The following is a 72,089-nucleotide window of genomic DNA, read 5'->3' as shown; positions in this document are numbered from 1 at the left end:
GTTATTTGACTGGCATACTTTAAATGACGTAAACAGCTAAAAATGGAAGACAGTTTGGGGGAGGCAGGTTGTTTTAGAGTTTTAGCTCCGGCAGCACAGGAAGTGATGCCAGCAGGGCACTGGGCTTAGTCTTGAGTGAGCCAGTTCATATATTTGCCATGCTCTCGGTCCAGTCAATAACTATGCCTTCCCTGCTCCCCATTCTAAACTTCCACAAAACAATAACAGATGCAAAAGAAAAGCGCTCTTACCTAACCAAACGCAACTCTTCCTCCTACAAACAACAAAATATACCCTATCCGAAAGGGAGATCCGAAGTCTCATTGGTTCCTATATCCATTTCTGGGTGACACCCATTCCTCCCTGCCATCCTGTAAGCTGTGGACTAGATTATCAAGTTAACCCCTGCTTGCAAAATTGTAGATCCTATATAAAGCAGTAGAGAAAAGGAAGAAAGGAGAAAGAAGTGATGTTGTATACTTAAGAGCAATTAAGAAGATATTGGTAGTTTCTACAACCCTACTTTTCTAAACTTTCATGAGGACATAGGAGGTATTTGTAACTTCCTCCCTTCACTACCTGTGTTAGTCAGGGTTCTCCACTGAAACAGAACAGTAGAATCAGGTTCTATCTATCTCTCTGTGTGTCTATCTTTCTATCTGTCTATTGAGATTGTTATAAGGAGTTGACTCACATGATTATGGAGGCTGAGAAGTCCCAAGGTCTGCAGTCAGCAAGACCCAGGAAAGCTGATGGCCTGCATAGTTCTATTCTGGGAGCCTGTCGCCTCTAGACCCAAGAGTTGATGTTTCAGTCTGAGTCTGAAAGCTGGAATAGACCAATGTCTATTACAAAACAAAAAAGCATCAACTTTTTTGTCCCATTCAGGCTGATTGGCTCAGAGTCACCCACATTAGGGAGTGCAATTTGCTTTACTCAGTCTACTAATTCAAATGCTAATCTCATCTGGAAACACCCTCACAGACACACTCACAATAATGTTCAAACCAGTATTTGAGCACCTGTGGCCAGTCACATTGACAGTAAGATTAATCATTGTACCACCCATCCCAAACTCGAATTTCCCTCAGATGACACACAAGCAAATCAGGATTTATTCTCTGTGGGCGACTCAAATCTTCCTGATCATAGCAGAATTAGGAGGTAAGCCAGACAATTCCCAATTTTCCATACATATTCTTTCCTATCTTCACAATATAGCAGTTACTCTATTTCCTCTTAAATTATGTTAACCACCCCAGTGAACACTAACTCTCCTGTCCCCTCTATTGGTTCAGTGACATGTGAACCCCCAAATGACCAGATCTCATGTGCTAGTGCTGTGGGACTATTTTTGTTTTCTTGACTGAGAGCTTTCCTCTTTTGGGTGCTGTTTTTGTTATAATACAGGCTAACCTGCTCTGGTGAGGAAACCCCCAAATATATTGGCTCAAACAAGATAGTTATTTCCCTCTCATATGGATCCAGAGTTGGCAGGTAGTGTAGGGCATAAGAGTATGCATAAGGCATACTTTTGCCTTATATGAGTATAAGGGCATAAGCTTTAGGGCATAAGCTTGGCAAGATTTTCCAGGGGTTTGTCAATCTTATTTTATGTTGGTGCTCTTGTCTCAGATTCTTGTCTGTTTGGTCAGAACTGGCTCACCTGTGTTACACCTGTGAATTCTAGCTCACATGAATGTGGAAGGAAAGGAAGTGAAGTTCAAGCATTTTCTCTTTTAAAAGATTTGATCTGGAAGTTGTGTGTATCATTCTGCTCACACCTCATTATCTAGAACTTAGTCACACGACTATATAGAGGTGCAATGGAAAACTGGAACTTGTAGTCTCTTAACTGGGCGGCCATTTGCTGAACAAATAATCAAGGTGTTCTGTTAGTAACATGCAGAAGGGAATAATTGGTCTTGGGGAAATTATCGGTCTATGCTACAGTACTAAAACCTCTAAAAAATCAAGATACCAAAGTTTTTGATAGGAAGCAAAATTATTACAAGAGAGACTATAGGTGTAATGGTGAGAGGGGCCATTTTTACTCCTTGATTCCCAGGCCTGTGTATTTTGGCTTTGGGAAACTTAGCATCATATATTGGATGATGGTTGGAAGCATGTATCACATCCTTGAAAGACAATTCCCCAATCACACGGGAGTTGGTGCCCACTGGGAGGATAAATCTTTTCTTCTGTCCCTCAGGTCCTGAAATGCTGTATCAGTCCACCTCTGCGTCGTTCTAACATATCATATATATCTAAACCTAGGTCAAATGTATTGTTCCTGAGTCAACTAGTAGAGTACTTCTCATAAGACTGTGTGAGGGAGAAGAGACAGTACAATAAGAACAGGGATGGTGAGAGTTTGAGTTGTCAGCTCATGCAACTTACTCCTACTTTCCTCCACCGGTAATAGCACTTCTCAAGAATACTGATACTTTACCTCAACGATGTATTTCTCAGCTTCTTGATAAAGAAGACCAGCTTCTGGCCTCTTAGATGACAGAGTTAAGGGGTGGGGGGTCACTCATTAAAAATTGAGAATTATTTATTCTCCCTATTCCCTTTATATTCTTTTTACATTGCTCAAAAAAAAAAAAAAAAAAAAAGGCCTCTTAACTTCATGCATACTGGGCTGTGATTGAATCTACATTTCAATCAACCAACCAAGTAGACAATCAGAACCTGCAGCGGGGGCTCAAGTTGGCTAAAAATAAACCCATCCCAAGATTTTGTTTATCCTTCCCTGATTGAAAATCCTCGGAATTTTTAAGAGGGTGAGTTTCCCAGCCAGACTGTCTAGTTTTGAATCCTGGTTTTGTACTAAGTGGCTGTGTGATCTTGAATAAGTTGCTTAACCTTGATACGTTTTAGTTTCTTTATCTATAAAATAGAGTTATTATAGTACCTACTCATGGATTGTGAGCACACTTAAAATGGTTAGAACAGTGGATAGCGCAAAATACGTGTCAAATAAATAACTATTATTTTTATTGAATAAAAGTCAGTATCGCTAGTTTGCCAATAAAAATCTTTCCCCCTTATGTTTTAGTCTTAACTTCCACTGTTGTTTTACACCAACCACATGTTTCATTTTTGCTAAGCTGGGCTATGTCATTATTTCCTGACAAATCTCTCTCTTTTGTGTTTGACATCTTTTTCTGACATGTCCTTTCATGGAACACTGCTTATTGGATTTCACACGTCTTAGGATGTTCTTATCAGGTGCTGCGCCATTGTGAAATCTTTCTTGATGTTTTCCTGTCTCGATGTGATGTCTCCTCTCAGAAATCTCCACTGTGAGTCATGTTTTTTCAGGACACCTCATTAATTTATCAACCAACTAGAGAATCAGAAACATCTTAAATGAATACCTACCATGTTTAAAGGAGACCTTTTTACTCTATGAAAGGGGCTTGCAAATTTGTAGGAGAAACAGATATAAAAATAGATAATTCCAATACGATGCTTTTGCATTATTAGAGTAATGGGTAGAGTTATCTAAGAGTTCAGAAGTTAATGAGCTCTGAGGTGGGAAGTCAATGACAGCTCCCTGGAGAAAGGGGTGGCAGAACTGAGTTGTAAAAAATGTTATGAAGTTAACCAGGTGGAGTTCAGCAGGAGGGAATGACATTCACAGTTTTAGTGGAGGATGTGCAGTTCAGAACTTCTGAAGTGAACTTGCTTCACCTGGGGCTGGGGTGGGGAAGATCCTGAAAAGGCAGACACTGGAAAGGCAGGATCCAGAGGGCTGTGTCTGGGAGAGTAAGGAGCTTGGACATATTCTTAAGTGGCATTGAAGCTTGTCAGCTGTTTTTTAATTTAGATAATTCATGTTAGTACTAGTATGGAGGTGAGACTTTGGGGCAAAAAAGACCAATTAAAAGTATATTGCCATCATCCAGGTGAATAGTGGGGGCAGATGGAAAAGAAGGAATAAATTTGAAAATTATTCATGTGAAAAATTAGGGTTTATGGGCAATTAATTCTGAGAGATGAGGAAGAGGAAGGAGGTAAATATATAATTTAGGTTTTAACAGGGATAACAGGGAGGTCAGCAATGCTAAAGAATATTGCCTAAATCTGAAACTAATAAAGTGCGGAAGACAAAAGAGCGGGCTTCATTTGTGTACAACGTGCATATTACTGATCATACGCTGAGCTTTTCAGTTCCACTTACAGAAATGTCACTCTCTGAGGTGGAAACTTGAATACAAAAGACCAAGAACATATGTTTCCACAATCATGGCCCACAAAGTCTGTATCTATATACTGGTTGTTCATGTCATCTTATTTGCTATTGATAGAGGAAACTGCTATGGTAGAAAACATCCATAATCTTAAAAATAAAGAGAGAGAAAAGAAAAAAACAGAAAGAAGAAGGAAAAAAGGGAGGAAGGATGAAGGAAAATAAGACATTCATGTGAAGTTGAGTTTATTTGAATATAAAATTCTATAAAAAAATGGAATTGTTAAATATGATAATATGAAGAGCGAATACCTAATTAGATAATGAAAAATTACTTTACATTTAAAGTCAACCATTGTTTGTTAAGGAATTTATGTAAATTATTCCATACCATAGGTATATTTTTATGTATGGAAACATTAATGGCAAAGTGGAATAATGGAAGTCATGCTGGACTGAAACCCCAGAAACCTCTATGCTGTCATAAACTTGGCTAGACAAATAACTAGGGCTCTTTAATTTAATCTCTTCATAAAAGTAAACATAGTGTTTACGTTCTCTAAAGTCTCTCTCTGTTCAACACTTTGGTTCTATGACAAGGCGCGTAGACTTTCTTCGTTTTTGTTTTCAGTTACCCTCTTGTTGAAATCTTTTGACTTTTATAATCTGACTCACCGTGGCTCAGAAATATTTTCCTCCTTATTCAAAAATGCGTGTGAAAAGAGAAGCAGCATACAAGAAGCGGGCTCAGACATGGTTCCCCATGAAGTACTCAAATCAACCAATAATATAAAATAATAGAATAGTATGAATTAAGGCTCTGGAGTGGGTAATTTTAATTTCCGTCTTTGCCAGCATTGAAGGGATTATAGGGATAAAGTATGGCTATAACTCAATTAACAGTCCATCAAGCGGTCTCATTAGTAGGTTAAAGGGTAAGACTTGATAAAAAATATCCGCTAGTCAACTTCAAGGGACAGAATGAAATGAAATGGAAATGTGTTACTAGTTGAATGTAATTAGAAAGCATTTTACAGAGTAGGCATTTGATAAATATAGGTTGAATAGATTCATGGAAGAGCCCAAAGTCTTGGCTTACTTTTCGCTCTATATTTCTGTTAAAAATTTTTTATTATTATTAATGTTCTTTAGAGGTTAATAGCTGTATCTGCCTTTAGCGGCAGAATAATCCACATTTCCTAAGTCTCTCATTTGTAATTAACATGTGAAGAATTACGCATGTCTGTGTAATTACAGGTATGTAGAAAGGCCGGTGTTGTTCACTTTTGGCTGCCTGTTAGTAACAAACTCCAAACTGTTGATTGAAGAGATTAATTTTCAGTTGATTTTACACTACATGTGAATGTTGAGTAATGCCAGCCTAAAAATAAAAGTTTTTGAAAAGAGGAAATCCTTTCTTTCTGGAGGAAATTTATATTCATTGAGATGAAAACGGCAGTTATACTATGATTTGTACAGCATAAAACACTTAAAATTAAGAAATTTTTAGAAAGTTTGTGGTGCCTATAACTAGCTTTCAGAATTCATTAAATTATCCATTAACTGATGTGAAAATGAATAGAGGACTAATCCAAGGCAGAAACAATGCAGATGGTCTGTTTCGCAGAATTAGTTTTGGTAGAGTTTCGCATGCAATCTCTCTAGGTATAAAGGAAGAAATAGGTTGTTGACACAACTTAAATTCAGTGGGGGAACTGATTAGGTTTTTGAATTCATGTTTAGTTCCTAAATAACTTTCCTCTTTCCAGACCACCATGTCCTTGAAAAGTTAATTTTGTTTCATCTCTGGATACAGGAGGCTTCGCATGACAATGGAAGTTCAAAGCTTCTCAGGTAAAGATCCTTCAAAGAATAAACGACTCATGCTAGGGAAGGATAAAAGTCAACAGTTTATACCACTCAGTTGCTTTTAAGATTTTCATCAAATGCGTCCCCTGCAGTTGCAACTTACTAGAGAAGCTTCCCAGCAGAGTTAAAATCATAAAACAATGACAATGTTACCTTTGTTTCTCTGCGCTTTCAGACAGGAAAGACAGCAAACGATCTGTGTATCAACTTACTTTCTTCCCCTTTTGGTGTTTGGAAAAAAAAAAACCTCTTACCCTGAGGTATATGACATTAGCCACAATTTAAGCAAAAGATGTTTAGTTTTTGTTATCAGCTAGAAAAACACAACTTTATGAGTGTTTGCATTTTACGGATTCTGGGATGAGTATGCCGTGTATTTACTCAAGGACAAAATCTTTCAAAACACCAGGAGTTCATTGCCATTTTTAAAATAAATACTAATGTGATTGAAAAAAATTTTTACTAATACTTTTTAATCAGATGTCCAGAATTTGATTTTTAAAAAATGTATATATATTATGGTAATGGCAATAGCATATTAAAAAATAAGCATTTGCAAAAATTAAGGGGGGCTGTATTTTCTTACTTCTGGGATGTTGCCAATCCATGGCCTCATGCTGATGTTTGCTCCGGAGACTACCATAAGTGAAAAAAGATTCCCCTCCATTCCTACTTGTGTATGATGTGTTCCCTCTTGGGAGCAACGGTGTGAAGGGAGCACAGTATGACAGTATCCTCAAAATGCAAAGTATAGTTTTGAGTTGAGAAGCTTTTTAAAAATCTCCATTGTAGCTGCTTCACCAAAAAAGATACAGAATGCTGTGTTAGACTTGCTTTGTGTTATATTGCAAGCTAATAAAAAAGTTGAAATTAGTTCTCTTAGATATTCATTGAGCAGAAGTTTTGCTGTTGAATTGCCTTTTTGAGATTTAATTTTTAAAAATTCCTTGATGTTGGCACTGAAAAGACACTGCCATAAGGTTCACTGGAACAAGCTGTACTAATCTGGCTAAATTTCAACTGGGTTAATTACATTTTGCCTACTTAAATTTTTCTGGATTTATTTCTCTTTATTCATACCTATACCATATTGTGCTGAATGAAATGTAACATCTGTTTTTAAAGCTTTAAAGCTTCTGAATTTTAGGAATTGTCACCACATGAGTTTCTGTGTAAATGGTTTCGATTAGAATTAAATTTAAAATAAATTATCATGCTATTATAGTCCCTATGACATGGATAAATTCAGCTAAGGCAAGTATATTCTATTACGGCTGAATTCATACTGAAGCTGCAGTTAAAAAATTTCGTGAGGAATGAGCAATCAATGCATTTGGCAGAGATATTAAAGTCACAGTCTTTCACCTCATGATCTTAGCCTGGGCTCCTCCTGAGGACAGTGCACATTTGAGGAAGCTGACATAATTACTCTACAACAAAGACAAAAGATTCAACAAGGAGCCGGCTGGGCCCATCTATTCTTTTCATTGTCTTCTGTGGAATTTAAAATATTGCTTGGACTTTTATAGTTACTGCGGTGGCCAAGAAAATTAGCTTAACTCTCAACTACCTTTTATATCCTGGTAGATTTTTATTATGTTCCTCAGCTTCCTCTTCAGCACTGTCACTAGACTTGTCGACTATGATGATGGCCTTCGGCATTTCTTCACTGATTAGGTTTTATAAACCCTCCTTGCCTAGGTCATCCAAACTTATGTGACTTCTAGATAATCTCTTAGATTTCCTATCTGTTAAGAGTTGCCTGGGAACAGGGCAGGGAGCTCTAGCGCCCCATTCCCAAATCTGTATCAGTTCTGCAGTCATCCTCGAAGTGATAAAGAACAGTGACATTTATGGAATCTAACGTAAAATGTACGTGGAGGCGTCTTGGGACACTGCCCCATGTCTTTTGGTCTGTAACACTCAAACAGCGTATCTGCTTCTAAAATGTAACTTCAAGAGGAATCTTCTAGCCCCTTTCTCAACAAGCATGCTGCCCTAAGGCCCTGGCATCTGGAAGTTCTGTAGCTCTGGTGTAGCTCCCTGTAGGTGCAGGGGCATTGGACACAACCATGGGGAGTCGACAGGAAAGTACGGGCATGCTTCTCACTCTGTAAGACCCTCCAAGACTGCCAGCAGTGGAGAGAGACTTTGAGGAAATGTAGGATTGTGTGGTAGGCAGAGGTGAGAGGGCAAAAGCCAGTGAAATATAGAAAATTTAAGTGGCCCCTGTCTTTCATATTCTGAGTTAGCTGTCGGGGCACCCAGAATGAGAAGCCTCTCTTTGATTCAATGTACTCCACCCAAGGGAAGAGTCATACCACAGTTGCATATTGAAGGCATTATAGTAAATGTTCTCAAACTTCAGCATGCATCAGAGTCTCCTGGAGGGTTTGTGAAAACAGAAATTATTGGGCTGAGTCAGAGTTTCTGACTCAGAAGGTCTGTGGGAGGGAATTTGTGCTTACAAAACTTTCCAGGTGAGGCTGATGTTGCTGGTCTGCAGGTGACATTCTGAAAACTACTGTGTGATGGCAGAGATGAGCACAAGAAGCCATGGCAGAGAACTTCAGGGGCCTCTCAATAGTATCGATGGCTCACCCCCAGTCCCATTCTCCATGGCAGGGAGTAAGCAGGGAGAGTTTTATTCCTGCATTCTTTTTGGAGCAAGAGCAGAGCCAAAGACAGCTTTTGTCACTCTTGCCATTTCCATTAATACGGAAAGGTCAAGGAATAAAGGAAGTTGGAAATTCAGCTTTCAAGGTTATGTTAAACAGAGATGGAGAATTCCCCACGGCATCCTCCAATCTAAAGCACCTAAATATTTTTTAGCCTGTGCTGCTGAAATCTTCCACATCCAGTGCTTGTGTTTTGTTTTTTTTCAATTGGGTTAAATAAAAAAAAAAAAGGGAGACTGGCCTGGTGGTGCAGTGGTTAAGTTTGGGCACTCCACTTCGGCGGCCCAGGGTTCACAGGTTCAGATCCTGGGTGTGGACCTACACACCACTCATCAAGCCATGCTGTGGTGGCGTCCCACATAGAAGACTAGAAGGACTTACAACGAGGATATACAACTATGTGCTGGGGCTTTGGGGAAAAAACAAAAAACAAAAAACTCTTTCAGGGGACTCTTTTAATTATAGTAAGTGTGGATTCACTTAGGTTAAGTTTTAATCAGGGAGATTGCAATTAATGGCAACCCACAAACAATGACGATTGTGAAACAAAATCTCATGGAGACTGGAAGCAGATTCAAGGAAGTCCAAGGGGCTCAGGGGCAGGACGTCTTCCCCTCCCCTTCCCAGTGGTGTGGTGGATGCAGCTGCTCCATTTCTTCCTAACTGCACATTCTGTGATTTCACACTAGTAGCTTAAGTTGGCCAGGCTGGGATCATTTATACCACAGAAATTGTCAAATTGTCACATGCTGCAAATCAGAGATCTCTCCCCCCGCCCCCTATTTATCAGTCACCTGCACAGGACTGCCTTATTTCTCTGTCTGCTTTTCTTTCATAGTCTTAGTGGTTTTTCTACTTTACAGGTTCTTCTTTTTTAAGAATACAATGTCTTCTTTTGTGTGGCTCCTCTAGCTTTCCTTCAATTTTAGCTTTTCTTGTAAATTATCATGTGATCTTTGCATATGCCAAAAAAGAATTACAATCTGATTCGGATATTTTTCTTTTCTCCCCCCATAGCTTATTGAACAATCTGTGGATAGGGTCCTTGGATCAAGTGCCCACTCTTCCATCCTCTGCATCCAAACTAGTGCATTATACTGTCCCAAACTCAGCTGCAGCCAGCATCCTACGGGGGACACCCCTTAGAAGGGAAGGCTGTGGCCTATTAGAAACCGTAAATGATGCAGTTAGTACTAAGTTATTTCTATCCCAATTAAACGTTCTGTTTTATTAAGCTCATTATTTTAGCCTATAGGTTTTTGTTTTGTTTTTCACATTTTGACTCTTACACTGTACATTTTTTTAATGGGTCCTATTTCATAGGACCTCAGAACTTGTGTGTCTTCTGCCTCCATTTAAAGACACTGATAAAATGATGACCAGGATAGAGTTGGAGATAGGGCACAATGCTGTAAACGTAATATTGGGACTGAATAAAGAAATAAATTGACACATAAGACTCTTTTACAAAGCTCGTCTGTTTTACCTTGAGGATGACTGTCTACTTAGTTATAGCATCATACGAATAATTCGTAATCTTGCAGAGCTCAACGTCTAATGGCTCCCTTAAATTCCCTGACCAGAAGCTCATCAAGAATTCTTTATTGCCAGGATCAAACACTATCAGAGCTCATATGACCCAGCACCTCCCTCCAGGCCTCCCTGTTTTCTTTAATAGACCCACCTAGGCCTGCTGAGCTCCATTCCCCGGGTTATGTGGTGCAAAAGATAAATGACGGTCCATTGCTACACGATGGTCATTCAAAATGTAATGACAATGAGACTGTACCTATAGGGTGCCTACTCATTATTATATAATCTTTGGATAACACAGCAAAATGGCATTGGGAGCATGCAAGAGATTATACTTATAACCTGGAAGTTAGATTTGGGTAATTTGGTTTATCAAAGGGGTTTGCAACCATAATAGGTTGTTATGGCAAGGCTGGCTGGCGAATAAAGTGCTCAGAGAGCTCCTGTTCCTGGCATTCCACGCCCCAGCATGTCCCCTGGATGAACTAGCAAATCAGCACTATAGCCTGAAAGTATCTCCCATCAGGAAAAAGGGTGACACGCTTGCTGAATTTCCTAGCGTGATGTCATTTGGTTGTTTCTGCAGAAATCTCTATCCTTCGAGCTGCTTGCTTTAAAACACAACTCACAGAAAATTTATGTATGAGAAGGCTGATTTTCAACAAGCCCCAAAGTGAGTCTTCAGTAGAATTAATTCAACAGTTTCCACCTGAAGCCATAAGTGTGGCACGTGGATCAGAGTCTACTTGTCTTCTATATTTTTAGTTATTTCAACATCAATTTCAGTGATTCTTCAGACTCCTCCCAGGTGCTGTTTCCCAGACTCTGTAGACTTCTGTTTTATTTCCCATTGCCAGACCACATGACTGCCCTGTGGACCTGACTCTTTTAAGGCACTGCTCAGGCTCCGAGACCTCTGTCCTTTCCTGACTCTCAGCTCAGGATCGACCAACGCTTCCACATTGCCATCTGAAGTCCCAACCTCCCACTCCTATCTCAGTCTCACAAGGACCTTCAACTTCTAAAACTTTCCTCTCTGCCAGTCTACACATCCTCTTCTCGGCTTCCTTTTTATCTGTGGCTTAAAAAAGGCTGTGTTCGAACTCTTTTGCTTTGCTCTCCAGGTGTCTGGACTTCTTTACCCTTCTCCACACCCTCCCAGCCCCCACGCACACTTATTTACTTGAAACGTTCCTGCAACTGGACTTCAGACGTGCTGGAGGCAGGTGTAGAGCCTGCATTTTGCTCATTCTTGTCCTTCCTGTTTGATCAGGCGCATGACACCCAGAGCCGGTTCTCACATCTGGGCTTATAATCTTTCTGCTCCATAAAGTCTCCTCCTTCTGTATATTCATGTCATCTACTGTCAGCTCAATTGCAGCTCATATCCAGTAGTTCCAACTTTGCTAATATTTTTTCATTCAAAATAAAATAAACATCTTCAAGACGCATATTTGCATGATTCATAAGATAACTAATTCTGGAAGGAAATGCACAAGTGAAGCAAACATGGGGAGTGTGGTTTCATCACCATCTTACTTGATAATCATTTTGTATCTAATTTGGTTACCCTCAGATTATTTTCTTTCTCTTCAGATCTGTGCACCTTTTCAAATGTAGCATAATATGCACTCAATATATTTCTAATCCAAACTCACATTCATAGAATCAGCATGCAGAGAATCAGACTCTGTTTCATCAAGTGAATATCTGTGGCCTCCACGGAGGTCAGTGGTTGAATGAGCTCCTTTTGTATAGGAGTTGGAAAAAGACACCTTCTGATTTTTTTTTATAATAATCAGAAAGTATTTATAACTCTAGACATAGTGGCTATGGTACTAATAGTTTGTAAATCTGCTTGTCATGTAGATAAAAAGAATAAGGTAGCATTCTTTTTTAAATTGATAAAACTATTATTGCATCTTAGTATTAGTAGGGAGGAGAGATGGCAAATATATAAGTACAGAAGTATATAGTTAGCAGTAATGGTGAGAGTTTTATGTTCAGATTGGGAGTTGATACCTGTTGAGACTTTTTTGTTTTGTTTTTGGTGGCCATCTCTAAGAAATTGGCAGTTGGTGCTATTTAGTCATTTTGCTTTTAGCAGATGTAAAACTCCTGACCTTTGGTCTTTGGAAAGTAGGGGAAAATATCAACTTGAAATATGTTCTAATGTGCCTGATAATTAACATCTTCCTTTTTAAAAAATAGCAGCATGGAATATTTTTGTAAGATGTTTTAAAAATTAAAGACATTTTCTACTTAGAAGATACAACATTCTGGAGAGATATAAGGTGTCATTCCTTTATTCGGTTAGATAGCATCCTTCCAAGAGTTATTTTCCACAATTTAGATCAAATGTTTATATCAAAATAACTGGCAAATTAGGGTCGGTCAGCAAAGATGTAAACGAAGATGAAGAGATTTAAAGAATTTTGAGTTTTAAAGAATAAAGGGAAGAGCAAAAATTATATCAAGAAGACATCATAACATAAATATCTGATGATTTTAAATAGTAAACCCAGATTTCATCAGTCAAGGCCAATGAGAACAAAGATACTGAAATTGCTATAGGTTGCCATTACCATATAAAACAACAGAATAACGGAAAGCCACACAGCAGAATGTGAATCGACTTGAAGCCTGTGGGAACATGCTAGATTTAATTACATAAGATATTTAGTTTTTTAGATGTGGTTAGTTGAAACCATTTACTAATTTTTTTAAATAGGATATCAGAAAATTCTTATAGTGCCAGTAAGATTTTCTTTTCATTAGACTAGATTCTACTAATTGTAATATATAGACTTTGACTTGAACGACCCAAACATAAGGAATTCCAATAAATCATAAAACTTCAGAGAAACAAATTTGGTGTGATTCCCAAACTTTTGTAATGAAGATTACAATCACAGGTTAAATGACAGTATCCATAAAGTGAGAGAAGTTTAGTCATTAAATCTCAAAGGGAATTTATGGAAAGATCCATAGTTCACGCACTGCACAAGCCTTTTTCCAGCTTCTGTTGTGGTCCAGGCTGCCTGCCAAGGGATGGGCAGGATGTGAAGCTAAAGAAGACATAGAGGCTGCATTCAAGGAATAAACAGGTTTAATGCTACAGTTAAGACATGGAAAGTTGGGTCACTAAAATGCAGAATTACTGTATTAACCAAGTATTTTTATACATTTAATTTCCAAGATGAAAATAGCCTAAACTTATACGCTCCATCTGGAGCCTAGATCCAGGCAGAAATGTCTATGAACATACAGGAGGACAGTAATTTTTACGGTTACTGAAGACAGAAAATGGGTTTTTACATTTTTAGGTTACATAACTTGGGATAAAGCCATGCAAAATTGAATTCTCTGCTACCGTTGAAAATCATCTGTGAGTTAACCGCTACATAATTTGAGTCTAAGCAATCTTGATGCATTCCAAATAATCTGAAAGTCTTCAGAATGAAAGTTGAACACACTTTTCTGGAAAGAGGTTAGGTTATGAAAGAACCTGCTGTCAGTTGCTAGTGAAATGAATTATGTGTGTTGCTAAAGCTCTTGTGGGTTGCATAGCCCCTGGGAATGAAGAGGAGGAGGACATGTAGTTGGTGAGTGAGCCAGGAAACCATTGATGGGGACAACACAGCTGCTATTTGTAGGGAAAGAATATGATGACATAATTACTATAATCCAAGCCCTCTTAAACCTTTTTACAAAATTCTGTTTCTCAAACTGGGAACATAGACCAGGTAGTGACCCACTGGATTATCCTAAATCAGTAGGTAAATAATAGTGTTTCTTCCTGGAAAATTAATATCATTGCAAAATTGGAGGGAAAAAGATTTTTTAAATTAAACACTTATATTGAGGCTCAGAGGAGTTTATCATCATTTGTGCATCTAGTAAATCTAGTAAAACTAAATCTGCAAGAGAAGGCACTGTTTGCGTAAAATATAACAATTAATTAAGAAACCTCAAAGACATTTCGCGCTTATAGTGGCCCTTTCCACTTCTCCTCCTGACTCCTGTGGGCGGCCAGGTCAGTCTCCTCTGCTCTTACAGGGCCGCCACTGAAACGTTCGGGAAGCGCTGATATACTCCCTCACTTCATCTTCACAATGGCCGTGAGGTATTGACCCCGCAGGGCTGAAAAGCAGAGACTCAAAGAAGTTAAGCAATTTGTTGGGCTTCAGAGCTGATAGTCCAACTCAGCTCCAGCTCCTTCTCTGACCTGCTGCCTCCCTGTGATTTTTAAAGGACTTTCCTCTCTCCCTTACGTTGTTTAAACATCATAATGACAGCTGGGTAGGTATTATGATCATTTCCGTTTTATAAAAGGGAATCCAAGGCTTGGTTATGAGGTGACCTACTCACAGAGGTAGTAAGTATCAGAGCTGAAGTCAAACCCAGCGTTCTGAATTCCCAGGACGGACTGCTCCACGTCACTGATGCGATCAGTACAACTGGACGGGGGCTACAGCCACTTCACTGCTCAGTTTGGAGACACAGATCCTTGTCACCTGACCAGACATACTTCTCGTGCTAGTAGTAACAGTAATGAACTCCAGTGTGCTGCTTTACATTCTCCAAAGCTCTTTTCATATATAATAGCTCATTCAATCCTCCCAATCAACTCTGTGGAAAGAGTTCTATTAGTTTATTTAATAGTTAGGAAGAGGAATTAACCTCTATTCAGCTTCTACTGGGTGCAGTAGTAACCTCTGAAGATAGGTGACCTCATTTTATATCCATGACTTCATCAGATTGTCATTTTGCTTGTCATTTGTTGAGAAAATTGAGGCTCGGAGGAGTTTATCATCGTTTGTGTATCTAATAAATCTAGTAAAATTAAAATTTAGTAAAGTCGAGTAAAACCATCTAATGACATTGTTAGTATCTTTTTTACTACAGTCGTGTGCTGCATAATGACGTTTCAGTCAATGGCAGACCGCACAAACGGCGGTGGTCCCGTAAGATAGTACCATATAGCTGAGGTGTGTAGTAGGCTGTACCATCTGGGTTTGTGTAAGCACAGTCTATTATGTTCCCACAAAGACAAAATCACCTAACGACACATTTCTCAGAACCTATCCCCATGAATGAGTGATGCATAACTGTATATAATATTTGTCTCATAATGTTTATCTGGTAAAGTCTAGTATTCTGCTTTGCTCACTTCTCATGGATGTTTCCTGAAACAGAGAATATATCCCTACTAGTTCACCTCCTCTCAGGCAATGGAGAACATCCCCTTTCTCTTGTTCATGGAGGAGTTACCTCCTCTGAGGAGAGAAAGTTTTTCAGTTAGAAAGACTTGTTTATGAGTGCTGTCTTCCCTTTCTTCTCCCATCAGGATATCTCTCTAAGATATCTGAATGTAACAGGCTGTTTATATGTGCAAGTGATTGTTAATACAAATAAATTTCTATTTGCTGTATTTCCGGAAATGGGACCAAGCAAAGAAGAGACTGACAGAGAGAATAGGGAAGGTGTTTGGAGACTGGACAATTCCTAGTGACCAAAAACCACAGCACGTAGATTATAAATTGCTCATCCTTTGCAGTCTCACAAGTTTGTCTGCCCTATTACCTGGTCATTGGCTGGACATCAGGTGGTGTAGTTTCTGATTAAAGATAATATGTATGAAAGACCAAAGTCCACTCTACTCCCTTAGCCTTATATGACTTTCCTGGGAAGAGGCAAATATTGTCAAAAGAGATAGACCAGGAATATTCACACGTCAAATGTATCAACGTTTTGATTCAACAAGAAAGAGGCAATTTGATTGAAGTCAGATAAAGATAGCTGCAGGAAAAATTATAGTGCCTGAGATTCTTATTGAGTGATTTGCAATTTTTTAGCAACATGTTGTTTAACATGTTTAGTAAAAGAATTGATTTGATGCATTTATAAACTCTGTGGGACATAGGACTCCTAGAATGCTGAGGTGCTTAGTAAGGAATCAGATTTCATTAATCAATAGTATTGTCGAGTGCCTTCACTGTGCGTGGGGACTCTGTGGTGTCGTGGCAATCTGAAAATATATGACATGACTTCTGTTCACTTTTACATTTCTAGTCCAATTGGACAATGACAAATAAATGAATAGGCAAGTAAATATCAAGTTGGTATATAAATGCCAAAGGAGTAGAACAGACGAGAAATGCTCTGTGAGGTCTGTATAGAGTGATAATAGCTACCACATAGAGAATTTAGTTCTTTTAATTCTCAGAATAATCCTATGAGGTAGGTACTATACCCCTGTTTTACCAAAGAGGACATTAAATCTTGCCCAAGGTCATAGAGATAGTAAATGAGGGAGTGTGGATGCAAAGGCAGGGAGTCTGACTTAAGAATTCATGCTCCTTTCTCCTCTTCTCTACCGCTTGTGTATGAGACGTAGCAGAGGTGGTCAAATGTCTACTTAAAATATTTAATTTACCATAATTGGTCACAACATAAGCTTCTACAAACACATATTATATAAAATGATAATTTAGAAGTATTGCTTTTTTCTTTTCTCAGTTTCCATAAACAATTTATTCAAACTCTTCTCATGTGTTTTTCACTACAGGGATCTTTATCATTATTAGACGCACAGTTTTTAGAGCAGATTGTCTTTGATTCCATCTGAGTTATCTGAGATAAAGCACTCTTTAAATATGTGTATGATGCTGTCACTGGAAATTTTATCCCTATACAAAAGTACCTGTTTACTTTTTTTCCATTTGTTCTGTGGTTGTATTTTTCTTATGTCTACAATATAACCACTTGCTCTATGCTTTTAAAAGTGGTTCTTAAGAGTCTTTTCTTTAACATCTAACACTTGTTATTGTGAGATCAAACCTCTAGAAAAATGATGAAATTTGTGGTAAACTTATTTGTCTTAAAAAAGAAAGTCATCTCCATTTGGTGAGTCTCTGTAAGCTCCTGACATTAACATTAATAGAGGTCATTTCAGGCTGTCGTGTTCTTCCCAGTACTTCATTCTTGCAGGTTAAGTAATTGAGAGCTGTTTCAGAATATGAAAGTCTTGGTAAGGACTCAAGTATATGACAGCCCCTTACATGTGGGCAAATATGATAGCCTAATGAGGTAATTAAGACAGGATAAGGAAGGGTTTAATGTAAGTGTGAAAGGAAGGAGTTACTTAAGGACACACTAAGAAGGAAAAGTTTTCAGACATTTGGGACTGGTAACCATGAAGAAAAGGGGGAGAGAATGCTTGAGATGATCCCAACTGTCATACCCCTCTCCCCATGCAATAGATAGTCAGCGCTCCCTACTGAGAACTGTGCAGTCCAGTGGCTCGCTCAGGGACGTCAAACCACGTTTCCCTGATGCCAAAGCCTGTGCCCTTCATACTGTTTCCTTGTAAAGCTCGTGCTGTTTCTGCTCAGCCACATCACCTCTTTTAAATGCTCTGCAGGCTGTCTGCATCAAGTGTTTATAAAAATGATACACGGAATATAACTTCAAGGCAGGCTGTGTACAAAGAATTAGCCAAACTGTATGAGCGAGATATGGTTTTTGACAGATACTCTGAATTTTTGTAGAATAACAAAGGTTTTAGATACAGTGGGATGGGAGCTGCTGATGGACTCTCTCCTTCAGTCTGTAGTCCCTTTGGCCTGACCCAGTCCAAGCTGTTCATATCTTTGGCCTGGACGACTGTTATTTGTTAATACAAATGCAATACAAATAATACACATTTATTTGTTAATACAAATAAATTTCTATTTGCTGTATTTCAGGAAATGGAACCTGCCCCTTGAATGCCCCGGCCTCCAGGCAATTCGGCAAAGCTGCATGGGTTTTTGCAATTTTAAAACAAATGTTAAAATATAGTATATTTTATAAAAAAAAGAGAAAACTATAGATATTCCTATGTTCCTAGACATTTTAGAAATAAAGAAAGAAGAAAAAAACTTACCCAGAGGTTCATCACACTGATATCTGCTAAGATTTAAAAACAGTATTTCTAGATATTTTTCTTTCATTAAATTTTTTCATTTAAAAAAAGGTGTTTGTTAAATTAAAAAAAAAATGTACCATGGATTGCGCTAGTCACTTGAGATTAAAAAACAAAAGAACAAGCAAGATTCCTGCCTTTGTGGAGCTTGCTTTTAGTGTGTTGGATAGACAATAAACAACTGAAAAAGAATTATACATTTTTAATAATTTCTCTGTAATTTTACAAATTAAAAACAATTACAAACATGTTATATGAAGGAAACGTGTTAAAATAATCCATTTAAAACGGGCCTATTTCAGAAAAAGTAGTCAAGAAAAATGACTATATGATTCCACAGACAATGAAAGAAGGAAGCATTTAAAAATCTCTCTTTTTTTGCCCAATATTAATTTCCCACTTCTAGGGATGGTATTTTGCCTTTTTGGGTAGGGCAATAACCATCTCCTGCACATAGTCTATGTGCATCTTTCTGGCTCCTGTGGCCCAGGCCTGGAGAGTCAATATTCCATACCTCTAGCTACAATAATTACTTTGAGGATGGACATTTAGCCCAAATAGGAAAATGAAATTGAATTCCTGGCCTTTAATTGGATCTATTGTGAAAGACAATTTCTCTTCCTACTGGTACACGCTGAAAGGATGTAACTGTGGAGCATCCAAGGACCACAGTGAGGTGAGAGCCTGCTTGAGAAAGGAGCCGTCACAGGAGAAAACAGCCTAGTGAGGGAAGGAGGAAAGTTCAAATGACATCATTTGTGCATCTATGCAGTTGCGCCTGGTGAGGTTTTCAGTTCTAGGATTCAATAAATGTCCCTCTCCCACCTTTTGTTTTAAAGCCTAAATAAGTTGATTTTGAAGATAATGAGTTTAGTATCAGATATGTTAAATTTGAGGTAATGGAGGTGATCGAAATGGGGTCCATCCATTCAGTTGCTATGATGTAGGACTGTGCCTTCATGATAAGTTAGTGGCAAAATTATCCTCTCTGTTTATCAATTTATCTACATTAATGTCATAGTTTTAGCAATGAGTAGATAAGAAATTTTAGGGTTAGAATACACAACCACACAACTAGACCCACACACCTGCACATACACAATGTACACATATTATAGTGTATGTATATATAAAATATGAGTATACACAAATATGTATTTTATACAGATATATATTATATGCATATCTGCATATGTACATACATACACATAAATGTGTATATATACATTATATATATGATAATACACATATATATATACGTGGTGGTTTATAACCCCCAGTGAAACAGCATGCTTAACTCTGTATGCACTCTGTCATTGGTATCTATCTACATCTATATCTATGTCTATATTTATATCTATATCTAGAGAGAGAACCAAGCTGTGATCTGAATTTAGTGTTCAGAAAAGGGAGAAAGTTTTCAAAAGAAATACAGATTGAAGAATAAAACTGGTTGGGGGAAAATTAGGATGTCTTAGAAAAAAGGAAAGAAAGATTTTAAGACAATGGATCGTCAAAATTCTTTAGCATCTTCCGTGGTGGTGTCAGGGTCTGCCATTATTTTCCACCCTCCGGCTCCCTAGTCCAGTAAGCCCTTCGCTCTTGCCTCCACCAGTAGGCTCAGGGAAGGTGTCTGCTCTTGGCAAAAGATACTGGGAAGCACCTTTGCCCAGGCTGTAGATCATTGCATTTTGCTGGTAGCTGGTCCTCAGATGCTGGAACATGGTTAGCACCCTGTGGAACAAGATGCTTAACTTTGTGTGTGTTCTGTTATCTAATATTTCTTGGACTCAACCTCCTTTGTTTCCAAATCTAATGTGGTTTTGGCTTTGGGTGCCCACCTGATGCTTGAACATGCTACCTACCTAAAATTTTTGCTGGACAGGTTTGTCTGATGCTCAGGATGAATTGTCTTTGAGACTGACATCATCCGGCCTCTGGTGCTCTCTAAAATTTTGTTATATTTGCTCTAGTCCTAGTTACCTATTTCATCTCTCATGTTTTTCCAACATTTATGGCCTGGCATCAAAGGCAAAGATTGAGGAATAAAAAGGACAATTAAAATGTCATTGGTGACCATTAATAATGCAATTTCAGGAGAGCGGAAGGATTAGAAACACTGAAAAACACTTGATTTGTATCACATTCTTTTTCATCTAAATGGGAAGATTAGAAAAAGAATAAAAAGTGATCCTGTGTTTTTCTTTACAGAAAAATAGCAAGAAGTAAAGGGGAGATTTGCTACGTTTGTAGTAGGAATAAAAAATGCTGTAAAGGACACGTTGTTTTAGAAGCTCCACAGTAGAGGGTGGATGTAGCAACTAGCCAAAAGGGAACACAAAATTGATTGGGCTTGTCAGATAGGAGGCATATAATGCATGGTGGTGGTGTGATTGAACAAGTTCCCCTCATTGTAAAACCTGATCACATGCCACGTGTAATGTATATTTAAATCTTTTAGGAATCATGACACAAATACACCCACCCCAAGTGTTAAATTGTCAATCTACACTGAGCGTCCACTGAGCTGTCAGGCTGATCCATGGGCAACAGCTGACCTAGAAACCCAGACTCAGAGAGCAAGCTGGAAGTGGAGAATTAAAGTTGGGGCTGGGTTGAAAAGAGGGTGGATCGAGAAGTTAGAGGTCAAAAGCAGTAGAAGGTCAAAGCTGTGTAATTTCTCAAAAGCCGAAGACCACACGCAGTTTGTAGGTCAGGAAGGGGCAGGCCACAAAGCAGGCAAGTCAAAAGGGAGGAGGAGACGTTGGAACAGAGGCAGGCACGACACACGCAGGAGTCCTCATTCACTCCTTACTCTTGCAAGAGCCCGAACTTAGTATCTGGATATCTGCAGCCCAAAATGTGGGGACTCAGGGTGGGCATGAGAGGGGTCACAACTTCATCAGTTTGATTTACTTCAGTCTCAGTTGAATAAGAGCAACCAGGGACGTAATATCCGATCCACTCACCCAGGTGCATCATGCAAAAGTGAATTCAAACATAAAAATTAATCAGCCTCTACTTCTAGTGAATTTTCATAGCACTGTCCCATAAGAAGAGATCCATTCTTGTTAGGCCTCATTTTATTATGTTTTTTCCTATCAGCTATTTTAAGTGAAGGCATGTTAGTTAAAGTAACCATCTATTGTGTGCTTAAGTGCCAAATACTTTAAATAGCTTACTTTTTCCATTCTTTGAGATTTGACTTATCCTCAGGTTAGGATGGAAGACATTAATTGATTTTGCCAAAGTTGTTCTACTAGTCAATGGTAGATTTTTGAAAGACCTTGTTTTTGATATTTCTCACTCAAAAAGCCATCAGTAATTTCAGATTTACTAGTCTTGGCAAAGGAGAGTTAATTTAGCACTCAAGGTCTGATGAGCACCTTTAAGACAGCTGCTATCAGAAGAGTGGCTATTATTTCATATATGAGATAGTCATAAATTAGTCTACCCATAGATGTGGAAAACTGAAAGAGGCAGAACCTAACCTGTATCCTAATACAGCGACAGAAAAATAACTCTTAAATCCTGAATTCCTGGCTGCTCTGAATGAAGGTGGTTAGAGATTCCTCAGGTTGGAGAAGAAAAGTTTCTGGGTAACATCATATACCCTTCTGACCATCACAGACTACTGCTTGAATTACTGAGCAATGCCCAACCCATCCTTTCAAAGCAAGTTCTAACACTGGCCTGGTAAGTCGGACCATTCACCTTCTTGCTGATGTTCTGGAGATAACTGTAGCAGCTCTCTGCATGATATTGTTGCATTTATAGCTCAGACTGAGACTAGAGGGGACTGCTCCTGTTCCTTTAGTTATCCTAACTTGTTATAACAGGTATGATTGTGATTTTTCTCTGATAATCTGAATCCATATTACATTTGGGAGGAGTGATGAGGCTTCCTCAGCTATCTTTCCATATTATCTAATCAAACTGGGCTTCCCTTAAAGTTCACTGGAGACTATCATCTGTTTGGCCCATGTCTGCACTCCTGTTGTGTAGTTCTTGTTACAGGCTTTTAGTTAATACCAGCCCTGATATCAGTTCCCCTACATTAAACCCAGCATATATGGGGTTAAACCAAAAGCACCCATCCCCTTGCCCTGCTTCTTTCCTTACACTCATATGTAAATATCTGTTTCTTTAACCTTTGACTCCCTGAGCTTTACAACCAAGCAGAAGTTACAAATTGTTGAAACCCAGATGGCCTCAAGCTGGGCTCACACTAAAGTTGTGGCTAATTATGGGTCCTTGAAGTTCATTACAGGGAAACTGCTGTCTAGAGAATATCAAGAAGCTGAAGCTTCCCAGACCCCACTCTTAGCTTTCTGGCCCCAGAATCCACCATCCACCAAGTAGACAGACAACCAAAGACACTCATCTGCAGATTCCCTTATCTCCTCCCCGTCCTGCAAGCAAACTCACAAGGTGAAAAGCAGGCTGGTGGGAAAGCATGAACACAAGGTCACAGGCTTCCCTTCCCTGCAATCAGCAAACCTTTAAAACACTTAACTCACTTCTTAATGGAGAGTCAACAGTTCCTAAGGTACTAGCCGGCTGTGAGCTCCCTTTACCTGGTAAAGAAAATAAAAGCTGATTTTCCTTTTCACCCAAGACTCTGTTCTTGTTATTTGGATGGGCACCGAGTTCAGAGACTGAACTTTCGGTAACATTCTGAAATGGGTTTGGTTCTACGCATTCTAGTCAATGTAACAAAGTGGAGACAGCTGTTCAAATAAACCAACATCTCCCCTTCTGTCCCTCTCTATCCCATCCTTTTTGCAGTCGAATGCCGAAGCAGGACAGCCATCCACGGTACCCAAACTTTTGCATGTAAAGGTACTGTCCATTCTCATATGAAGAGGACAGAAGTGAATTCAGTGTATCTTTTATTGTAAAATAAGGTCAGTAATGATGGTAATATTATTTCTTCAAAATGCTTATATTTTGTGACAACAGTTATCTGAAGGCAAAAAAAGATGTACATCCATCCTGTTTTTCTTGTCAATAAGTAGGCTTATCCCACAACATTTGTGCCTCCAAAAGCTCGCCTCGTCCCAACTCTTGTGCCTCTCTGCCTCTTTCACATCAACTGCACTCCAAGGAAAGAAATTATTCTAGCATCCCTGTGGCCCTCTCTTAACATTGAATTTTAATGTTTGAAAGTAAGTTTTTTAAAACATATTCTGGATTTTAACAATTAGTCTTGAAGCGACTGTCTATCTGTTCATTTCAGCACCTTGACTCCTTCAGAGCTATCTTTTCTTAATTACCTTTTCTACAAAATATAAAGCGACTATAGTGTCTCTTTGCTTTTTAAAAAATTAACTAAAATCCTGGCATTGCTTTTTCATCTTGGCTTATTGTGTGCTCTCTCACATTGTAAATTAGACTCTCTTTATTATATTAAAGGTCAGACAGAAAAATCTATTTTCCCTGTTTTGTTTTTTTTTGAATGAACAGATTCTAACCTATTCCCCGTTTGGCAATAGTTTACAGATATTGAGGGTAAAGAAGTTTCCACTTGGCACTTGCAGATATGTTTCTACTTGCCATTTTTAAATTACTGTTGCCTTTGGATATGGGAGAATGTCTTCCTTTGTCAAAATGGCAATGGGAGGCACAAGTGACAATCCCTTTTCCTTAAGATTTGGGACTGCACAAAGCTGTCAGTTTTAAAAATGACACTGTGGCACAGCCTTTCTTTAAGGTGGTTCTTTCATTTTGCACTCCTGCTGTTCCTGACAGTTGAAATGGCAGCAGGAGGCGAAACGAAAGTAAGTTCTCTTGGCATTTGCCCTTAGGTAGAAATTAATAATAGAAGAAGCAGACCAGTGCTTAAAAACAGTTAGTGTCAGATGTCATGCAATGGACTGTGACCAATCCCCTAATGAGATGACCCAAACTGTCCATAATTTTCCGAAGCTAGACTTAATTCTCAAACTTGCTTACAATGTTAATCTGTGTTCTTATACTTGGAGACCATGTGATATGTTCTGGGCTATTATGTTTTACTTTAAGCACTGTGCCAAAAATTGTAACTGTATTTCTCTCTAAAACCCTAAATCACTTGGCTGCTTTGAATTTTATAAATTGTGCATTGTATTTTTTCCTTTTACTCTGTCTGATTTCTGTTGAATTAATATTCACGTTTTTTTTCATGTAATAGCCTTGTGTGATGTCAGATAGCTCTGCTGATTTCCAACTAAATATTAACTCCATGGCTTTCAGATTTATTGGAACTGTGTAGACTCTCCTATCTCGCCAGTTTATTTATGAGTTGCTGGATTTTATTGTATCTCTTCTTTGTCTGATGCCTTCTAGTTCTGCACCATCAGCTGGTTTATATCTAATATTTGCAATTCCTTGCTTTGTAGATGGATGCTCTATTCCCAGGGCTTGGGGTCTGGACATACAATAGAATTTAAATGACCCTCTCCCAAACCCCACTTTGCTGGTTGAATTCCTATATTCAGCTTTGGGAATAAGCCGGGGCACTTAGCTGTGTGCTTATGTATGAGATATACATTCTGTCTTTTTGCTCAATAAATTTTCATATCACTTCCTCTGGTACTTGAAAAATGCCTTAGCATGTACTTGAAAATCTTGCATGATCTCCCTTTCCTTACCCATCGCTGATGTATATTGATTTATTTATTACTTCCTTAACTTCATTTTATAATCTTTTTTGTGCTCCCAAATGCCTCTTTCTCAAACTTGATTATTTCCTGTTTTTCCTATTTACCCATTTTGGCCCATTTTATTCAGGGTATTTTCCTTACCAAATGAGTCTTCTAACTCTGAGGCTATATTGATTGTCCTGGCACGAGTCCCATTTTCTTTCCTTTTTTATAGGTTATTGATTATGTATTTTTAACTCCACCTACTTTGTGTAATTATCCAAAATTTGTTGTATGTCAACCGTTTACCCATTTGATGTGACTTTGGTAATGACTGTAGTCAGTAGTTCAGCTCTTGTACGATACATCCTGAATCTCTCATTCATATTCCTACAAATCAAATTAGGTGTTGCTCCATTTTTACAATTCGCCATACTAAATATTGCTAAGAAACAATATTTGCCCCATACCCGCAAGTTACTCATAAAATTTTTATTTTCAAAATTAACCTAGATTACCTCCAACATTTTGGTTTATAGGAATACACTGATATGTTCTTATTAATTTTGTTAAAATATTCCTCATTGCTTGTTTTTTCTTTGTGTATATTTGTTCATATGTGAGGAAAGGTGACCTGACTCTTTGCTCTAATTCAGGAATTCCAAAACTTGGTTGTGCAGAAGACTCGCTTGGGGGGCTTTGCAAAACTACAGATTCGCAGGGATTCATTCCAGACTTACAGATTGGAATTTTCTCGTAAAGATCCCAAGAAGCTATATTTATAACAAGCCACTAGTGAGAATCTCAGTCAGCATTAGTCCTGGGCCAGACATTTGGAACCAGAAATAATGAAGATGGGAAGACGCTTACATTGATGAGATACTCCATTATGGTCGCACATTTGGTTTTCAGTCTCCCCTATGGGACTGTTATTTTTTTGAGTTCAGGAGCTGTGGCTTGCTCATCACTAAATCCCTACACCTAGTCTCCACCTGGACATGTGGGGACACTCCACACAGACTTGTTAAATACAGAAACTGTCTGAACTGCTTCTTATCAGTGGACATGGCTTCGGGAGACTCTATCAGGACAAGTCTTAAGGCAGTTCCCTTTAAAATGATAGATCACTAAGACAAAAGAGAGGAACACTTCTCTGGGCAATCAGGAGTGAGTGGAAAGAACACATGAGAAAAGAAAGGGGGAGGGAATGAGCAGATGTTTGAGGCATGCGGGAAATGATCTTGAGAGAATTAAAGTTCGGCACACAGCAGCCACGTTCCTTTTACGGCCACTTCAAGAAGATTCCCCAGTGTAGTGAATGTTTCACTGTTGTAACAGGATCACGCTACTCACAGTTATTTCTTCTTGTCTGTTACCCACAAAAATGGAATTTTGGTGAAATAAAGACAGATATCCTTGGAGACCAGTTTAAATTTTATTTTGTACTTCCAGAGAGAAAAGCGCAGTAATAGAAGGGGGTGGAAGCATCATAATATATGGAAGTTGATTTAATTTCTTAGTTCCTGTAGCAGTAACTAGTGAGGCTTTTATTGTGTGTGTGTGTGTGTGTGTGAGTGTGTATGAGCTGTTCTTCAACCTCATCTTGTGAGGCAGATCAAACATAATCTTTTCAAGATTTGTATATATTAGCATGAAATTAGTACATAAACCTCACAATTTCTCAGGAAAAAGTTCATTTCTAATCACTTAATATCACCACATCAGTAACAAAGAACTCTCATTAGTACACTGAGAGAAAATGAACTAAACTATACCAATTTCAGAGTTTAGTATCTTTCACTCCAACCTCAGCTATAGTTTGTATTCTTGTGTCATAGGTGTGCTGCATAGGGTTTTTGTTTTTGTTTTTGTTTTTTTAAGGCTGCAGAGAAATGACTGCAAGAAGGCTGTATTTCCTGGTGGCATCTGTAAATAGGTTTTATCTCACTGCAGAGTAGACCTGACATTAAGCAAAAGAGCAAAAGAGAGGCAGTGTAATTGTGAGCTCCTCCCACCCGTTGTTGAGCTTCCTAATTATTAAACTTCCTCTCACCAATGAAATGTGAGCAGTTGTGATGTATATGCCTACTAGGTGGGAGCTTTAAGAGTGTGTGTGATTTGCCATTCTTTCTCCCTCTGACATAATAACCAGTGAGCGATGTTGCAGGTGGCTGCTCAGCCAACTTGGTCCAGAAGTGAGAAAAATGCAGAGCTTAAATCCAGGCAACTTAGGATGGACATGTAGTAAGAACAAGTCCTAAACTTTATTCTTTGAAGCCCCTGATATTGGGGAGCTGTTGATTCTGCATCACTACTTTGATCATCTTGGTTGATACCATATCATCTTGGTTGATATAATAGTTTGGCAACTCACTGGTTGCTAGTGCCGAATGTTTCCATAGATTTAGTTATTTAAGAAAATAGATGGTGCCCAAGGTTTAAAACATATTGCAAAATGTAGCCACGTAATGTTAACCTTTTTAAAGAAAAACAGATAGTATAAAAACTTATTCAAGGACTACCAAATATGAAACCATTGACACTTAAAATTCAAAGAGACCTTGGAGTTCTGTCATCCATTTCACTTTCCTGTGTAGGCAGAAACATCCCTACACACGGTCGTCCCTCTCGGCGGATATTTGATAACTATGTAACTCATTGCCTTTTGTAGTCAGGGAATTCGATTGTTGAAAATTATAATTATTAGGTGGAACTTTCTTAAATTTGGAGAAAATGATTTTCCTGAAGGTGAAGTTCTACTGTAATAGAAAATTGTGTTCTGAGTCAGCCAATTCTATTGCTGGACAACTATAATTATTAGGTAGGTTTTTTTTTTTTTTTTTTTTAGCAGAATCTTTTCCTTGTAACTTAATTTTTGCAAGTTCTACCCTCAAGGAAAGTTTATATTAAATCCATTCCACTATTCACATGACAATTCTTAAAACATTTGGAGATAGATGTGGTGTCCCCCAAACTCTATTCTGTAGCCCTAAATCTTCAACCATTCATTACAGGAAACCCTGACCACACCTTTCAAAAAAATTGATTCCTTTCCTCCAGACAATCTAGTTTACAAATGTCTCTTTTAAGATACACCGGGAACATATGACAGTCCAGAAAGCATATGACAGTTTGAGAGTATACGAGGATCATTCTTTTTGGGTATTAATACTTCTGTTACTACAGCCTGGGATTGCATTAGCTTTTTACTTTTTTTCTTTTTTTTTTGCTGAGGAAGATTTGCCTTGAGCTAATATCTGTGTCAGTCTTCCTCTATTTTGTATGTGGGTCACTGCCACAGCACACCCGCTGATGAGTGGTGTAGGTCTTTGTCCAGGAACTGAACCTGGGCTGCTGAAGTGGAGTGTGCAGAACTTAACCACTAGACTACAGGGCCAGCCCCTGGAATAGCTTTTTTTAGAAGTTGAATCAAGCAATTGGATCATCTAAATCTCTGGGGACTTTTTCCTCATAATCTCTTATCAAACTGATGATTCATTTATCTTTTTCTTATGTAATAGGATTTTGGAAAACAGCATAGAACTTTTATTTATTTGTAAAAACTTTCAAATTGTTATTTTAAAGTAAAAATGCTTTAAATTAATTTCACAGTAGGACAACTTAAACATTTAAGTTTGTGTGTGTGTTTATAAATTAATATTATTGCTAAGTTAAACATTTCTCTTTTCTCTCAGTTTATTAGATTTCTTGGGATTACAAATTGCTATAATTTTCTAATTATGCAGCATAACCACTGACATACTTGTTTTAAATATATCAAAATTAATTATATCATTGGTAAATTTTTATGTGAATTATTCATTCACATGAAATGGTTTTTCATTCCATTCATGTTACTTCCAAGAAAAATAATGTACTCGAATGGAAATTATGTAAAAATATTAACCATTATCAATGGTAAAGTGAATAGGAAATGAAATATTAAATATGGTATGTAGTACAATATCAGACAAAAGTAAACTATCATGTTTGATGTTAGGATAGTGGTTACCAGTGGGCTGCAATGGATTGTACCTGGATGGGGGTAAGGGGGCTGCCTCTAGCAGGACTCTGATGATGCTTGGTTCCTTGATTAGGAACTAGATACATGACTGGTGAAAAGTCATCTGGCTGTACGCGTATGATGGGTCTCTCTTCTGTATGTATCTTATACTTCAATAGAATGTTTACGTTAAACATGTTGAATATTTTCTTATTGGGAATTATAATCATATTTCTCTAAACTATTAAATCCATTCAGCAGACAGTTTTAAAGGCAAAACCTATTTTCAGAGCTTCGCCTGAGAAGTGGTCTTTCACCTACAATGTTGTCCTTATTTTGGCGACATTTTAGAGAAGCATTGTGGAATTACTACAGTTTTGCCACTGCTAAAGTACTTCACCTGTGACAAATGTCCCTTCCATAGAGCTTTTCGAGTATGATGGTACCAAATGGAACCGGGGTTGTTTCTGGAAATTGGTTGTGATTGGGGAGTAAGAGCTCTTTACTCCTCCTCCCAGTGCTCCTTCATGCCCAAAAGAGTAACACTTCATTACATAACTGGCTAAAGACTAGTGTATTTCTTTATGCTATCAGGTCTTGCCTGATGCTTTCGCACATCTCTATTGAAATCTGTTGAAAGTGATAGAATGTGACCATTAAAAACAATTTATAGCCACTTTGCTTTAAGACATTGGATCAAACCATAATTAATAGTAAGTCAAAGAGAATGGAGTCAGTAGTAGTGGTGAGTAGAGTAGAAAAAAGTCAATAAAGAGAAGCAATGAGATACAATAGAAGAGGCAGACAAAGGGCATGAAGATAAAGAAGAAAGTAGAAAAGTGAAAGAACTAAGGGGGAAATGAGAAATGAAGGGACATATAGACAAAGGGACAAAAAGAGAGAGACAAAATGTTCAAGTGGTCTCCCTTCTCTCTCCATCTCATCCCTTTCCTGGTCTGAAACAGCCTGGTTCTGACAGGCAGCTTCCCACCTTCACTCACTCAGGAAATCCCTCTTTTCTTTTTTCCTTAACTACTTTAATTCTTTTAACAAACACTAATTGAGACGCAGGTGCTCTGCCTGGCTCTGAGGGTGTCAGGGAATCCCGCCCCTAGGGCTCTTGCTCTCCTGCTCCATAATCTATGGTTATGATTCCCCTTCCCCAACCAGGATCGTATTCGTTGATGTATTCCTCTCAGGACGATCCAATTGGATCAATATTACTTATTAAAATTTATAAGCTTCTAAAATCAAACCCAATCTTCTAAAATTCTATATGCATTTGCGTGTTTAATTTTGTAAATGCATATATTTTGTGTTTAATTTGCACATATACAAATAAATACCATTATCTCTGGTTCAGCGTTTGTGATTCTTTTCAGTCTCCATTGTTCTATGTTTTAAAGGTCAGGTTACAGAGAAACAAACATTTCTTGAGTGCCTGCTTTGTGTCAGTGCTGTCCCGGAAAAGCAGGTTGTATAAACAAGACATGCAGTACATTCCAAGAGGAATTAAAAGAAAAAACCCAAAACCCCTATATCCCAGATAACTAATTCAGGAAGTCATTGGTTGAGGACCCTGGTGGATCTTAGTTTAATTTTTAAATGTTGAAATGATTAATTTTTCTTATGTTATGTGAGACATTTGCAGGTCTACATAGCCTTAGCTCTGCAGTCACAAGATTTCTTTGGTAGGCAAATGCAGACAGAAGACTAGTCTCTTGGGATCAAGTAGAGTTAAAAAATATTCAAAAATAACATTCAGAGTGCCAATAAACTGACAAATACTACGACGTGTCTTGTATAGCAACTGCACATGCACCCACAGCACAATGGTGGGTTTCCCCTGATACTCCCAACGTCAGCACTAGCTGACTTTTAAGACAGACTTGAGCTCCTTGGGAGCACATTACTTCTTCTTAATTGTTTTTTCTGCTATCTCAGGATATCCTGTGTGATACTCTGAGTACTTTAGAGGCCTGGGCGACCGCACTCCATTCATCATCATCAGAGTGAAAAGAAATCTACACATTACATCCAGTTAAGGGTGTTTCTTTGTTTCTCTTTTTATGTTGCAATTTAAATCAGAGCAAATGTGGTATACTTTCATTGCATTTTGGCATATCAAATTTCCACTTCTACTAATATAGAATTTTTTATCAAAATGCAATGAGTGTGATTCCGAGATAACAGACTTAAAAAAAACCTTAGAAATGTCTAGCATTCAAATGGCACACTATTACAGTGAATGATTTAATAATTTTAAGCAATAACATTATCTCCTAACTATATTCTCTTACATGGCTGATTTTAATGCAGATGGTATCAGTTGCAAACAAAAATTCTTTTGATCAAGGCTCTCTTGATACCATAATATTAAAGTTAATTCTAAATAATAAATCAATTAATGCATAGATGTTGGGGGAAGTGCTATGCTTCCTGTAGAATTCTAGAGCTAGGGTGAATATCTAACATAATTCCCTTTCTCAAGCAGAAAGAAATGTACAAGTGAATATATAATTAAATGATTCATTATGTGGCATTAAGTATACTTGCTAGAGGAGTTAAGAGGAGAGCTATGAAGGCTGGAGTGACGATTTGATCCATCTAGGTTAGGTCAGACTTAGATGAGTGGAAGAAAGTCAGAAAGATATTTTTGTCAGGCCTAACATCTTGGTGTTGAATGTGAGTCTTTGTGGAGGCTCTGTGATTAGAACAATTGGCACATGTTGAAATGCAGCAGGAGTGCAGCTTAAATTGTCAGCGAGGGCCAAATGATAAAGAACTTTCAATGCCATGAAGTCTAACATAAGCAACAAGAAACGGAGCTGGGGCAGCAGAACGAACAGTTTTTGGTCACATATTACAAATAATAATGTGACATTTATTATTAGCTTATCCTGTGTCACACAGTGTTGTAAGACGTTTACATAATTTATATTATATAATCCTCAGACCAACCTGGTGAGTAGGTGTCATTATGATTTTTATCTTAAATATGAGAAAATGAACACACAGAGAATGTCCCTAGACTATTTTACACAGGTCGTATGTAGAAGAACCAAGATTTAAACCCAGGCAATTTAGCTTCCTGGCCCATACACTTACATTCTTTGCCATTCAACATCACAGGGAGGCTCTAGGCCTAAAAATTTACACAACTCTGTGAAATAGGTATCATTATCCCAATTTTCAGATTGATAGGTTGAGTGTCTACAAGCTATAACTATGTCAGTTATAGTTGAAACTTCTTCTTACCTGAAAATGCAATACAACATTGACTCTGATTGCAATTGCAATAAAAAGAAAGTATCTAATCAATATATTCAACCAATAGTTACAGACAGCAGTACTGTGTGCCAAGCACTATCGGAGGTACTGAAGATATAGCTCTGGGACTTTGTCATTAGCTAAATAGTTTATTATATATCTCTGCATTTACCTATATGCGTTTTGTAGTTGCTCAGCTACTAGTATTTCCTCCCAACTGTCAACATTTACTTTGGCTTATTCTGAATTGAACCTGACCACTCCCTGCATCCCTGCTTTGAAGACAAGACAGGAAATGGACAAAAAAAGCTCAGTACCACATGAGGAAAATAACAACCATCAGTTTTCTCTGGTGTGGAGCCAGCTAGCCTGGCTTGTGAGAACAGATTGTTAAATATTCAGGAAGTTCGAAAGCTGGTGGGTACACTGCAGTCATGCGTGGCTTCATGATGGGGATATGTTCTGAGAAATGTGTCGTTAGACGATTTCATCATTGTGGAAACATCAGCATGTACTTACACAAACCTAGGTGGTAGAGCCCACTACACACCTAGGCTCTATGGAACTAATGTGATGGGACCACAGTAGTATATGTGGTTCGTAGTTAACCGAAACATCGTTATGTGGTGCATGACTGTATTGGTAGCTTGAAATTAGCCATAGTGGGAAGTAGCTACACAGAAATTGAAAAACACTATAAATTAGGGATTTTTTAAAATTATGATTCCAGTTTACCAGCATATCATTGCCCAACGTCTCCATTATGAGATCTTTTAAGTTCCGTCCTCACTCTTTCAGATGTCCAGTGCACCTGTTATTTGTTTCCTTTTTCTTATCAAAGAGAGCTCACAAGAATGAGGAAAGGGAAGGGAGTTAATGTCTCTTGAGCAACTGCTATATATCAAGCACTGTGCTTATTCTGCATATTATTTGATATTTATAACTCAGTAAGTTAAGTATTAATTGCATTTTAAGACTAGAAAACTGTTCCTCAGAAAGCTTAAGTTACTTCCCTCATGTCAAACAGAAAATAAGCATTGGAGTCGAATGATTTCAGAGCCCATGATCTTTCTGTTGTGTCCCACTGACTCTGGCGGAATGGAAGTCAGCAAGTTACCCTCCCAGGTCCATTTAGAGTTACTAGTTTTGAAATGCTTTAGCACTTGATTAACACAGTTGCTTTGTTCATTTATTGATTCCGTAAGTACTCAAGAAGAAGTAACTGGGTCCCAAGCTGACAAAGAGAGGCACATTTAATGCCATAAAGTAGTAGTGAAAGAGACCGACACTTAAACAGGAAGAGCAGTGTGTGGAAGGCATTGCTTCCTGTTCATGAGCATTTAAAAGAAGATTTTAGGAGGAAGTAAATAGAGGCTTCTTGACACCCCGGAAATCCTACCACATTCCTATTCCAGTTAAAGTTGAGCCTGAAAGCAGTGTTTCATACCTGCTCTCAGAGACACCTTCCGTCCATTTGAGTCATGAGCTTAATACCAACCACTTTGTATACTAGAGCCAAAAAATAGGTGTCTTAAAAAAAATATATTGTTAACAGCCAGCCCTGATGGCCTGGTAGTTAAAGTTTGGTACTCTCACTGCTTTGGCAGCCTGGATTCAGTTCCTGGTTGTGGAATCACACCACTCATCTGTCAGTAGCTGTGCTGTGGTGGTGGCTCACATAGAAGAGCTAGAAGGACTTACAACTAGAAGTTACAACTATGCACTGGGACTTTGGGGAGGGGAAAAAAAGAGGAAGATTGGCAACAGATGTTAGCTCAGGGCAAATCTTCCATCCCCTCCCCCCAAAAAAGTTGTTAAATTCTGGTTTTGGTTAGGGAGGAAATAAACATGAAGATGTGTCAAGGGTATAAATGTCGTAATAATCAAATTTTTCTGTAGATTCATTGAAAGTTGAAGGTGCAAGTCTCCCAAATCCCAGCTCTGCTATTTATTATCCATTTATTACACTCGAACTGCTGCTAATTCACTAAACTTTTTGGCTTTGCTTTCCTCTTCTATAACTTGGTAATCATAATAATACTCACCTTACAAGGTTGGACGACTATAGATGAAGTATATAATCTTTCCAATCTACCTTTCTAACCAACTTCTATCATTTTCCTATAGACCCCTTAATTTAAGTAAAACTTTCCTTCTCAGTATTCTTTGATCAGTACTCTGGGCTTTGCCTCCCTGAAATGCCTTCTTTTGCCATTGTCTCTTCAATCTTGTCCAACTTGAAGCCTTAAGTCAAGTTTGATTCCCTCTGGAAGCCTTCCTAGTCCATGATATCTTCTTTAGAACTCACAGGTCTCTTCTGGGTTTGGACTTTGTTTCTCACCTGTTCACCTATTTGTAATTACAAACTCCTTGTGGCATCTATTACAGCACTGCTCTGTGAATTTGTGTTAAGAGTTTTACATGTACATTTTCCTTTTCTTTCTAACAAGATTTTAAACACCTAGAAGTTGGGGCTGTTATAATTCTTCACGTTTCTCATGGCACCAAGCAGAATGTTATGCACCTGGACAGTCTCAAAGAACAACCACATTAATATGAACTAAATTTATGACCCTTTCAGGACTATTTAGTACAGAACTGTGCACAGTGTGAATGCTTAAAAATCATTGCGATAATTGCTTACATTCCTTCTATTCTAAATTGTAGCACATTCAAGGAACCCCAGTGTCTGCAGCAGCTCTGCTCAGTTTCTTGACCTTCATGAATTCTCATGAAAATTACCAAAAAACGGTCATTATGGACTGAATTGTGTTCTCCTAAAATTCATTTGTTGAAACCCTAACTCCCACGACCTCAGAAGGTGCTGTATTTGTAGATAGGGTCTTTAAAGAGGTAATTAAGGTTAGTGAGGTCATTAGGGTGGGCCCTAATCCAATATGACTAGTGTCCTTATCAAAAGAGCAGATGAGGGGACAGACATTCAGAGGGAAGACTGTGGGAAGACCCAAGGAGAAGACAGCCATCGAGAAGCCAAGGAGACAGGCCTTAGAAGAAACCAAATCTGCCAATACCTTGATCTTGGAGCCTCTAGAACTATGAGAAAATAAATTTCTGTTGGCTAAGCCACCAGCCTGTGGTACATTGTTATGGCATCCCAAGCAGACTAGTGCACCGTCTTAGATAGAAGAGCAGGTCTGATTGCCTTCTTTCATTGCTCCAGCTGTTTTCCTTTGGACCTGGCCCTTTTGTTTAGGTTCTGGGAGGAGCTGATGGGTTCATTTACCTAGTAGTCTGTTTGAGGTGTAGAGGGAGTGTGCTATGGTGGTCCAAGTGGATTCCTTGCTCTGTGACCAGACTTTTTGGCTGTGAACATCAGTGTTGTCACCTATTAGTTGTATATCCCTGGGTAACTTAATTCGCTTTTTTTTTTGTCTTAGTTTCTTCACCTGAGAAATGGAAATAATAGTTGCATATTTTCACAGGGATTCTGTGAGAATTAAGTGACTTTAAACGTACTAGTGCTTAGAACAGTCCTTGGCACATAATAATGAATAAATTCTAGCTATTATTTGAAGATATTTACCTTTAATAAATAGAATTCTAGCAACCTAACTGAACAAATTTTAGCATTGGAATTTAGGGTCTCGGGGCTTTTGCAACATATTTCTAATATATTAAAAAGCTAAATTATTCATGTCTTTATTATGTTTACATGCACACATATATGCACATACAAATATACATGTATGTGTGTGTGTGTATATATATATATATATATATATGTATACACGTTTTTATTAACCCAAGAAGTAACCTATTAGCATTTCCCTCATCAGAGGAAAAATACACATTCCTGTGCATTGTCAAGTTTCCTGGGGCTCCTGTGTCCCTTTTGTTTGGATTCCTCAGTCAGTAGGTCTTGAACTACCCTGTTGAATTAATGAGGCAAACTGGTCTGTAGTCCAATGCTGATGAATGTCCTAAAAAATGACTTCAATTGAATATTTTTCTTTTTATCACCAGTGTTTTCCTCCTAAATTAGTTCCATAAAACCACAGACCCACTTCCAAAGGCATTTCTCTGATTTGAGATTGTTGCTGTTACTGCCCTTGGATGTTTTTTCCCAAGGGGTTTGCAGAACCAACTGCATTTGCACATTGTGAGCATCTAATCTGTTATAATATGCTAATATGTTTTAATGTGGTGTGCTCTTGAGTTTAGAAGCACAAACCTTATTGTAAATGTCAAAATAATTCAGATCTTAATATATACCCTGTAGTGACACATTAATAAGGGCCACAGGAGCAAGTGCTGTAGGTAGTTATTTCTTAACGGCCAAGGATCTTTTTGCTATTTCATTTGGAGATCAAAACCCAGAGACAATAAATAGCCAGCATTTTAATTTCAGAATGTGATGTTTGCTCTCCCCACAGCATGGGAGAATTTCCATCGAAAAGCCTCATTTATTAACCTACCGTGACAGTGCCAAGGACATGGTAGATGTTTTTACTCATAATTGTCATATAACTGAATAAATTTATTATATTCATCATTGTATTACAATTATATACCGTAGTGGCAAAAGTGATCTTTGAGCTCATCTAGTCTTGCATCAGTGCTTTGCAGATAAGAAAATCAAGGTCAACAAGGTTGAATGACCATGGACCATGACTGAGTCAGATCTAGCGTTCAACTCATTTGACTCCAAGTCCAATTTTAATTTTGGTTTTTAATTACACTTCTATGATAATGGTTTGAGGAAAGGAGTCTAATTGTGAGAATTAATTACATTTTACTAAAAATAATATTTTGAGAAAAACACAGAAAATATAAAATGGGTGTGGTTAGTTTTGCTATTTATCGAACAAAAAGATCTCTAAGTATAGTCGGTGTCATTTCTTTTTCTGTTTACTCAGACAACTCACTACCTCTTATTTTTGTGCTTCTTTGTGAATTGACTTCCCCGAGGTAGCTGATCACTAACCTTAATCAAGATGGAGCTTAAAACAAAATGCTACTTAACTGATAAACACTCCAGATTGTTGTGACAAAATTCAGCAAATCTGTGTTTTATATTGCCACCAGGAAGCAGCACAACTAAGCAATCCATCTGTTTCATTCTTTATCATTTGATTTTTAATAAACCGGACAAAGAGAAGAGTATAATATTGAGTAGGTTGATATAACCCTAAATTACATCACTTCCCTTGTCTTTTACGATAGGAGTTGAAGTGGCAATGACTTAATGGTGCAAGAGCACAGCTTCAAGTAACAAATTATGGGAATTCAGATCTGGGTGACTCGCTTTGTGACCATACCCATAATATCCAGCTTACAGAAGCATATGTTTTGCCTCTGTGTACTTCCTTTTCAGCAAGGTCATGCAGCTAGTTCCTGGAATAAATCTCCTTTCAGGTAGTGTTATGGTTTAGAGGAAATATTCTGAATTAGGCATGAGAAATCTTGACTTTTCCTTGAACTCTAAGATCTTGGCCTCTTGGTCTTAATTTTCTATGTAAAATGGGGAGATGTGCTAAAGTATATTTTCTCCCTATGATATCTTTACTGATCTAATTATGTTTCTAGGAGAGAGTGAGCAAGAAAAAATGTGAAATTTCCTACAGCGCCGAGACTGACAGGAAATCTCCACGTTTCTGGGTGGTGTAACTCCAGTATCAGAACTGTAATGGTTGAGTTAAAACACATCAGCTCACAAATACGGCACAGAGTTTCGTAAACCTGGAATGATCCAGTCGGAATACAGACTCAGGCTCTGCACCTCACAGTACGTTTTAACATCTCTAGGATGCACGTCCTATCTGTAGACTTTGAGACACTTTGATGGAAGATTATTTCTGATATTTAGAAAACTGGCAGGCCGCCTCTTGGAGACTTGTAGTTTCTGTGATTGACAGCTGGTTTCAGATACATATTTTCATTGCTTTGGTTAGATGTGAGTATATATCAAAATGAATTGCTGAGTGCTGTGGAATAAAAAGAAAGTAGGGAGTTTTCTACTTGTGTGATCTCTAAAGATCTTAAAGGAATCATTTGTAAAGCAAATTGGCTAAATATCGCTTATAACAGTCTAAGTGAAGTTTTCTTTTTTATATACAAGAGACTTGGGAGTTAAATCGGAGCCCTTTTAAACTGAATTTTTGGGGGTAAGCAAACTGCTATTGAATTTTTCCTTTATGTCAGTGTTTTAAGACTGATTTATTCAAGTCATCAGACAATTTCTTTGTTAATAGTGCTCACATGAAATGAAGGTATATGTGCCTCACACCAGTCCTCTATTTATTATTTATTGGCACAGACCTTTACTACTTATTATTATCATTTTCAGCAAGGAAAACTGAGGTGCAGGAATATTAAGGATTTAGACAAAAATGTAAAGGAATGATATTTACTGGCTTTATTCAAGTCTGTGTACTATCTTTCAGACTTAACTTATAGTTTTGAATATTTTAAAGGCTTATTTTCAAGATAAAGAATATATAAAGGGTTAGAAGACCAAAAAGCAAGTGCTTCTGTCTCTTTCCATTAGGGACTGCTTGGACTCCATTAAGTTAAGACATTTTCTGTCAAGTTAAGGCAGTAGATTCAACTAATAGCCCAAATGCAAAACTTTCATTTCTCTTTCTGTTACTGACCTTTTTGGAAGCTTGTAACATTTGCGAAAAGTATAGTTCTAACTTTTTCATATCAGTTTCCCAATGTGTAAAAATGGAGGTGATTATATAATGGAATTTTCTTTTCTTCATGATTATGAAGACTCCAAAACACTTATTTTTCCAACGGGCAGTAAGAATCCCCTTTACACCATTTGTTCTGGTTTCCTGGTCATTCTCTCCAAACCAGGTCTCCCCAGTTGACATCGATCACATCAATACACTGGCAGTGGAGAAGCACATTGGAGTGCTTCTACAGCAGGGCCACACAACTCCTTTTGGAGAATTAACTAATGGTTGTAAAAAAGATAAGAGATCACTGGGGGAAAAAAAATCCCAAAGTAATCAGATACATAGTACAAAAGACGTTAGGTTTTAAGAGGGAAGCAGAAGGAAAGAGAGTATGTGTCTCCTTTCCCCATTGATATGAGACTTCTGAAATACACTACTTTTAGCCCTTTTATAATTGTTCAGTGCCTCAGTCCAATAAGATTCATGATAGAGGTGTTGTTCCTTAACAACCATGGTAGGTTGTTGGCAGGAAATGATACTATAGAGTGCATTACGTTTACTTTAGTATGCAACCTGTTGAAGATCACGTCTTGGTTCTTAATCTTGAGATCCACAGTAAACGTGGGTACTGACATGCACAATTCAGTGTATGTCTTAAAAGCCCATTTCCCTTTTAATGGTAAGAGTTTCAAGACTGAATTTAGATTTCAGAATTTACAACTGGTAACAGCTATATAACACAGCTAAATAAACCAACCTTACTTCATTGGTATGATTATGCATGCTTTATTTAGTTTTCTTGTTGCAAAGTTCCTTCCACGATCACATGATTGGGCTTGTGGGGCATAGCTTGAAATCCTCCGTCATAATTAAAGAAACAAGCAAATAAATCTCCCTCCCCCTATAAAACAAAAACTAACAAACTAACAAATAAAACCCTATGGCATGCCAGCGTGGCCTCCTGTTGGGTCTGTCCCTCTGCTGGCTTCCTGTGGCTTGATTCCTGCTGTTCCATCCCGAGGCAGATGTAGGAAGGTTGACCATCTGCTGGTAGGTCACAGCTGCCTCTTCTAAATTATGTTCCTGTTCTTCTGTCCCATCTCTAAATGACTGACTATCGCTATCTGTTGCTTTTACCACCTGCTGAAAAGCTGACAAAACAGGTCTTTATTTGAAATCTTTAGTTTTGAGTATTGTTTTGATATGCAAATCTTATTTCTTATTTTCTAGACATGCATCATACACAGAGTTTTTTTTCTAGAGTAATAATCTTTTCTATGATATAGTCTGGGCCCTCGTGCAAATGTTTGATAACTGACTGGAAGTATACATGCAATATACACCACATTAACCCATATACCATAAATATGAATTTTTTCTGTCCATGAATGTGAATGTTACTGTAATTTGATTTTAAAATTTTATGATTTCAGTTGCTAATACAAAATTTGGACTCAGGGTTTCTGTTACATTAAGAACATTAAGAAGAAAAAAGGCAGCTAGAGAAACGTCAGAGCATAAGAAACCTTTGTGAATATTTAAGGAAAGTGCTGGACAGATCTGAGCTAGCCTAACCAGAGGAAAAGTTAGCATGGCTCATTCATAAGAGCCCCCTCTTCTTTGGCCAAAATCTCTATGGGCCTCAAGTTTCTGGAGAACAGCTTTTATTAATGATGTTTGATAGCACAGGCCCATAAATTTCTGTTTTAACATTTTCTCATATCATATCTCATAAAAATCAAGGACATAGCACTAAATTTTCATTTGTTAAGGTCATTTCTATAGGGATCTAAGATAAGATAGTCCAGACACATTGCATTCTGAAGATTTATGACAGGCATAGAGCTTAGAGACTCTAGAACAACACTGTCCAATAGAAATGTAATGCAGGCCACTTATGTAACACTGAGTTTTCTAGTGGTCATGCTAAAAAAAGTAAAAAAGAAACAGGAAAAATTAATTTTAATCATATATTTTCTTTAATCCAGTATATGCAAAATATTATTTCAACGTATAGTAAATATACCATTATTAATGTGATATGTTACATTCTTTGATAATCCAGTGTCTGTTTTACACTTCTAGCACATCTCCATTAATGCTAGTGACATTTTAAGTTTTCAATAGCTGCATGCATCTAGTATCTGCTGAATTGGACAGGACAGTTTTAGAGGAATGGTTCGCCTTATGTTCTTATACAGCTCCTCTAAAAAATCAGGTGTCTCCAGTATGCCTGACTAGTGCTGGATGGCATTTGGATGGTTGATTCTATGTCGGTAGAAAACTTATATTCTCTTAGAAAACTTAGAAGTGCAAATTGTCTTCTTATTCAGATAGATTGTCATGCCATTAATGCAAAAATTCACATTCTGGTAAGTTATGAAATTTTTCCCCCTAATTAGGGTAATGAAGAGACGGTTACTTGAATTATCCAAATAATTGTCTACTTTCAAAGGTGATATTTGACCAATTAATATCTCTATGTTCTTATTAGATTGTCACAGCTTTCAAGATTATATATTCATCTTATGAGACTTGAAATAGCCTTCCAAAATTTAGGTCATTCCCTTTGAGAATTCACTATAATAGAAATTGACATGGTGATACATTTAAATCAGTCAAGGATCATATTTTTCTTGCAAAGTTAATCTGTAAAATAACACATTTAAATGTAAACTAAAGAGATAGCACAATGGTATACAATACACAGTAAAAAAAAATCACTACTTTCTATGGAAATAAAAGTATTAAGTTTAATGGTGAAATTCCCTAGAAACACCACACAACTTAACATCTTATTCTAGCAAAGTAGCATGACCTCTTTAAAAGCTCTCGTCTCATTTCCAAAAGGAAATAGAAAATCAATGGAAGCATCAACAAGTAAAGTAAGCCAGGTGCTTCAAAGAGGAGATAGAAAATCAATAAACACAAGCAAAGTAAGTTCTATGGTAATATTTGTAAAGAAAATTAATATATGTTAGAAAGAGAAAGTGTAGGTATATAAAATGTACAAAATCACTTAATGCAAACTATTATAGAAATGTGAATCCCTCAGAGAGTTTGTGCTTTGATGCTTTTCTTGTTTTGCTTTTGGAGCACAGTGCCGGGATTAACATTAATGTGTCGTGATATAATTAGTTATTGGATACATTATTGCAGGTTAGGTTATATTTTTACTTACTGATCCTTCTCATTCTATATCAGTTCAATTGCATTTTAACGCAAACCTGGTCATAAGAAGCTGAAACTGAGAAATTTAATTCTCATCCATCTTTCTAGTATCAGACCATTCTGAGCAAATGTTACATTTGGATTTTTCTTCTTTGTTTAGTCACAGTATAAATCTTCCCACTATTTTATGCACATATTTAAACCACATAATGTTAGCTGTAAAGACCTCATGTATTTATAGAACAAGGCTTACCATATAGGAATCTAATTCATTTGAAATAGCTTTTAATCTATATAATTTATAATGTCTTTTAAATCACCTCCACATACTATAAAATGGTAAAACCTTTAGAATTATGAACTGCATTCTAGGTTTAATACAGTATAGATAATATTTTAGTTACTTTGATATTGTAGGATGGGCAATAAAATAAATGAATCTTGAAAAGATTTTTTTAAATTCCCACTTTAGTCAAAAAATTGAGAGCTATTAAGAAGAGGATTTTATGCCTATTAAAATAAATTTTAAAGCTGTATATACTTTTAAAAATAAACTTTTCATTTTGAAATAATTTTAGATTTATAGAAAAGTTGTGAAGATAGGACAGCACGTCCTACATAACCTACATCCAATTTTCTCGATGGTTAAGACCTTACATTAATATGATAGATTTGTTGCAATTAATGATCCAATATTGATATATTACTATAAAATGTATATACTTTATTTGTATTTCCTTAGTTTTTACCTAATGTTCTTTTTCTGTCCCAGGATTCAATCCAGGATACGACAGTACATTAGCCATCATGTCTCCTTAGGCTCCTCTTGGCTGTGACAATTTCTCAGCCTTTCCCTGTTTTTGATGACCTTGACAATTTTGAGAATTACTGGTTTGATTATTTGTAGACTGTCCCTGAGTTGGACTTGTCTGGTGTTTTCCTCATGATTAGAATGGAATTATGTGTTTTAGGGAGAAAGACCACTGACGTAGTGTGCCATTTTCCTCAAATCAAGGATACATACTAACAACCTGACTGACTACTGTTGATGTTGACGAGTTATCCGACTCAGAACAGTGTGCAACAGGTTTCTCCCCTACAAAGTTACTTTATTCCCCTGCCCTTTTCATGCTGTTGTCTTTAGAAATGAGTCATTATGTAGGTGGAGCCCACAATGAAGGAGTGGGGAGTTATGTTCCCCCTCCTTGAAGACGGAGTATCTACATAAATTATTTGGAATTCTTCTGCATAGATTTATCCCTTCTTATTTATTTATTTATTGGTTTATTTATTTATTTAATCATTGCTAACTATATGGACTCATGGATGTTTATATTTATGTTAAGATATAATCCAATACTACTTTATGTATTTTGTTGCCCAAATTGTTCCAGCTTCGGCCATTGGGAGCTCTTTCTGTTGGCTTCTGTGTCCCTTTGTCATACCCACATCATTACGGTGGTTTTGTTTTTAAAATTTTTGAGCTCGTTTTTACTTTCTGGAACTACAGGATGCTCCAGGCACCACTTATCCTTTTATATATTTTCTGCCCAACCCTAGAATCAGCCATTTCTCCAAGGATCCCTCATTCCTTTTATTTCAGAATTGTATTAGAAACCAGGATCTGGGTGCTCGATATTGTTACTACTTTGTGAAACCTTTGTTTCTAGTGCTCTCAGCAGACAGAGCATATATCATATGCTATTTTGATCCCTGTTTTCCTGTGATTTTAGTCTATATATTAGTCACTGAGAGGCTATCTTACTATTACCTTATATTCATGGGCTGCATCTTTTAATATGCTACTGATAATCCCTTCTCTTCTCTGTAGCAGCCTTGTTTTATGGATGGAGTCACTATTTGCCGATTTTTGTTTTAAATGATGACTTTTTTTGACCAGATAGACTTATTAGAGATAATAGTTATTCAGCATACAAAGGGTAATGATAGAGGTTTGCACTAGTTTTTATAGAAATACAAAAGAAGGGAAATTAGCTTAACCTGTAATGTGAAGTTCAAGGAGGAATAAAGTGTTTAAAATAATAAACAAATCATAAAGTCCACATTTTTTCACCTTGTGATTATTTTGACTTTTTTCACGCAAAAAAATATTTATTCGCTTAATCATGTTTAACTATGTGTGATTTTGATGACTATGATATGGTGTTACTGCCACCAAAGGTAAACAGTTGTGCCTCACTTTTGAAAACCGTACTTAAACTAGTCCATGGAGCTTTGTTTCTTACATGAGTCTTTATGGTCGTTGGTGTTGATATAGAATTTCTGGATTAATTTTTGCTGAAGTAACAAAAAAAATCAAAATCTCAGTGGCTTACTTCAATAAACACTTATTTCTGCTTAGTGCTGGTCCATGCATTCTCATTCTGATACCCGGGAAGAAGGGGTAGCCTCCATGTGGCTGGTCTCATGATGGACAGCACTGAATCTAAAAGCTAAAAGCTTTTAAAAACTCAAAGCTTCTGCTCAGGTGTGGAAAGTGTCGCGTGTCCTCTTAAAGCTCAGAGTCAGTCAGTCCAACAGGGCCATATACTCCTACAGGAGGCCCAGGGCAAGTTACGTGAAAATGGCGGAGATGGAGAAACAGATTACAGGGACCGAGTGAGGAGTTGGAAACAGTCCAACCTCTCAAACCTTGCCTAAATATTTTTATGTTAGGATTACATTGGGCTGTATGTGCCAGAAAAACCTTGAAAGAAAAAAAGTGGCTCAAAACAAGACAGAAGTTTATTTCTCCCTCACACAAGAGCTGGTCCGTGGTCACCATGGCATTCCACATTGTCAAAGACCAAAGTTCCTTCTATCTTGTTTCTCAGCTCTTTGTGATTCATGGTTTAAGATGGTTCCAGGCAGTAGTATGGAGGATGGATAAAGAAGGACATGCATCCTTTTTTATTCCCCCGGAAATATCTAGAAAACTGCTAAATAACAATTTTATTGACCAGAGTATATACTCACATACCTATACATGAGTGCAAGGGGTATAAATGCAACGGAGACTAGTAAATACAATCTTTATTCTTGGTGTCTCTGTGCCCAGTTAAATTTTTTACTTCTCTGGAAGAAGTGGAAAAAGACTCAGGAATAAAAACATGCTGACAGGACTTGGAACAAGTTTCTTTGGATTAATCAAATCAAGTCAGGGGAATAAAGGAATAAAGGTAATCTAAAAACGCCAGATGGAAGGCAGGAACAGGTAAAAGAAATCCAGAAAATATGGTTCAGTGCAGTGCAAAATGCAATGAAGTAACAACAGACTTTAAGCAGAGAAGAGAGATGGTTTACTTTTCATTTTTGAAGAAAACAGGTACAGATTAAGTTCTCAAGGGTTAAAGGTCAGTATTTTTCTGTTAAAGGAGCGATCCATCTCAGGAACCTTAAGTGAACTAAAAACCACCCCAAACTTGTTTCACTTCTTATGCTCCTTCATTTTTATTTGTTTTAAGCTATCCATTTCCTCTGGTATTCTAATCAAATTGCTTAAAGAGGATCTCTGAGATTCCTGGAGTATGCTTAGCTGTTCAAATATTTTCTGAACAAATTAATGGACTTGGAATTCAGACAAAAGAGGACAAGTTAGGCTGAAAATGGCATTATGTGCTCTATAAAGCTGGAGAGTTAAAGGATGTACAGTGTGATGTTGAAAGATAAACTGAGGCATATTAAAAATTTTGAGTCTATATAAGCAAAAAATTGATTCCAATTGGGCAGTGCCAAACCGGAAGTGTTTAGGAGCACTCCTCTGACAGGAGCTCAGGGAGAAATTTTATGGAGAAAAGATGGAAGCAAAGCAAGGCAACTACTGATTGGCTATCGCTTAAAGCCTAGTTGGCTGTTTGTGGTTGGTTGTCCTTAGCAATTTGATTTTGTAACCTCGAGGCATTTGCAAGCTTAGATTTTGGTTTGCTCACATAGGCCACCAGAGCATTAGAGCTACCTGGGTCTAATGGCCTCCTTGTTTAATTAATTTAACAATTCCCCCTTTTTGGTCATCCTCTCGTATGTGAGAGATTGACCAAAAAATTGGTCTTGGTGCCACTCTCAGTCACCATCAGCGTTAAGTTGTTCTTGTCTCATTGTGACACTTACAGGTTATGATGTCAGATTCGTGGAAGAATTGCCTTTGCTGTTTATATCGTTGTTCGTCTTGTTTCTGTTTCTCCAAGTGCTGTGAGTCCATCTGATGTATGGCTAATGGCTGTGAACATACATGTAAGACCCTTGAGAGAAGATAGTGCACCAGGGAGAGTGATGATGACTATCAGAAGGATAATACAAGAGAGTGAAGTGCACTCTTGAGTTGGGGCCTCCGTGAACCAAACCAGTTGGTATCAAATAAATCAAAGAATGTGCCTGAAGGGGCACCAGCCTGTTCTGGCCAAGTGGCTTATTTGTTAATTTCTTGTATTTGCAGCAATACCGGAAGTGTTGCTTGAAGTTCAGCAGGAGGTATTTGCTCTGGCACAGAGTCCTCTTTGTTCAGCCACTAAATAATCTAAAGCAATTCTATTGTCTAAAACCACCTGAGCAAGAAAGTCTAGGGACTTCTGTTGTGCAATTATGGCCTTAGCAGTAAATTCAGCAATAGCTGGCAGAGTTAAGGAACACTATCTTCCCATGCCTAACAAAGAAAAAAAGCAAGTTGCAAAAAGGCAAAAAGAATAAAGGGTTTGTATTGGAGATGAACATCTTGATCTGTGATCTTGGGAGAGCTGTCCACCTCAAGAAGCCCTCTGCTTCCTGGGAGGAACTTCCTTAGTCAATTTTAATTTTAGATCTCCAGTTGGTATGCAGTTCCAAGAATCTGGAGGAGCCCTTTTAATTAGGGGATGTGGACCCAAGGTTCAAGTTTCTGAAGTTTGGCTGCCGTCTGGGTACTGAGGAGAATCTGGTATGGTCCCTTCCCAGGAGGGTCAAGGGGTAGTCTTTGTTCTTAGTGATTCCACATTTCCGCCAGCCATATCTAGCCACAAATGGGGTGCAACTCACATTTCTATCCAGTCGTATTTTGGGGGCTCCAACTTGACAGTTCCTAGGCCAAGTTCTCAGGACACAAAATGAGACAAACAAGAAGGTGATAGCTGTCCCTGGGAGAGAAAGGATCATCACCCAATGGGTCCTGAAAGCTAATTCACAAATCACAAGGCAGAGATTGAATTCTCACATATGTGTTCTTTTCCTGCCAATCTGGATTTGAAAAGGAAGGGACAATGTGAAATTTTACCTTCCTCTCCGCCAGGCACCACAGATGGACATCTGGGAGAGCTGACTTTGGGAACAATTCTCACCCTTTGCCATCTTTTGCCAGTTTTCCCAGGATCCCTTCTGCAGGCTCTGGAAGAGTGGGGTGCCCCAGGGAGTCTCATCCTGGTCACCAGACATTGCAGAGGAGGAATAATAATTTTGTCTTCACTCTTTATGGTGAATACTTGGCTAAGACCCTTTCACTGTAGGGCACCTACTAAATGGATAAGCTTATCTAGGTTAACAGTTCTCCACTGCGGCCACGTGATTCAAGATTATCTTTGGTAAGGTTAACCTGATTGTTCAGCCGGACAGCAAGATTTTATTCCCCTGAAGCCTCACACTAGCCCCAATCCAGCTTAAGTCAGACCTCATCTGGTTTCTAAGTTAGACCCAGTCAGACTCTGGCAGGTTTTTGGACCCAGGGCAGAAAAAGAAACACCTAAATGAAGTCTGAAAGCTCATGAGGCAAAAGCTGCGCCATTAGGATCCAAGAGGACTTAGCCATGACCTCTAGAGGCCTCGAGAAAGCAGCGAGCTCAAGGGCCTCAACAGGGACCCATGTCTGCTTGCTTGTTACTCCTGGGGCCTGTTGGGGGTCTCCTTCGGTTCCCCCTTTGGTTAGCAGAACTGTTAAAAGGTAAACTGAGGCATTTGAAGGGTTTACTTGAGCAAAAAATCGATTTGAATTGGGCAGTGACGAAACAGAAGAGGTTAAGAGTGCTCCACCAACAGGAGCTGGGGGAGAGACTTCTACAGAGAAAAGGCAGAAGCAAAGGAAGGAAATTTTTAATTTGCTTTAGCTTAAAGCCTAGTTGGCTATTTGTGGTTGGTTGTCCTTAGCTTTTTGATTTTGTAACCTTGAAGCATTTACAGGCTCAGATTTTGGTTTGCTTACATAGGCCACCAGGGCATTAGAGCTGCTTGGATCTAATGGCCTCCTCGTTTAATTAGTTCAGAGTGCCAAAGCATTGGCTTAGGGCAGTGAAGGTGAATACACCTCCCAATTAAAACAAGCAAATGTTGGTTTAAAAATAATGGCAGCATATTAGAGCATAATGGGAATTTCATGCTGACAATTTCATTTGTAGCTTTTCACTTGGTAACATTTTCACATGTATGGCACACTGGATATATTTCACATCTGTGGTACTTATACTTTGAAACCTATCCTTCATCTTTTATAAGTGCTGTTATAAGACAGATCCTAATATTTCTGGAGAGTGGTCAGAGATAACTTTTAAAATGTGTATGTGTGTGTGTGTTTGTGTGTGCGTGTGTTTGTGTGAGAATCACCAGTTGAATGTAACTGGTGCATTTTTACATTGTGCTCGAGAATGGTATTGCAATTCTGGGTGATGAATATATACTAGTCATTTTCTGTTTAGTTGGTAAAAAAAAAAAGAAGTGCAGTGATTACTACACGCTTAAAGAGTCCTGAGGTTAGACTTAGTTTATTTTTTTTACGTTTCACCCTGTTGTTCTTTTATTCTTTTATTTTAGCATACAAAGTGAATGCAGAAAATCCTAGCATTATACAACTGGGGGACTACCATGACCTTTAGAACGGCGGCATCAAAGGGGTCTAGGGAAATATATGCTATGAACATTTAATAACACCACCACCGTGACTTGGTGAATATTTTCATGCTTCTGCACTATGAAAATAGAGCATTGGGACCATGGTTGAAAAGTTCAAAAACACAAAAGTTGAGGAATACACGGTGTTTGAAATGTCTGCGTTAACAGCTCTGGGCGATGTCTGGTTCTACTTTGTTAAAGTTGGGGATTATTGAAGTCTTGATACTATATCATAAGAAGGACAGACTAAACAGTGGTTATTTAATATTTGGGATGGCTATGTGATTTAAGATGCTTTTTAAATTCTCAGGTTCAGTAACAGCGTATTAACATGTAAACAATTTTATCGGATGCCGTTACAAACTCACAATCTGTGTTTCAGAAATGACCTGAATGAATTCTTTTGTACTAGATGTGTTTCAACATCTTTGCCTCTCTGAGAGTGAGCTCCCCGATCCCCCTTTTCTTTTAAAAACTGTGATTAGGCAAATGACCATTTCTCTGCTCGCTTGCCTCTGGTTGATAACAGCATGTGTAGGGTAAACAGCCCATAGCATTGCTCCAAATCCTTTCCAAAATAGCCCACGCTTGCCAAATAGCTTTGACTTTGTAAACACATCACGTTGTTGGAAAAATGTCCAATATTAAACGTTCTCAAACTTTCGGTTGGGGAGGCAAATATGTGGAATACTGCTCAGGGCCATTTGCCGTTCAAAAGACTTCAGATCTTCACTCCAGCCCCACAGATCCTAAGCCTTTGTCACAGCTGTAGCAGCGTGCTTTGTTTTTTTGACAGCAGGAATAGCTCTTGGCCCACTTTCTCTTCTAAACTTTAGCTAAACTTCAAACTTCTGCCTTTTTTCTTTTTTTGCTAAAGCTAGTGATCACATGCTGAGTAAATAATCTATAGACCATGATCTGCTGTCCTGTCAAGCTTGTTATCCAGACTCTAAACTCGTGATGTCGGAAACCCGCCTGCTAAGTATTCCCAGGTAGGCTTCCTAACTACCTCCCGCACTGGTTACCATCATCATTGCTTACATACTTGGAGAACTCCCTCATAGCACGTTGACTATATTTGGAAGAACTAATTGGTGATTCTGGTGTCTTTGTTCGGAAAAAGTGACACTTTTTGAAGTTAATAAAAATCTCTTCAGCTACAGCCTTTTATCAGATGTAACAAAACATTGTTTGAACAAATATGCTCTCAGTAGTAGTGACAGTTCATTTCTGCTTTCCTTAGCCGTCAACATCTTACGGAAGAAAATGGTAGGAGAAGTTCCTTAAAGGCGTAAAATTAGTTTTTGAATAATGGCACTTCCTGATAGAAAATTGCTTTTCAAATCAATAACTCAATTAAATTAGGTTCTGATTTGATTGCATCAGCATCTTTATGATATATATTTAAGTAATATATTTCTCAGTTGTCCTTAAGCAACTTTTCATATATATTTCAATGCTGTACAAACATTTTTCATTACATTATTGACTCTTTGGGAGGAAAGAAGTATATTTATCAAATATCACAATTAAGAAAGTGACTCTGTGATAATTCAGGTGTGACATCAACAAAACTAAAAGGAGTTCCCTGTAGCCTTTACTAATAGAATTTTCATGAGAAAGAGAAAGAGATGGAAAGAGATTATACTTCTTGGGGATCACTTGTTTATCTCAATAGAATAAAACTTGATTTGCTCATCGTTTACTGAGAATTTACCAAAATTATTTTCTCAATATCTGAACTCTAGTATAAGATGTACTTTAAAAATTTGTTTGTTGCCTATTTGTAAATGCTAAAACACGTGTGTTCTTTTTCAGTGAAAAACATAGGATAAATATAGTTCATTATCTCTAGTGCAGCACCCAGGGGTGAGTGGGAGGGAAGGACACTCATTTCTCCCCTGCTCCATAATATGTGTCAGCTACTCTCAAGTCACTCACATTAAACATGAACTTAATTAAAATAGATTGATAACCTTGAGACTTTTTCTAAAGGAATTCTAAAGCTAACCACTGATTATGTTACAGTGCTCTCTTATCAAGTAATTTGACAATATGGGAAAAGAGGGAAGTCTGGCTTATTCAGACAAATCTATCTACTATGCTGCTTTTAGCAGTTTTGCTTTTTCTTCTTTTTAAAATAAGATATTTTTACAAATAAGGATAGAACATATTAAGTAATCTAATTATTTTAAATTTTATTTTATTATGGTGAGAACAATTAACATGAGATCTACCTTCTTAAATATTTAAGTGTACAGTACATCATTGTTGACTATAGGTACCGCATCGTACAGCAGATCTCTAAAACTTACCCATCTTGCTTACCTGAAACTTTATGCCCGTTGATTAGTAGCTTCCCATTTCCCCCTCTCCCTTAGCCCCTAGCCACCACCATTTAGTTCTTTAATTCTATGAATTTGACCATTTTAGATACCTCATATAAGTGGAATCATGCAGTATTTGTCTTTCTCTGACTTCCTTATTTCACTTAGCATAACGCCCTCAAAGTTCATCCATGCTGTCACATATTGCAGAATTTCCTTCTTTTTTAAAGGCTGAATAGTGCTCTATCGTTTGTATATACCACATTTTCTTTATCCATTCATCTGTCAACGGACATTTAGGTTGTTTCCAAATCTTGGCTATTCTGAATAGTGCTGTAATAAACATGGAACTACAGATGTCTCTTTGATATCCTGATTTCACTTCTTTTGGACATATCCAGAAGTGGGATGGCTGGATCAGGTGGTAGTTCTATTTTTAGTTTCTGAGGAGCCTCCATACTGTTTTCCATAGTGGCTGCACCATTTTGCATTCCCAACAACGGTGTGCAGGATTCCAGTTTTTCTACATCCTTGCCAACACTTTTTTTTTTTTTTTGATAATAGACATTCTGATAGATGTGAGGTGATATCTCATTGTGATTTTGATTTGCATTTTCCTGATGATTTGTGATGTTGAGCATTTTTTCATGTACTCATTGGCCATTTGTATGTCTTTGGAAAAATGTTTATTTAACTCATCCCATTTTTAAATTGAGTTATTAGTTTTTATGCCTTTGAGTTGTAGGAGTTCCTTATGTATTTTGGATATTAACCTCTTATCAGATATGTGGTTTGTGTATATTTTCTTCCATTCCATAGGGTGATCTGGTTGGTTTGTTTTGTATTATTTTTGGCCTAATGAAGTACCAAATTCAGTTCATCAGATTTTTTAATATAATCCAAAGTGATACATGAATGTATTGTATTTAAGTATGGAGGAGAACATTTAAATGTGAAATTCATGTTCCAGTAGTGTGTACATTAACCCAGTAAAATTTAGAAATAAATTCCCTAAAAAAATTCAAGTAAGTATAACTAACTTGACAATTTTGAATAGCAAGCTATTATTGGCACCTTCTCTACTGTACATTATCATATTTCCAACATATTCAGCACTAAAAATTATAAAGTTAAAATGGGACTTTATCAAATTCAGAAAAATCTTGAATTAAGGTACAAAATAAGTGTTTATTCAGTATTGAAATTATTTATTAATTGAACCATTCCCTCAACAAAAGTATATTGCCTTTCTTTTTGTACCAGATTCTGTATAAAGTTCAAGTGATACAAAGAGGAATTAACACTCTCCATGCCTTCAGTGACCTTAGAGAGTTAAAACACTTCTTTTTTTTTTTTCCGAGGAAGATTAGCCCTGAGCTAACATCCACCTCCAATCCTCCTCTTTTTGCTGAGGAAGACTGGCCCTGAGTTAACATCTGTGCCCATCTTCCTCTATTTTATGTAGGAAGCCTGCGACAGCATGGCTTGATGAGCGATGCATAGGTCCGTGCCTGGGATCCAAACCAGCAAATTCTGGGCTGCTGAAGTGGAGCACAAACTTAACAGCTACACCACCGGGCTGGCCCCTTAAAACACTTCTTAATTCAAAAGAATGCAGTCTCAAACCGAGTAAAATTGAAAACCCAAACAAACGAAAGCAAACAGAAAACAAAATTTATTGAGGTATTAGCTCCAACAAATAAAGAGATGTGACGTGTTTTTCTGAAAAGGCAACTGGACTTTTGTAGGTTGTCCATCCTCTTTTATGGGCTTAAACGGAAGCAATATTTTCACAAAGTATATTATATAGTCTAAGGAAAAAAACCCTCTTTTTCTTCATTTGCATAAAAGGACGTTAAAACAAGGGTTAAATAAAAAGTACAGTGTTCAGTTGACTAGAGATCAACAATTCAACTTAACACTTGTTTCTAACAGTCAAAATCTTTTTTTCGATTTATCGTTTTCTTCACAATCTGAAACTAAAGTACCTTCCTCTTCATCACACTCCTCCCTGTTCCATATGTAGAAATTAAGTGTTCTGAAATGTGAGTATCAGAGCCTATCATGATGTACCCTATGTTTATTTTTTGTTACTGTGATCTTTTCCTCAAAGAATTAAATTTAGAAAATCTTGCCTTTGTTTTAATTCTTGGTTATTGTTGTTGAGACTAAAGCCCAAAACATAGATTATTAAATTTGGAATGACTGAGATATATAAATCTGAAATTGAGAACTTGGATCTCAATGGATTGACACAGGGTTTGGCAGATTTCTTCTCTGAAGTGCCAGATCATAAATACTTTAGGCTTTGCAGGCCTTCTGGTCTGTGTCCCAAGTACTTAACTCTGCCGTAGTGGAGAGTCCGTCATGAACAATACATAGAGAAGCAGGCATGGATGTGTTCTCATAAGAGTTTACTTACAGAGACAGCCAATGAACTGGCTTTCGTTCATGAGACAAAGTTTGCCAACCCCTGGATGAAAATAAACATGGGTGAGTAGGCACTTATATTAACTGTAAATGGTAATGTGCTTTTGTTCTTAAGTCATTGCGTCCAAGACTGAGTTCCATTAATGGCTGGGGGACACATAAGGTAATAGTTCCTAAACTCCATTAAAAGAAGTGGATTTCGCTTCTATATTCTTTCTCATAATCAGATAGGGTTCTTGTGGCACTTACAGTTTCAAATGTCACTCTGCCAAGGGATCAAGGTTTCTCTAGATCACTGCTTACTCCAATTCCTTTTCTTGTCATGACATGTATGGAAAAGAATAACATTCATGTAACACACTTGGGTAAATGGATGAAGCTGCTCTTGGATGATGGAAACCGGACTGGAGCTCTAGACTTCCAGGTCCCTTCCATTAGCCCCAGGATGCTCACACTTACGTAAACCACTGTGCTGGAACACACTCGGTAAAAGATTTGCCCTACATGGAGTAGCAGGAATTTTTTGCAGAGGATAGAAAATCAGCTGGCAATTTGGATTATGTCCTTTAAATTGTAAGAATTCTTACTGGAGTCTCACTTCCTCCCCAGTTCTTTGCAAGCTTGAGTTCCATTAAATTTCTCAGATAAAGGCTACAAAAATTATCCATAACTTGCTGTAGTCTCCTAAGATGAACCATTGTTCTAGTTCTGTCTCTAAGTGTTTGTATGACTTTCAGTCATTCATTTAAAACTCTGGTGCATCCATTTCCATTTTTGTAAAGAAACTAGGAAAAACAAGACGTTCTCTAGAGTCTTATTCAGGACTAACGTTTATATATAATATCCGCCTTTTAAAATCTGAGATAAGGCTGTTTTTTCTGGGGTCTTCCCTGGCTTCTGAGCCCTTTCCTCTCATGATCTGTTACTTGTTAATAAAATCATAATATCGTTGCTCTCAGCTTCTTGTAAAGTCGGTTCACTAAAATATGTAAAAACAATGTAAAGTAGGATCTCATGCCATCAATCCTTGGAAACTGTATCGATCACAGTAAATTACATATGCTACTGAGATGAACAACCCAACATTTCAGTGATGTGCTAAGAAGGGATGTATTTCTCAAACATTCCAGTCTGTTGATTTAGGTCACAGTGGAGTTGCATCAGAGGACTTCCGTTCCATGGAAGCATGAAGGGAAGCAGGTGCCTTTAGCTAATGATTCTTAGCCTAGTTTTGCATCAGTGAAGGACTAGGGACCAAAGCTGGAAGATCTGGACGTGGCATACACCCCTTCTGCCCACATTCCTTTGGTTGAGACTCAGTCACATGGTCCTATGTAACTGTAAATGAAGCTGGGATATGCAATCTAGTTGCTTCTATAGAGGAAAAGGAAACAAGGTTTGGGAATAAACAGCATTTTCTCTGACGTAGTCACCCAAACAGGTTTCCCACAGATTTGATGTTTGTATGTATATGCACCTCCTACTTGGTGTGTGCAGCGTGCAATGTCACCTTCTCATACTCAAGGAGAGCACAAAAATAGAAGAATAGAAGCTATAATTCTAAAACTCTGAGAGATTGCCGAGACATCAACAATGGGAAGAGGGCTGAGGTCAGGTCTCAAGCCTACAGTTGTGAATGTGAGGATAGGAAGAATTCTCAAGGGCAGCAGCCAAGTAAAGGATATATTGCAAATAAAATTGTGTTTACTTTGTAGAGATTTTACAGATGTATATTCATGTAAACTGGCAGAACTCTAAGTGTTAGAAAACCAGTCTTCTATAGCAGATCAAATGAAAATGGCTTAAAAGTGAACATAATGATTAATTGGCATGCACTTGATGAATAGGTTCGTGCTCACACACATCCACATGCCTGGGCATGCCTTATACCCTCCTTCTCCCTCGTGCTTCAGAACTTAACTCTCATGAAAAATTCTTTGTGTCTTTTCCCCTAGACTGTAGTATTTATGATATATGATACAATAGCACCTTTTAATCTAGAGGCTATAAGGAACATTTTTGAGAATTATGGATGTAAGCAATGAAACAGAGTATTCTTTGTGCTTTTAAGGTTACAATTGGTGGGCTACTTCAAATAGTCCTATTTGCTTCTATAAAACAAATGAAAAGATTAGTAGCAAATATATGCGATCAAATTATATAGGTTATCCATCCAAATTATTTAATTTTCAAAGAGTGATATACTGTTTCTTTGGAAATATTTTATATTTGTAGTACAGCTGGCAGTCAAAACTTATTAAATTTCCCAATCCAAAGCGTAAGACAAAAATTCATTTGTTTTATCCATAAATGTGTAAACCATTTTCTAGTGACTAGATACTGTCACTGAGATACATGGAGCTTGACAATAAACTAAGCATTACATGGCTTTTAATAAACTGGGATTCTGTTTCATAATGCTTTGATATCAGAGGTTATCAGAAAATGGTATTAATGTTCTTCCCCAAAATATATTCATAAACTCTCTCAAATTGCTTTTTAACTCAGCCTTTTACAAAGATATTGCTTATTGAACTTTTCTTTTGACAAAATTGAGACATTCACAGTTGTTTTTTAACTAAAGTAAGCTCATGTATTTAAAATTCTCCACAAGATATAATTTGCCAGAAAAACTGGGCAGCTAAACTGATGACATAGGTACATCAAAAATATCTGAGTCATCTAGGTGGCTAAACTTCTGAGAAGCCTGTTTTCTCTGCATCTGTTTAAAATCATTCTTTGCTATCCCTGCACCATTTCTCTAATGCCTCCTGTGCTCTCCCATCTCTGCTCTCCCCATCTTCCTTTCCTCGGTCTGTTTTTTCTGATAGCACTGATCACCTTTTAATAGGTAATACAATTTGCTTGCTTGTCATGTGTGTTGCTCATTGCCAGTTCCCCCTTCTCACTTGCACACTGTAGAATCAATGAATGTGTTCTCAGTCTCTTTTTTCTAAATTGAAATCTGAATCTAACTGCAGGTATTACTTGTGTAGTCCTTCCGTGGGGCTAGTCTCTTTGCTCATAACAACAGCAGCAAAGATCACTCCAACCTTGGCTTTCATTGAGATAGTTAAATCACTCTGATGATCCAGGTTGCCCTCATCAAAATTAGAACCTGCCCGTCTCAGTCTGAAGACCTTGAACTCCACATTCCATTATTTTTGTGAGTATTGGAGTATTATCATTGAGCCAACTCATATGATTCTAAGTGTTTCATTACTAATGCACTTAATTCCAAATTAATTTGAAAAAACAAATCCTTAATTCCTTTTGAAGTCCTCTGAAATCCTTTTGGAAACAAAGTCAATGTAAATAAGTGCATAAACTTACTGTTGAATACACTTTCATTTCCCGCTTATTTTATTTGGGATTTTTGCTAAGAAAAGATTTTTCATTAAAAGCTGTGTGTCAAGATTATTTTATTTCAAGGGGATATAGCACTGTCTAGCTCTCATGTTTGCCTCATCCACCATTCTTTTTTATGCAAATGCGAATTAAATAGTCTACTTAAAACAAACCCCAAGTGTGGCTTTGTAGAGGATGCTACATTCCCAGAGTCTTCCAGAGGTCCATAGGCAAGCAGGGAGCAAGCCTGAAGGCTTTGCTTTCATCAGTTCCTTTAGTGGCATTTGTCCTACTGTACCCTTCTGCCCCTCAAAGGCTATCTCCTTTAGGTTATGACCACCAGCTAACATCATCTTGCCTTCCATGGTACAAGTCCTGAGACCACTGTTGTCACACTCTGAAGGAGTTATCCTCAAACTTGAGCATGAAATCTGAAATCAGTGTAGTTGGTTAAATCAGCTTTATTGTGTTTTAACCAGAACAGTATAGGATAGAACCGAATGTAATGGAACAAGCTGGTATGGAACAGAGTAGAAAATACCAGTATACAGCTAGGTAGTAAGGCTAAGTATTGCTTCACTAAACAGTCGTCTCAGCTGTTTAATATCTGTAATAATATATGTATTATGACATCAACAAAGAGCATGCCATTGCTGGAGTTTAGGTCTTTTAACCAAAACCTATGATATGGGCTTTAGAGTTTTTCATAAACCTCTTGAAATTGTATGCATAGTTGTGCATATGTGTGTATTACATATGTATACATAAATATATACATATATAATTTGTTTGTTTATGGGGCAGAGTCATAGCTTCCATCAGGCTTTCAAATTGGTCTTGTAACTCATAAGTTTAGAAACATTTTTCTGATAAGATGTATTCTCGTTAGAAAAGTCCATGAATCAATGATGCCCAAAGTCAATTAGCATGCACTTGGGTTTTTGGCTTTTCTTTCACTCAAGGGAGAGCCATATTTTGTTGGTTTCTTTGGAGAATTTTTAATCTTAATAAACAGATGAAGTTGATTAGGTTATAGAAAAAGGAAGAAACTCCTCTTGTAAAGGTAATGCCTTCGCGGTCCCTTAAAATTCACTCAATAAAAGCATCTGTTCGACGTCATTCATGTCCAGAACATCTCTCTAAACCTCAGAGACATACAGATTTATAATAAACATTCATTCATACAGTCCTGGCTGCCGGGCATAGTTCTAGCTGGTTTCACAAGGTTGTTTTATTTAGTCCTTACACACACTTTGGGGAGGAGGTATTATTATCATTACGTAGAGGAAATAGAGGCTTAGAGAATTTCAGAGATATGTGCAAATTCACTAGCTTCAAAAAGACGAAGGTAGTATTGGAACGTATGTCTTCTGATTTGAAGTCTACTGTGTTTTCCAGGATACATGTAAAATGAATAGCTTTCTAATGAGGGAAGCCTTTCATTGTGCTGTCATACTTGCCTTACTTTCCAGGTTCAGGTTGTAATTGGGACCATTGGATGAAGTGTGCTGGTCTACTTTATAAACCATCCTCAGTTGGTCATTTATTGAATGTAAAAAGGTGCTCCACCAGTAATCCCTACTGTTCCAAGCAAATCAGGACATACAGTTACCCAAAAGGACAATAACATACCTTGTTGGTTCTCTCTAGGATATCTTAGAGCTGTAAGAACAGCAAATTTGTATTTACATATTCTGGTTTATCATATAGACAATTTACTTTGTATATGTCAACTGATTTATAACTCTACTATAATTTTCTATTAGTGAGATATGTCCTTGTTTTACTGTAGGTTTCTTAGTTAAGTAAAATTCAGGAAGGATGAAAGAATTGAGCTAGAAATAAGTGTCTGATTCTCTGATATATGATCATCATACCCAGGAATTATTCCAACTTTTAGCATAAATTTTTTCAGAAATTATTGAAAAAGAATAATTAGGAATTACATATAATTGTCTTCATTGATGATAAAGATAATCACTACGATAGTGGAAATAATTCTTTCCTTGGACTAGAAAGAGATGGGCTTGAATCTTGGCAATATGGTTGAATAACTTGGAAACTTTGAACAAGCTAATTTACAACTTTATGTTGAGTTTTCTCATTTGTAAAAGGGTTATACTAGTTTCTGCTCTACCTATCTCAGAGGAATGCTTTAAATATGAAATAAAATAATATGTAAGTGCTTTGGAAACTGTAAAGTACTTTAAAAACGTATGTATATATAAATGTTTACATGTAAAATTTTCCATACATTTATATTCCCACATAAATTAAAGTTTGTATTATTTTGCTTTATGATAAAATTTAACCAACACATTTTATAATATAAAAATAAATATATATATGTAAGACTTTCTACATCTTTAAAATAATAATAATAAACCCATCAAGGATAGTAAATTCTAACTTAACTTTGTAGAGCTGTTTTCTAAAAATGTCCTGAAGATGGCACAGTAAGTACACCTTGATGCAAACATTATTAAAGAAGAGGTTATGAGAAAAATATATATGAGATTAAAACACTAAATTTAAACAAGTCTTTTCTAAGTTTGTGCAAAAGAAAATGTCTGAGCCTTTTAAGCAATGCCCATTGTACAAAAATCATTTGTTTCATTGGGCCTTAAGTGGTGCTACCAACAGGTAACCGGTCAGAAAACTGACGCAAGCAGATGTTATGATGAGCGTCAGGTTAGGTCATGTTGTGCAGTTTTATCGATGAATTTACCCTTCAATTGTCAAACAGCTGATACGCTCATCTGTTATCTTCTGCATAATGTACAATCTGCACCTAAATGCTAGCTTTTATTAGACACATTATGGGATAAGGGCTGGCAGAGAGAAGAGATTACTTGAAAAATGTCTGTTTGATTAAAATGTAAAATACAGTGGGGCCTATTCTTAGAAAAAATATGGACAGGTTGTATTATTTTTGTGGGATTGTAATACTTATAAGTTTTAAAAATGTGTATCTACATTATTCCAGCTCTGTATTCTACAAAGCTGAATAAGAATTCATGAAACTATAGGTAGTAGAAGCATGGGTGCCTGGTAGAATACAGAACTGTGATAATATTATGTGCTATATTTATTGACTGTCGGAGGTTATGGTTCTCAGTTGTGTCTAAGACTTACCTGTTTCTACATATCCTATGTGTGAAATACTTACAGTGTATATAGTGTAGGGTCTCCACTATTAAGGACTTAAAATCTAAATATGACCAGTAATATACTCATATGCATTTAAATGTAAATATAAGGCATAATTAATGTTATATATACCTTTGTTGTGAATATATATCCATATGCACTTTCTTACAGCATGTTGAATAAATACGTAAATGAAAAATAATTTTTGCAAGTAAAATCATTTCTGAGTGGTTGGAGAGAAGAGTTGGTGTTTTAGGGGTTGTTGGTAAATTGTCTCTCACTGGAAGGGAACTTCTTTGCTTAAGCTGTTGAGAATTGAACTTCAGTCCCAACAAAACTGCCATTTGTTAAGATTAGAATTTCATGATTTATTTTGTCGTTCTGACAGCCCTGAGATACTGGAGCGATGTTAGCGATTCTGACAATTTGAAGTGGACTTAAACTTACTTTGTTCTGCGTTAATATCCCAAGACCCCTCGAATTTTTTGAAATCAAAACTGATAACTATTTTGGCCATTAATAAATCATAGAAAAGTCAGTAAAATTCTCTCAGTTTAGATGGATTGTTAAAAATTAAATTAACCTGAAGTTAGAGCATTTGAAATTTCATCAGTTTATAAAATTAGGAACTGAAAATCTTGCCATCTGTCTTGAAATTTTCTTCTTGAGTTTCCTTTTTAAATAAACTACTTGCTTATTTAAAATATTTTAGTAGGCCTTTTACATTCATAATTCTTAGATACTAAAAATAGAAGTATATGTTTAGAAAATTATAGATCATGATGCTTACAAAGAAGCTGTCAGAAGTTATCAAAGGAGCAAGACTGTTCAAAAATTTCTAAATGCTTATTAACTTGGTTTTCAATAATGTCTCAGTTTGACCCATATAAGTCACTTTGACAATGTGCATTTAAAGACGTTAAGCTAGATTTTTGTGAACATACTGTACTGCCTCTGTTAACAATCTTTTCGAAATTATCCATGTGCACATTTAGCTAAGTCATCTTTTCTAGTGCATTTTTCACTGGTTATCTTCATTTTAAAGAGATTTTGTTTTAAAGAAATGAGCAAAATTGATGAACAAATGAAACAAGGGGAGAAAAAGCATAAAATAAAGAGAAAGTAAAGTAAAACTTACTTTGCAACTTGTTATTTTTAACTTAATATGACAGAATCAAAGAATTAGTCCATTGTTTGGAGAATCTCAGAAGAATGATCTTAATTTCATAAGATTCATATTTCATTGAATTTGTCCTTTTTTCCTTTTTTTTTTTCATTGTAGAGTGGCATTTTGTAGAGTTGTCAAGCTTATAAAACCCTTCTGCACTGATATTGTAACACAGCCTATAGATGTTAGAATGGACAGATTTTCTTTCAAAGGGATCCCAAACATGTTGCAATGTGTCTCATAAGTTCTGAGACCCACAGTCTAGAATCCAGTGACTTAGAGGATTGTCACGTGTTAACTCAAGGCACAAAATTGTATCATCTATATAATGAAGAGAGAATGAATAAATATCTGTGCATGAACAATTTTGATGTAATTGTTACTCAGAAATCATAACAGGTGGTGGAAATAGCTAAGAGGGTGCTGATTTACTGGGATGATATTTCATTGTAAATAATTAGTTGTTTGTATTTTCTTGAATAGATTTTGAAATTTGATTTTCTCTGTATTACATAGGAGATAGTACTACACGAGGTCAAGCCAGTTGTCCTGTCCCCTATTAAAAAAATCTTGGATGTTTCTTAACAACCTGCTTTTATAAAACATCTTTTTTGGTGATCATGTAAGAACATCTTTCAGAACATTTTAGGTATTTGAAAAAGGAACACAGCTTTAAGGAGGAGTGTTAGAAAATTTGCTGTGTTATCTTAATTTTTTTCAGTTATTTGTTTTAAAATCTTAAGAATGATAATTGTTATGGTTGTTATTGCATTTTTAAACTTTTTTTTTGCATTGGTTTCCTCATTCTGTAGTATGGAGAGTATACTTTTACTTATCTTTGTAAAAACACACTAATCTGTAAACTGGATATATTTTATAGTGTCTAAGGCCGCCTATCAATTAGAGAGTATGCCATCTTCTGTTCCAAAAGACTTTCAAATAGCCATTATAATGATTTAGATGCACATTACATGAAGAAGAGAAGGTGCTGTGAATGATCACCAAAGGTTTCTTCCAGCTTTAAGATGGTGTGATTTTCTGAATGAAGTTTGGGTGTTCCCAAAGCAATACCATTAGTCATGGTAAGTTAAATTATTCATATAGGCCATTTGCTTATCTTGTCTAAATAATCAATGCCAGCACGTATGAAGCTTTAGCAATGTGAACGTTATGCACCTGGGCAGAAATAAGCTGGACGAGTTGAAGGAAAAGAGGCTCTAACTGCATTTGTAGAAACCTCAGGGTTGAGCTCAGTGAATGGCTCCTGGTTTCCGTTTCAGTGATGGCTTTGTTAATTTGTCAAAGCTCTAGAACACCCTCACCTTCCTTTAGTAACACTTACTTCTCAGAATATTTGGGGACTCCGGTGATAAACTCACACAAGGCAGGTTCTGCTACAGTTGGATCAGCATCACTGCCATATTACTTTGGTCCTTTGGGTGTTTGCTGACAAGAAGGGTACAGGGGCCCCCATGATGGCTTTGATTCCCTGCACTTCTCCTGCCACTCCCTCCAACTCACCTTGCAGACCACTGCCAATGAATCTTTCTTAAGCACTGCTTGTATCGTGACATACATGGGTGAAACTTATTTTCTTTTGGCCCAACCAGTGAAAATGGTTTAACCTATTTTCCTCTTTGTTTTAAGTAAGAAAATTAAGAGCTAAACTCTCAGCACAGTCGAGTAATCACTGCCCAGCTGTTGTTTCAAGTACTGTGTAGCCCAGCATCTCTTCCTTCTGTTTCATTAAATTCATTAAGGCCATTAAATTCGTCAAGCAGACTCTGCTCGGTTTTATTCCTTGATGCCTAATTTTGAAGCTGCTTCATGTCCTCTTGGAAATAGGTGAAGTGTAATTCTTAAAAAAATAGATCTCAGCCTTTTGCTCAAGAACTTTAAATGTCTCCCAATTTTCTACTGTATCAATTCTAAGTTCCTCTGTGTGGTTTATAAGATTCTCTACTCTATCTGTTTAATTTTATCTCCCATGACTTTTCAAAATGTACTCCCTACTCTAATTAGGCCCATTTCCCTAAGGTTCTCTGAGGCTGTCATGCTCATTCTCACCTTTGCTTTCCCTGGAGCCCATCGTCTTGCCTCTAATGCACTTTCTTTTTCCCTGCTCCTATATAAAGCCCACTCTTTTGTCCTTTAGGGACAAAGTTACACCCTACCTTCTTTATGAAGTCAACCCTAATTATTCATGGATATCCCCCATTATTATTAAAGTTTTCAGTTTCTGTGCTGCAGAAAATAGCCCTTAAACTATCCATACATTTTACACCAACTTCTTAACTATACTATACATTTTAGAAGTTTTTTGGGTAGAGATAATGTCTTAAATTTCTTATGTTTCCCAACAGTGTCCAACATAAGGTTGAAGACTCATCCAATAAATATTTTATGGTAGAGATCTGACCTCTTTTAACTCTTTCATGTATTACAGATTTTTAATGTCCTCTAGTTAAGATACACGGCAAAAACAAGTACTGCTTGCCAACCTTCCCCTCGCCTCCTCTCCATTCCCAAACCTTCCGTGCTGTTCTGGCCAATGAACTGTGAGCAGAAATGGCACGTCTCTTCCAGCGGAGGTAGATATGAGCTGATTGTCTCCCCCAGTCACTCTGTCTTCTCTTGTGACTTTAGAGGCATATGTTCCAGATGGCAATATTGGATTTCAGGTGGACAAGAAATATACCTACATTGTTTTAAGCTATGGGGACTTTGAGTTTGTCTCTTGCAGAAGCTAACAATTATCCTCAGGAGTATGACATTAACAATTAATATATATATATTTTACAGAATCTTCAATCATATGTATATATGTTTTATAGAATCTTTTAAGTATTAATCCAGAGATGTATATTAACTGAGAACTGCATAAGTCTAGCACCTACTTAGGAACTTCTTCTGAGTTAGTGAAAATTGTTCCTGTCTACAGAAAACAGAGGCACTCATTTCATGATTTTCTTAGCCACAGCAAATGCTGGCACTGACTTTATTTTGGCCTCAAGCATTGCTGATACCATCTCTGAATCTTCTGAAAGGTTGTAATCTTAGTTGAAAATATTATTGGCTAGTGGTTGGTAAAGGGGATTAACCCTGGAGTTTGGGATGTTATTCAGAGTTCTTCTTTTGGTTTTAAAAAATTAAAAAAGCTCAACTAACAGAACTTGTCCTATTTTAAGTTATGTTGAAACATGATGAAATGTATAGAAATACTCTGAATTCTAGCGGAAGTTCCACACTATGTAATCCCAATATGCAACATAATGAAAAAAACTGTGGATGAGAAAGTCAAGGAGTAAAGGTGAATTTAATACTCCATAACTTCATTTGTATTCCTTCATTATATTCCCTCATTAATGGAGCCAATGGAACCTCAGCTATTGAGGAAAACTATGCCTTTAAGGTCTTCTCCTTTTGTAAAACTAAGTTTTAAATCTCAGATTTTTAAAATTTTAACTTTGTTATCCATGAGTGTGTACTGTCATAGTAGCTTAATAAGAATTATTATTACACATAATGTGACTAAGAACCTTCATATTTATTTTGCATATTCAAAATGAAAAGTTAGACCAAGAGAAAAAAATTATCCAGGTAATGAAAAGATATAAATATGATAATGAGATGCTTAGAAGATGGGAGTTCTCATATACTGTTGGTAGGAATGTATTCTTTCTGCAAAGCAGTTTGGAAATTTACATTAAGATCCTTAAAAATATTTGTGTGCTGTTCTCCAGTAAACCTACTTCTCAAAATCTATCCTAAGGGAATAATCAGGTATAATATCACACATAAGTGTACATTGCTACTTTTTCTATTTTTTTTTTATATTTATAAATGCTATCTTAGTGAGTTTGGGCTCCTATATCAAAATATCCTAGACTGCAGCTTAAACAACAGACATTCATCTTTCACTGTTCTGGAGGCTGGGAAGCTGAAGATCAAGGTGTAGGTCAATGTGGTTCCTCGTGAGGATGCTTTCCCTGGTTTGCAGATCGCTGCCTTCTTGCTGGGTCCTAACCTGGCTGCGGCAGCAGGAGTTCTGCTCTCTCTTCTCTTCTTACGGGACACTCACTAATCCTTTCATGGGGTCTCACCTTCATTATTTCATCTAAACCTAATTACCTCCTGAATGTCCCATCTCCAAATCCCGTGATATTGGAGGTTAGAACTTCAACATATGAATTTTGAGAGGAGACAGTTTAGTCCGTAGTAAATACCTACGGGCTTGAGTAAGTATATTTTGGTGCATTTTGATGATGAGGTACTTGCAGTCACTAAAAATAGAATTTTAAAAAGCATTTAAGGTATTTAATGACATGAGAAAATATTTGCAATGTCAAGTAAAAAATAAGTGTAAAACTACATATACTCAATGACTCCAATTTAATAAAAAATTATATAGGTACACTGAAAAACAAAAGAAATACACAAAAATATCAATATCAATTAGTTTTGTAGGGTGGAATTCCTAGAGATTTAAAAAAATTTCGTATATTTCTACATCAGGGAGTTTCTCCATATAGAAGTGAAGAATATAGAAGAACATATAGAAACTACTAAACCACTAAAAATCATCAGTTGTTTGGGTCAATGGAAATCACCAAATTCTGCTCTAGCTCTATTGAGCTTACATTGTTGTCTTTCTGTTCATGCATTTACTGTTACTTTGTAACAAACAAACAACAGCAACAAAAAGGACCCTTTTCATCTTCTTGTCCTAGCTGACTTCATCTTTGCCATCAGGACCATTAAGTGAAGAATTTTCCTGATTCCCTTCAGGTCAGGTTATATGCTCTTTCTCTTTACTCCCATGGTAGCCATTGTATTCCTGTATAATGGTGTTAAAATGGAATTGATTTCCTTGGCTGTGCACCCCAGTGGACTGTAACTTTCTAGCTCTTTGAGGTCTCAAATATCTGTCATCACCACGTTCTTAGCATTCTAGCACAACGACTGGCACATAAACACCAGTCAATAAATGTTTGTTGATTGAACAATGCTGACAATGACTTATGGCAAGTGTGTACATGCAAAGTGAAGTGCTCTCTTGAGGAAGGTTAAACTCCTGATGTGATTTTGTCCTAAATTTCTGAAATTTTCTGTCTGAATAGTCTGGAAGCCCTATATAAAAAAATTATACATCAACTCCTGTCATTCAAATCATTTAAATAATCATAAATATGAGATTAAAGGACTTTTTTTTTAAACATTTGGAGATATATATAGATATATATATATTTATATATATATTTTTTTTTTTTTGAGGAAGATTAGCCTTGAGCTAACTGCTGCCAATCCTCCTCTTTTTCCTGAGGAAGACTGACCCTGAGCTAACATACATGCCCATCTTCCTCTACTTTATATGTGGGATGTTTACCACAGCATGGCTTGCCAAGCGGTGCCTTGTCCGCACCCAGGATCCGAACTGGCAAGCCCTGGGCCGCTGAAGTGGAATGTGCACATGTAACCGCTGTGCCACCGGGCCAGCCCCTGTATATATTTTTCAATGATAAATTTGAGCTTCTAATCAACCTGAATGACCAAACTTAAGCTTTCAAAAGCAGAGATGTTTATGGTGGTCTTTAACAAATTTGCCCACCTTTTTAGAATCTGTTATAAACTATAAAATTCACTGGTACTAAACTTCTCAACCCAAATCACAGTAATGTTTCACATATTTATTTGATAAAGTTATTCATTAATTTGTGTGAGGAAGACAGTTGTCATGGTAATAGCTTAACGTTAACAGAAACAGAATCCTGGTCACGTTTACTAAAGTAGGTGACCCTACTCTGTTGCAAAGCACTTTTCTGGTTTAAAAATAATGGAACCAAAATACAAAGGAAATTAAAATGAACATTTAAGAGTATTTTCACTGTATAGATATAAAAAAAAAAGTTTTGAAAATCTCCAAATTTGGAAAGTCTGTTCTATTAGCATAATCAAATATTCAGATCACTGGCTTTTCCATAGAATGTAGATTTTATTCAGAATGATCCAGGGTGATGCGAATGGACTTTAGTCTGATTTTCAGAGATTGAGTTAATAAAATGACTTGAGATGTATCGGAAAAAGAAGGCAAGTAGATAAGATTATTTTTGTGTACAAAATAGGTTATCTTTGATTCGCTACTCATGCTTTTTGGTTTGTTGATATTTGCCTTGGTGCTAATCGGGTGACAGAATGAATGAACGTGCTTTCAGGGAAGAACGGCAGATGCTAAAAATAATAAAAAAGGCAATACCTGAGCTCAAGTAATTTTGCTATTGTGCATTCAGATAGTTTTGAAATCTGTGGAATTCCTGCTGGGAAACAATTTTTCCTTACTGAATGGATCATTAAAAAGTCCATTTACTACAACAAAATGCATGTTTTGACTGTGTGTATATATATATATATACACAAGTGAATTTGTAGATTTCGCTCTTCAACTATGGATGCATGAATTTCATTGATACAATTTAAAAAGAGTGAAATAAATTTCATAATACAAAATAGTTATTTTTTTTACAGTTGCTATGTTCAAATAACATTTGGCAAAAATCATTGCTTGTAGACTTCTGTGTTAGCAAAATAAAATATAGTTGTCTCTCAAACTATAAGGTGTATCTTATTATTTACTTGAAAGTTTAATGATCTTATAGCTGTATTTTTAACAACGTATACTCAACATCTCAGAGTAGCAGTCATGTATGTATTTCAGAACCAAAACCTCAAAACAAATCAGGCTTATGTGTACAAAATATGTACATATTTTTAACTGCTTCATAAAATACAAATATATATTACATATTTTACATAATTTCCACTCCTTAACAAATATTACAGTAATTTACCAATTGCTGAGGTTCAAAAACTTAGGATGTAGATTAAAAATAAAATTCTACACCCCAAAAGTTGCCTTGGATACCATTTACATTTTAATTAGAAGAAAATTCAGATATCAATAAGGTACATTTTTAGATGCTCCACTCATAATAGAAGATATTTAGGTTCTTTTAAATATGTGTACAAAAACCCAACAAATTCACATATAATCTTATCCATATGACACTGAATGTCTGAATAAATAATTAAAATTGAGTCTGGAATAGCTATAATTTCCCCTGTGTGATAGGAAATGGGAAAATATTTAGTAATATCCAGATAATTGACTCGATCCCTTGTGTCGGGTATGTAATTGTTAGTATTGAAATATAGAGAAGGTAGAGGATTGAATTTTTGGATTACTTCAAATTCCTGTAGTTTCAAAATTGGGGAGAAGAGACATGAAGCCTAAATCTTAGGTGTGGCTCCTGTATGTGAGGGTTTTAGTTCTGCAGCAACAATAATGACTGCTCTGTGCAGTACAGTCTTTAAAAATAACTTTCAGAGTGTTGATTTTCACAATTACAAATAAGGACAATTTAACTGGTAATTAAAATGGAAATGTTAACAAATGCTCTGCACTGATGTCTCATTTGCAAGTACAGTTGATGATCTCTGTTTTGAGGCAATCTGCCTCTGCGTTTAATCCTTAGTTGAAAATTTCCCTGAGGATATTCCTTTTCTTACAAAGTAAAGTGAATTATTTGAAAAAATATTCAAGTGCAATTTCTATACTGTTCTTTTAAAGAAGTGAACAATTATTTGCAATATATTATGGTATTAGCACCAGTAGAATTAATTAATTAATTATGATAATAGCACCCCAACAACCCCATCAACACACCCACTAGTTCAACCTTGTACCTAGAATCTCTGTTCTTGTCATAGAAAATTTTGAGAGTAGTGTTCACTAATGTTAACGTTACCCTGTTTTGCAGTAAAAATCTTAACTTTTTCTTGAATAATTAGAACAAATTGCTCCTTTTAGCAAAGTATATATTTTGACTACCACACATTATCTTTTTAGTAGACTCATAGATAAGACATATTCATTTTAACATCCTTAAGTTTTGTTATATTCTGTAAACTAAATAAGTTCTCTCCTTTCAACGTGTGATTTTTTAGTATTCAAACATTTTATTTCATAAAGAAAATTCATCAATATTTTATGAAGAATGTAATCTATGAGTTTTGTAATGTTTCCAAGGATTTTTCTTCTGGTTTAAATCATATTTCCTAAAATAAACAAATTAAATTAACTCTTATGTACCAGATCAGTGTAGAAATACCTGGGGAATTTGAGATTCAACCCAGACCAGAGAGGAGATACCTTGGGAACCAGGGAGACATCTCAGGTTAGAGTAGAGACATCAGGGGAATTATGCATACGTACAACGTCAGGGTAGACACACTTGGAAAATAAGGGTACCATCCCTGTTTAATAGAGACAATCATGGGGAAATAGGGAGACATTCAGGATTACGGTAGAAACGTTGGTAAATTAGAGAGACAGCCTAGATTAGAAAAGACGCCCCTGGGGAATTGAGGAGACATCAAGGACAGTTACTGAACTGACAACTATAGATTCATCCAAGTCAGTACAAGACAACCCATCCTCTATGCCTGGAGATGTAGAGAGACTCCTGATCAGTGTTTACAACCTTTGAAATTGGGACAGCATCCAAGGATAGTTTAGAAACTCCTGGGGATTGGAGAGACATCCTAGATTATGGTAGGCAAACCTGGGAAATTTGAGAGACATCGAAAGTCAGCGTGCACACACACCTGGGGAATTAGGAAGATATCCGTGGTCAGAATAAACACACCTGGGGAATTAGGGAGACAACCCTATAGTATAGACACGCCTGGTAAGTGAAACAGTGTTACAGTGGAAGCTTTAAGGAATTAGGGAGATATCCCAAGTCATGGTAGACACACTGGAGAATTAGGGAGCCATCCCAGGGTAAACATCTGGGGAGTTAGAGACACATCAGAAAAAATTAACCTTTTGTAATATGAGTCTTAGTCCTTTCCTCTAGAGTCAGTATTGCATATGACTTTTACTATATCATTTATAATAACATGTTATATTTAATTTATGGAAAATGTCTTCAAATTGTGTATGTTTTGAAAATTACACTCCAAGGTATTTATGTAAGAAAAATATGAATTCCATGACTATTGGGACTTGCTTTATAGAAATAAAACCATTTAAAATTCCTTTTTAAAATGTGCTTTGTGTTATTTATGTTTGGTTAAATTTTGGATATGAAAGAAATACGTAGCCATGGCTTTTTAGAAAATGTAGTAGGTTTGATGTCTATGTGTGCTTTATTTTAATGGGAATGCAGAAAATCATAGAGGTTATGATTTTTTTCCACTTGGAGATAAAGCAGTTGGGTAATTGCTAACAAACCACCTGTCTTCTGCCTGGGGAACGTGCTCCGGTTGCTTTGTGTCAGCAAAGCCCCCTGGTTCCCGTTGCCATGTTCTCTGTTGTAAGTTATAAAGTTACAGTGTAATGGTCTTTTTTTGACTAAAGTACACTTCTGAGACTCTTTTGCCCAAAGGGTCCTCACTATTAGTAAAGTCACTCCCAGTGCTCCTTTGATATTTTGCTTTTCTGTCCTTTCTTGTGGATGAATTAATAAGAACAGTGATATTAACTATTCACGTCCAGTGGTGAATTTGGTGTGTCCCAGTCACTACAATTAATACTTGGAAACCAGTCATTTCCTCTGCCATGCTTATTAAGTCTGCAACAGCAAAAGCAAAAAACAAAACAGAAACCCCACTTTGTTAAGGTATAAGTAGGTTTACTACCTATTTTAGAGGTTTACTCAATTTTCTCTTTTCCCTTGATTTGCTTTTCTTGTGGAATAAACACTTATTGTTAAGGCAAAATATTCACGTTTCAAATATGTTATCAGTTAAGTAATTCATTTAATTTATGTGTACATTTTCCGTCTTCATTTATCTAAATTTGTGAATGCCTCATAGTTTGTGAAGTCATAAATAGTTCACTGGTCTTATCTTTTCCAATTTTAATGTGATTCTTATTTACTCATGACTGCTGAATGTATCCAACTATTATGACTGAGATCATGTTGGGAATGAAAAAGAAAGTACGATTTGATGTAAAATTTCATACCACTTGTTTTCTTATATTCCCTCTTAAAAGGCATTGAAGAAAATCTGAACATTTTGAAGTACCCTATTGATTATATCAATATATTTAGTTCTTTAAAAATTTTTTTCATCTTTTTTTCCTTCAAGGAACATCTGTAAAAGATAATTAGCATTCATATTTTATTAAATATGTGTTTTAGAATCTAACTTTTCTTCTCTAATGGGATATAACTAGCATTTTCTCACTTTGCTTTCATGACCCATTTCATATTTATATTCCATATACTCTGTTGCTCTAGGATATTAACTATCTTCATGTGGGAATGTAGGAATCAACTAAGGTGTTTTTATTTTTTAATCATGTCCTCTGTGTTCAACGCTGGCTAGTCATTTGGTAATCACCTGTGAAAGTTCCGCTTGTTATCTTTCCATCTGTTGCACAGTTATCTATCTTGTCTCTACTAATACAGATCCATTGTAGCTTTTCCATTTATCTTGCTTATTTCAATTTTTCTCCTCCAGTGTAAGAGCCCTCCTCTATGAATCTTCAAGGTTGATGGAAATTCCATCCTGGAGTGTTCTCCACCTCCTCTCATCCTGCTAGGCTCTCAGATGCTTGCATTTCCATTACTATTGTTTGCAAATTACAAACAATGTTTTGAGGTTCTGCTCCCAATGATCACATAATGAATTATTGTCTAAATTTTCTTCCAGTTACATTTGAACACTCATATTCTGGAACTGCTGGCCCTTATTAAATTCTTGAATTCTGCTGAGAGAACCTTCTGTTACTCTTCAGCCAGGGTATGTTTTTCTGGGTTGGCGTTCTTTTTTATTCTTCTGGGGATAACCTCTTCCTC

The sequence above is a fragment of the Equus przewalskii genome, chromosome 28 (assembly GCF_037783145.1).
Source record: "Equus przewalskii isolate Varuska chromosome 28, EquPr2, whole genome shotgun sequence".
Taxonomy (NCBI): domain Eukaryota; kingdom Metazoa; phylum Chordata; class Mammalia; order Perissodactyla; family Equidae; genus Equus; species Equus przewalskii.
This window is presented reverse-complemented; position numbering follows the sequence as displayed.